General features: G+C 38.2%; 1 protein-coding gene across 2 annotated transcripts in view; it reads right to left on the bottom strand.

Moving 5' to 3' along the window:
- The window catches only part of GFOD2 (glucose-fructose oxidoreductase domain containing 2), a 10,848-nt gene extending 8,784 nt beyond the window's left edge, over positions 1-2,064 (bottom strand). The window contains exon 1 of one of the 2 annotated variants that reach the window (XM_053697797.1): positions 1,588-2,064. The gene's annotated coding sequence lies outside the window, so the exon portion shown is untranslated. The remainder of the gene's footprint in view (positions 1-1,587) is intronic. The other variant, XM_053697872.1, reaches the window with a different exon arrangement.
- Positions 2,065-72,089: the final 70,025 nt, after the last annotated feature.

The following is a 72,089-nucleotide window of genomic DNA, read 5'->3' on the forward strand; positions in this document are numbered from 1 at the left end:
TGTGGTACATCTAGTAGATTAAAAATAAACAAATGAGATATATATATATATATATATCTCAGGGCTTAAACTCAGGTCACATGGAGCCACTGGCTCCTTAAAATTAGGCCCTGGCTCCCCAACATGCCCATGGCACCTAAAATTTAGCTGTGCAGCTGGATTTTTTCTAAGCCCCACAGCTATGAAAAACAAATCCATCTTTCATTGTGTTATATATAACATACGTATGTGTATACACACATTTGGATATATATATATATATATATATATATATATAGTCAAAATGTTCTGCCTCCTAGATTATGAACAAATCTATTGAGTGTGTATATATATATATATATATATATATATATAGCAAAGAGAACAAAGAACATGCACAGGATTGTATACATTATCTTTATTCCAATGTTTAAAAAAAAATGTTATTTTTTACTTTTTTTGTATAAAGACCCTTAGTGTATTTACCTCTCTTTGCACTATAATTATATTTGTATTGGCATGAAAAGTGAAGGCAGAAAGTGTGTGGACTATCACATTTACATAATGTATGTATATATGTTGTAGAGTATTAAAATAGAAAAATAAATATATGCAAATTTAGAGTTGGATAACTAAACTAATCCCAAACATTTATTTTATAAATAATTCCTAAGGAAGTCATTCTTTTAGAGGGCAATTTAACAGTGTCATGGAAAATTTCAAACATGAAATAAAACCAGCTACCCAGGATTGAAACTATTCAGCAATTATGTTTAGTATTACTAAAGGTAATCAATGACATCTTCCTTTTAAACACTTATTTTAACAGATATCTTAAAATCACCATTTGTTGGTTAGTGATGTTTGTTCCACCCTGTTGGGCATGTGGGTTTGATGAAGTAACAAAAAGATTATTACAGGTATAAGAGAAACGGTCTTGAAGAACGAGGCAAAGTAACTGTTCTGATGGTTACTGTATGTATTTACCAAAAACAAATGTGTCTAAATATATTTTATGTCAAAAAACTGTAAATCAGTGAAAATACCTGTGTTACATAGATGTCTCTGGGTGGTGCTCTGCCCCACTTCATAATAGCTGCTCTCCCTGTGCGCCCCCCAACCGTGATCATACCCTCTCACTATTGAAATGTGGACTGTTTTGTGTGTGTGTGTTCTCTATCTTGGATATGTCAGACAGACTGTGCAAAACACTGCAGTGTTTAAATAATAAAAGCACTTCTCATTTTAAAAAATGGAAATACACACTAAATAAAGAAAAATGAGTAACACCGACTATGTAATCTATTATTCTTGAAGACTAAACACCAGAAAAAAATATTCTTCAGACTAAGAACTTGAAACAACTGTTTATTTATCAAAACTTATGTTATTTTGTACAAAACGTATGTTTAAAAACTAAAACAGCACTAGCATATATCTACAAAATGACTATTGTGGTATATGATGAACAAGATGCTGCTTCTTAGCATGATGCGACCACTTTTATTGGCTTTATTGCCACACCTGGAGGAAAGTACTATACCATGATGCCCGAATCGAGGAGGGCAAAAGCTGTCTGTCATGTTGTATTAGCCTAGCAGTACTTACCTAGTGGTTACCAGGCCGCATCTCTTCCCCAAGCTCCAGCCTCTGGTCCTATGAAGCGAGGAAGCTCCCGGTTCCGGCTCCACATTCCGGGACTCACACCCGGTCAACTGGGCGGAAACAGGCTTTTTTTTGGGAGGGGGGGAATAGGCCGTGACGCTGCCCATGAGAGGAGGAGCGCTAGGCATGGGCCAAAGGGAGATAGTAGACACATTATTAATTCTTGGAGGCAGAACAGTGACAGTTGCGTTGTGGTCACCGGTTGATATCCTGCTACGGCAATCTCTAAACGTATTTGTCCATTTGTTTTCTTCTTAACTCAAAAGCAATGAGAGTAGGCTCGTTATCTGTTGTGTAATGCGTATATCCTTGTGTATAAAGTGGGTGCTACATTTGCATTTAATGTAACGTAACATCAAAAAATCTGCATATTCTACTCTTGCTAGATTTACTATTATCACTCTTTTTTTTTTATAAAGAGTTAAATTCCGCAGCGCTTTCCATGGGTACAAAATATAAAAGTACAACAATAATACAATGTTTTTAAGAGACAGGGCAACATTTATCAAATACAGGAGTAATTGAGGGCCCTATTTCTATGTGAATTTACAATCTATGAATGAGTAGTAGTGTCTTGCCTGGAAACTAAAATCCTTGTATTTTATTCTGAATTAAATGAATATAAAACCTGAAATGCTTCTTTCATGATTCAGATAGACCATGCAATTTTAAACAACTTTCTAATTTATTTCTATTTTCGCATTTTTTTTGTTCTCTTGGTTACATTGAAAAGCAGACAGGGACGCAAAGCTTAGGAGCGTGCACATGTCACTCTGGAGCACTGTAATGGCAGCTTTTTTGCAAGAATGTTATCCATTTGCAAGAACACTAAATGACAGCACTATTTCCTTCCACATAGTGCTGCAGACACCTACCTAGGTATCTCTTTAACAAAGAATAACATGGGAATTATTGTGGTGTACCTGGGCTGCCATTTTACAACTCCAATTTTGTCTAAGGAGTTTGAGCAAATTATTTTTCTGAAATGCTCAAACCTCCATATGAAAAAATATGATTGTCTGTTGGTACAGTTAAAGGGACATAAAAAAATATTTCATGGTTCAGATAGAGCATATAATTTTAAACAACTTTCCAATTTACTTCTATTATTAAAAGGACCAGTAAATACAGATCTGCATAATCAACAAATGCATGATAAAAAGACAATGCAATAGCACCTAGTCTCAACTTCAAATGACTAGTAGAGTTGTTTCTGACAAATTTTAAAGTGATTTCTAATCCCCCTCTATCATGTGACAGCCATCAGCCAATCATAAATATATATATACGTATATATTGGGAATTCTTGCACATGCTAAGTAGGAGCTGGTGACTCAAAAAGTGTAAATATAAAAAGACTGCACATTTTGTTAATGGAAGTAAACTAGAAAGTTGTTTAAAATTGCTGCTCTATCTGAATCATGCAAGTTTAATTTTGACGTGAGTGTCCCTTTAAATTTGCTTCATTATCTTGTTATTCTTTTTTGAAGGAGCAGCAATGCACTACCGGGACCTAGCTGAACAAACATGGTGAGCCAACGACAATAGGCATATAAGTGCATCTACCAATAAGCAGCTAGCTCCCAGTAGTACCTTGCTCCTTCTGAGCTTATAACAAAGAATACCAAGAAAACAAAGCACATTGGATAATAGGAGTACACTGGAAAGTTGTTAAAATTGGCTGCTCAATCTAAATCATAAAAGTTCAATTTTGGCTTTTACTGTCTATAAGTTCAGTATGAAATGTATCACAGTTGTTTTAGTAATTAAAAAGTTACACACAGCTTAATAATAACAATTATTAAAGTTTCTGAGTACTTAAAATGTACTTTCAATTGCTAGTGTTATTTTAAAAGTCTGAGGAGAGATTTTAGACCCCAGAATAGAGCAAGAGATTGATTCATTTTAATGTTGTGTTTAAGGGGCAGCGTTTTGTAAAATATTCTCACTTCTCAGTCATCCATTTTGCCAGCTGGAGTGTATTAAACGGTTTACAAATAACTTATTTATCTTTAGTTTGTCATTTGAAATAGCTGTTGTACCTGTTTAAACCATCTATACTTAAAATGTCAATAATGGCTAAAGAAAAGATATCTAAGCAAAAGGTATCTGAAGAAATCAACCTCCTAGTGGGTGATGGGAGAGAGCACAGTATTTTTTAAAGGGTGTTCCTGAATCAGCTTTTGTTGTTATTTGCTGCTGGCCCGTGTCCCTTTACATTACTATTACAGACTATGGAAAATGTTGTAGACAAATCATTTGATAAACATTTCTACAGGATTGTGATCACAATTGGGCTGGCTTTAACCCTTTAAGTGTGAATGACAACATGGTCGTCATCCATACATTGTATTTACTACGGAGGACAACTAATACGGTTATCCCACATCTCTGGTGGTCTAGGGCTCCAGCATTGCCTAAGGATGCTGGTGACACCACCAAGCGCAGGAAACCCAGAAGTTCCATGAGGACTTAAAGGGATACTGAAACCACATTTTTTTCTTTCATGATTCAGATTGAGCATGCAATTTGAATCAACTTTCTAATTTACTCCTATTAACAATTTTCTTCCTTCTCTTGGTATCTTTATTTGAAAAAGCAGGAATGTAAGCTTACAAGCCGGCCCATTTTTGGTTCTGCACCCTGGGTAGCACTTGCTTATTGGTGGCTACAATTGGGTTCAGTATCCCTTTAAGGGAGCTGGATGGAGAGGTTGGTATTGAAAACCCCAAGACCCACTGTTTAAAAGTTTATCACCTGCTCTTTCAAACGTTGTGCGTCTTAGTTGTTAAAGTTTAAGCACATTTATAAAAAATAATAATTATATATATATATATTATTCCATTCCAATAAAAGGCACTTGCTGGTCTTATATCATAAAACCTAGCATTTATTGCATCAATGTAAGAAGGACATAACATTTCTGTGTGCTCCCCACACCTTTGTCAAATGTCAAACTTCGGCTCAACAATTTGAACCTTAAAACATAATATATACCTTTAATAAAAAAATATTAATTAGTCACAGCACTACCTGATTATCAACTGATAATCTGATTTAAATAACAGGTGAATGTATCCATTAGTATAGCTTAGGGGGTGCAAGAGTCAAGTATTGCCTCACAAAATACTCAAACCAATCTATTTAATTATGACTCAGCACACCTTTTAGAATATAATGCTTAATTTTATTAAATCTAACTTAAATAACAGTGTATCAAAATCCAAACTCTCAGTCCATTCACACATACATCAATCATACTGTAAAAAGGATTCAATCCCAGGCGTCCCTGGGTGAATAAAAAAACAGCTGTCATCTTATGAGAAATAAATGTTTCTGCTTAGAATCTGGAAACAGTTCAATATGAATATATATGAAAAATCCCTTGTATAAGAAAGGTAAGAACTGAGTCCAATCAATTATGGCTGTTAAGAACCACGTCACTTCCAATATATTTCTTAAAGGCAACTTAGCTCAAATACCGTCACTCTTTTCAAATTATAGTCCACTCTTCTTTATCTTTAGCATTGAACAAGCGCTCACTAGACCACAGACATACTCAAAGTGTATTCAGCATAAAATTGCAGCTTATCATGTCATATATTCTTATGTCAGTGTGGTTAGTAAAGCAAGCTAGTTAATTAGTTCAGCGTGTATATTAGTTGCAAAGCCGTAAATCTGTAATTTTTCTCTTACAAACTCTCAACATTAAATTGTCCTACTTTCGATCCACACTTGCGACAGGGAAGAGCTTGTAAATTGCATTTAAAGCAACAGCAAAGTTCATGCAAAATTAAATATATGTACAGATGTTAGTCGATGATTCCAAACGGCATATAATACTCTGTATTAGAACAATGATCTGAATGTCCTATTATATGCAAGCACACATATCTCTTTGTATCAAATTTACATATGTTCGTTCAGAGTGGCCATTACAAAACATGCATGTTAGTATGTAAACAGATACTTGCGATTCCGTTACTCTTCGAGTCGAATGTAGTTCCTAATTTTTAATCCACACTTGCGGAGGGGAGATGACTCATCCAAGCTTCTATCCGGTAACAGAGTGCGGTATTCGCCTTAATACAACTGATTCCATCGGCTGCAAAAGCTTAATATCGGAAGTGTATCAGACAGCGTCTCAATCAGTTGATGAACAGCATAACAAACTCCGACGCGCGTTTCGGGACTCCACCCTTTTTCAAGGAGTATACGTCATTGAAGACACAGCCTCTTAAAAAAGGCCCTAATGTAATGTTATTGGTTACTTCACACACACCTCACTTATACGTCACTCTCATTCATGTAAACGCTCACTATTCTAAGATCTCCGTTAGCCTATAACATTTGTAAAAAAGCGATAATGTAACTCTAACTTTTATTTACAATGTGCAGCAGGATTGATATACAACCTAGTACATTAGATTAAAGCTACCTAGCCACTTATAGATACATTCTTAACGTAACTTTTGTCTGGCATATGAAAGGGACTTTTTTTTATATATTCGTCTTTATTGGGTTATTTCAATAAATAACATTACAGAAAAGATAAAGAAGAATTTACTTACATTTCTTGGTATTGTAAAACAGTAAATTTAACATCAACTAATTATGAAAGGGACTTTTATTCCTAAAAAAAATATATTTTTTTTTTCAGATATTAATTAAGTACATGTTAAATCTTAACTTATGCTTATATTTAACACTCACAGATCTGCTTTTTTTGAAGATTGGAATTGTATGTTTAGTAATCATACAAAATGACCCCATGGGATATCCCTATTCAAACCTCTAGGGAACAAGGTATCTAGTTTTCTGATCCGCTGGGCCTCCTTCTTAAATAGTGTTCTTTGCCTATCACCCCCTCTTCTAAATAATGGAACATCATCCACTATTTGGAATCTTAATTGACTCTTGTTATGTGACGCTACAGTGAAGTGATATGCTACCGGAGCATCTACATCAAGATTGCCTATGGCTGCCTTGTGTTGTCTGATCCTATCGCGGACACATTGTGTTGTCTCCCCTACATAGGCTAACCCACATGGACATTTTATAACATATATGACATAACTGTAATTACATGTATATGTGTTCTTAATTCCAATTTTACTTCCATTATGAGGATGTGTCACATTGTCCCCTCTTATCAAAGAATTGCATTGTGTGCAATTATAGCAAGGAAAGCAACCTTTCTTTTGTAAAGATGGAGCTGGATTTGTAGTTCCTATATCCGCTCTTATAAGTTCATCTTTAAGGTTCTTATTTCTTTTGTATGATAGGAGAGGAGTATCTTTAAATATTTCAGCCAATTGTGGTTCCTCTTTTAACAAATACCAGTGTTTGTTAATAACCGTTTTTAGTTTCTTACTATGGAAACCATAGTGTGTCACCAGGGGTACAGAAAATTGTTTGTTCTGTTTTATTTTAGGACTAAGAATTGTTGTTCTTTCAATCTGATTCACTCTGTCTAGATTGTCTTGTATAACTTGATTCGGATAGCCTCATTCTCTAAATTTAGTTACCATTTCATCAAGTCTTGCTTGTAGTTTCTGAGGGTCAGAAACAATTCTTTTAGTTCTCAGTAATTGACTATAAGGAAGACTCCTTATAGTGTTCGGTGGATGAAAGCTATCAAAGTTAAGTAAATTATTCCTGTCTGTAGCTTTAGTAAAGATGTCACATTCTAACCTCTCTTCGTCAATATATACCATTGTGTCCAAGAAGCTGATTTTAGTGACACTGCTCTCCATAGTGAATTTAAGATAATCATTTTTTTCATTGATGATCTCTCCAAATCTTTGTAACCTCTCTGTATCCCCTGTCCATAATAGGAATACATCATCTATGTATCTATACCAACATTTAATGTTGGTCTTAAAAAGCTCATCTTCATAGATATATTGTTCCTCAAATTTTTCTACAAATAAATTCGCATAAGTTGGGGCCACATTAGAGCCCATTGCGGTGCCCTTCGTTTGGACATAGAAAATGTCTTCAAACATAAAATAACTTTCTTGTAGGATTATTTTTAACAAATCAGATATAAACCTCCTTTCAGAGGGAGTAAATAATCCTTCCTTGTTGATATAATAGAATACACTTTCTATGCCCAACTCATGTGGAATTGAGGTATACAAATTTGAAATATCCATAGTAACCAAAATGGAGTGAGGAGGTACCTTAATTGATTTGATCTTGTTTATGAAATCAGTGGTATCTTGGAGATATGATCTTATACTGCCCAATAAGGGTCTATTTAAACTGTCCACCAAAATCGCAATGGGTTGAAAAACAGAATTCATTCCCACCACTTTGGGGCGACCCGGAGGTCTCTGAATATTTTTATGAATCTTGGGTAAGATATAAAATACTGGAATAATAGGATGTTGATTGATCATGAATTTAGCTTGTTGGGATGTAATGATATTCATTTCTTTAGCCAATTCTACTATTTCTAGTATTTTATTTTGTATTCTCCTAGTGGGGTCAAATGAGATCATTTTGTAATTCTCCTGTTTGGAGAACTGTAACAGTATCTCATTTCTGTAGTCCTCTCGATCCATAATGACTATTGCCCCACCCTTGTCCGCTGATTTCAATATAATTGTTTTATCCTTTTGTATCTCTGCAATTAGACTTTTCTGTTTAGCTGTAAGATTATATTCATGTCTGTATTTATAATTTTTACGCAATTTTTCAAAGTCTTTTTTTACTAGAGTAATGTAAGCTTCAACTGCTGAATTAGTATGGGGAGGATTAAACTTACTTTTAGGTCTTATTCCTCTAAGATGGAATTGAAATGGGGAATTTTCTACTTCAGTATTTTGCGTAGGGTTATTCACAAAGTAACTCTTGAGTCTTATCTGTCGAAAGAATCTTTGAAGATCACATTCAATTTCAAAGAAATTAGGTAGTGTGGAAGGTACAAATGATAGACCTTTTTGTAAAACATCAAGAGTTGCTTCATCAAACACCCTATTTGATATATTTACTACTAAACTCTCTTGACCTACCTTCTGCTCTGTCTGGTTGTCATTCTGTTGACCTCGATTTCCTATGTTTCCTCCCCCCTCTTCTCGACCTCTTCTTCTTGTACCCCTGGTGCCACGGCCTCTGACGGAAAAAGTCTGAGACTGATCATTTGCATTACTATCTGATGATGTATCACCTGATAATTCATTAGATTTAAAGGTCCTCCTATTCTCTCTTCTAAAAGGTATAAAATCTGGATTCCTCCATCTGTATACTTTATTGTTTTGATAATCTGATATATCTCTCTGAAATTTCTTATACTTTTTGCTTTCCAATTGTTTCTTAAAATTTATCATCTCTTCCTCCAATTTTGTTTTCATATCTTTAAACTCAGACTCTGTTTTTAGAGATCTCATATTTGATTCTAGTATATCAATCTCTGTCTTTAATTTGGGTATTTCCTTTTGAATATACTCTATTGTCAGGATAATTATGTCATATGCATTTATTTAATATCCCCTCAAATGTATTGCAATATTCACTATTGTCCCTAAATAGAGTTGGATGTAAGTTACTCCTTAGTCCTCTTGGTATTCTTCTTTGTCTGTAGTATTCAGCTAGTGTCACCGAATGTAAGTCATACATAATTTTTTGTTTAGTAATCTGTTCAAGTGTTATTGGTTCAATATTACTCTGTTCATTAGTAAGAAAATCCCTATTACCTGTACAAAGAGTTGCAATCCTTGCTGCATCAAATTCAGAATAGGCAAAGAGTTTGGATCCCTCACTACTCTGTGATTGAAGAAATGCCATATTAGTCAATCTAGTGAATAAGTGTGCCCGTGACAACAGGAGGCCAAAAAACACTTATAATAAAAAATATTAATTAGTCACAGCACTACCTGATTATCAACTGATAATCTGATTTAAATAACAGGTGAATGTATCCATTAGTATAGCTTAGGGGGTGCAAGAGTCAAGTATTGCCTCACAAAATACTCAAACCAATCTATTTAATTATGACTCAGCACACCTTTTAGAATATAATGCTTAATTTTATTAAATCTTACTTAAATAACAGTGTATCAAAATCCAAACTCTCAGTCCATTCACACATACATCAATCATACTGTAAAAAGGATTCAATCCCAGGCGTCCCTGAGTGAATAAAGAAACAGCTATCATCTTATGAGAAAAAAATGTTTCTGCTTAGAATCTGCAAATAGTTCAATATGAATATACAGGTAGCCCTCAGTTTACGCCAGGGTTAGGTTCCAGAAGGAATGGTTGTAAATTGAAACCGTTGTAAATTGAAACCCAGTTTATAATGTAAGTCAATGGGAAGTGAGGGAGTTAGGTTCCAGGCCCCTCTCAAAATTGTCATAAGTAGCACCTAATACATTATTTTTAAAGCTTTTAAATGAAGACTTTAAATGCTAAACAGCATTATAGACCTAATAAAATAATCACACAACAAAGAATATATAATTAAACTAAGTTTGCTAAACAGCATTTGCTAAACAGCATTATAAACCTAATAAAATAATCACACAACACAGAATTTACTTGCATTTTTCTGCAAACATTTCTATCTATGCATTCAAATCTGGACTGATTTATAGACAGGAAGATCTTGTTCCTTTGCAAGATGCTCGATAGCTCAGGTCTGGTTAAACTGATTAATTTCAGCTTGCTTGGCTTGCATATCTTTGCTGCAACACAAGCGGACAGCTCCACCTACTGGCTAATTTAATCAATGCACTGCTTCTCAATGATTTTCAATAGCAGTCACATGACTGAAAAAAAAGGTTGTTATTCTGAAACGGTGCAAATTGAACCGTTGTAAACCGAGGGCCATCTGTATATGAAAAATCCCTTGTATAAGAAAGGTAAGAACTGAGTCCAATCAATTATGGCTGTTAAGAACCACGTCACTTCCAATATATTTCTTAAAGGCAACTTAGCTCAAATACCGTCACTCTCGTGGATCAAAAGTGGGACAATTTAATGTTGAGAGTTTGTAAGAGAAAAATTACAGATTTACGGCTTTGCAACTAATATACACGCTGAACTAATTAACCAGCTTGCTTTACTAACCACACTGACATAAGAATATATGACATGATAAGCTGCAATTTTATGCTGAATACGCTTTGAGTATGTCTGTGGTCTAGTGAGCGCTTGTTCAATGCTAAAGATAAAGAAGAGTGGACTATAATTTGAAAAAAGTGACAGTATTTGAGCTAAGTTGCCTTTAAGAAATATATTGGAAGTGACGTGGTTCTTAACAGCCATAATTGATTGGACTCAGTTCTTACCTTTCTTATACAAGGGATTTTTCATATATATTCATATTGAACTGTTTCCAGATTCTAAGCAGAAACATTTTTTTCTCATAAGATGACAGCTGTTTTTTGATTCACCCAGGGACGCCTGGGATTGAATCCTTTTTACAGTATGATTGATGTATGTGTGAATGGACTGAGAGTTTGGATTTTGATACACTGTTATTTAAGTTAGATTTAATAAAATTAAGCATTATATTCTAAAAGGTGTACTGAGTCATAATTAAATATAATATATACCTTAAACTCCTGCATCAACTGCACTGTAGCGTCCCATTCCAGTGACATTATCATGCACCAACTCCATCGTGACACGTCACAACTAGTGGGCATGTATCGGGTTGTCATGGCAACAAATTGCCGCGAGTGACCCGATCGTGTAATATGAAGCGGTAAGGCAGTGTTGCATAATCCTCAGTGACTACAATGGCATCCCATGCCAGGAGTTCACAAGATTATTGTGACCAATACGTTTAACGTACCGCCCAGTACAAGTGATTATGGTATTATGGGATATCCGTGAGTTATTATTTGGGACTCCTATACAAAGCCCATCATTATACGACTCCCAATGACACACTACAATCACTGCTGAGGTCGCGAGGCTGCCTACCTGTACAGAAAAATATATACACTAGTTATACACATAGATCCAAAAACAACAAATAGAGAAGAAAACGTCATTTTTTGTGTATTACACAGAAATTGTAGTGGCTGTCAAATACTTATGTTTAAAAGTCACATCACTATTCTTTCGTAGCCTCAAAGAGTATAAGTAGAAACCCGTGGGTACCTACTAGAACGAACGTTCATGTAGAACTTAACAGATTGTTTCTTCTTTCTTATCCAAATGTTGATCTTACAAACTCAGTACTGTTTATTTAGTATAAAATGGCCCAAAGTCCAGAAAGGTAATAAGTCCCCTCGGTACCAGTGTGTCCAACATGTGTATCCACTTGGTCTCTAATTGGAGTAGCCCTTTGGCCCTATTACCCCCTCTAGCCAGGGGGGCACGTGGTCAATTATCATTGATCTTAGACTGGAGGCAAAAAGGGGAGGTTGCGATTGCACTCCTGAGAATGTAGAGGGTCGGGCTAGTAATAGTCTAAATTTAGGCCTCAGTAATCATCATATATGCCCGTAGGTGCTATGTACCAAATTTAATGCAAACTATACAACCAAGAGGTTGTGAAAAAAAGGTACATTCAAATAGCACTCATATCCTCATATAGAGAGTAAGTTAGTATGGCTTGACATGTGTGTGAAAGAAATGACACATTAAAAATTAAACTTTAATAGTAATGATTAAAAATTGGGCACACTTAAAAACCCTAGGCAACTAGTAGTTAATTGGTATAGTTTGTCTGTCAATGATCAGACAAAGTAAATAGATTATATACAAATAAACCGGCTGAGTCTCAAGGCATGTATTTTGTAAAACTCTTGCAGCTTTATTAGAAACAAAATTCTTTTCCCATCAATAGGACAAATAGATAAATTCTCCTTTTTAAAAGCAAAATTTCTTCATAAGATCAGCTGGAGCAGTACTGACTTACGCGTTTCGGCTTGATGCCTTACTCATAGACATATTGATGTGGGTGAACACCGGGCTTAAATAGCCCCGTATCACCCATTATCAGCTGCCCCAGCTGTATACAATTAAATGTCATGGTAACACTTACAGATCATATTAACAGAGTGTTAACATTAAACTATGTACTATTTCGCTCACAGAAATGGATATATACATATATGTGAAGCACATCTCAGCTAAATACAGATGGACATTATTTTAACATAATCATGTTACAGTCATTATTCAAATTCAAAATGCAAACTAAAAATTCTTATTGACAAAGTCATAATATTGTTGGAAATGGGCAAATCAATGGTGGCTAAAAGAATTCTTTAGATTAAATTGTTAGACTTAGAATGAAATACATCAAATCATCCACTAACATTATTGGGGTTAACATAACCAAACTTAAAATGTCTGCAGTTGATTCTCATTATTTCTCACAAATAATTTTGGGATCACTGATAATCGTTTGAAATTAACCCAATAGATACTTATAATCAAAAGCATCCCAATACTCACTGAGTCAATGTGGCCACTACTTAAAATTACATAGTTCACTGGGTTCGACATCTGTTTTTTATATATGTATGGGATGTGAGGATACAAACGGGTGAAAATAAGTCAGGTCATATTTAAAGTATATATAGGGTGGACAAGTTGCGATAATACGAATAAAAAGATTATCTTTCAATGAGTATGATTTCCACAGATAGAATATATAACACAAAATATATGAGTATGTTAGTGTTATTTGAGCATAATTGTGCCTTCACTAATAATTTTAAACCAATTTCTACCTTGCAAGCTTAGAATTGCTCCATCTTATTGGTGACACACTCATGTTAAATAGAAGTAAATGCATAACCACAGTACTTGTTCAACAACCTATAAAATTTAGGAAAATAGTTACTTCCTCATTGTATGATTAATCATCATGATACTATCTGTTTTGACCTCCACCTTATCCTTAGAAATACAAGGAATATACTCATAAGGTGTGTGACAACATATATTCATTAGATTTAGGAAAGGGGTATTAGTCAAGTAATACCTTATTGTTGCCTTGTATGACATATTTCTAGATAGATATATAAGGTATAGTAATGTAATAAGAAGTCATAATGCCCAAAATAATTCTAGCTAGTTCTTTTTCCAGAAGTTGATTATGTCACCTTCTATATTAAAACCCTCAGGTCTGCGTGTTCTTAACTGAAAGATCCAATATGCTTCTTGATAGAGCAACTTATTGGCAATGTCACCCCCCCTTTCTGGAGTTCTAACTTGTTCTATTATCTGCCACTGGAAACTCTTTACATTTTTACCATGTACTTGAATAAAATGTCTCGCTAAGTCAGAACATTCAATATTGTTGTCTATGTTATTCAAATGTTCACGGATACGTGTCCGTGCCTCCCTAGTGGAGCAACCCACATACTGCTTCCTACATGAGATGCAGCTCACCAGGTAAATAACATTTTGAGTACGACAGTTAGTACAATTCTTTAAGAGGTAAACTTTCTGTGTAACCATAGATTGAAAGTTTTTAGTTATCCTTGTGCAGCCGCAGGCAATACACTTATTAAAGTGGCACTTGTAGTGTCCCTTTACCTGTAACCAGCTGCTAGTGCTTGGTGGCTTTCTAAGCATGCTTGGGGACAGTATATTACCGATTGTGCAACCTTTCCTGGCCACAAACTTACAACCAGACCGCACAAGGTCTTTCAAACTATCTTCTGCAGTTAGTATTGGTAAGTGTTTGTCTATGATACCACAAATTTGCCTATATTGAGGACTATAAGTGGTTACAAATATAGGTTTTTGATCATTAAGACCATAATCTTTCTGTGCTTGTTCCTTAGTCAATAACATCTCCTCCCTATCCATGCGCCTGACTTCCACAAGCGCTCTATTTACTGTTTTCCTCGAATACTTTCTCTCTAAGAGCTGTGTTTTTAAAATCTCACTATGTTCCTCAAAATCCACTTGATTGGTACAGTTGCGCTTTATGCGTATAAACTGCCCTTTAGCAATACTAAACCCTGTATGTCTAGGGTGATTGCTGTTGGCGTGTAGAATGGCATTAGATGAGATGGGTTTGCGATAGAGACTGGTAATGATCTGTCCTGTCTCTAAATCACCTCTTAGATTTAAGTCAAGGTAGGGGATCTGTATCCTATCAGTTTCAGATGTGAATTTCAGACCCACATCATTATGATTTAACATGGCCACAAAATCAGTTTTGTCTTTTTCACTCCCTGTCCAGACGATCAAGAGATCGTCTATAAATCTCTTGTATGCTTTTATATAGCCCCTGTAGGGATTCCTTTCTCCATAGACATGGGACCGCTCCCACCATGCCATGTATATATTTGCATATGAGGGTGCAAATTTTGCTCCCATGGCGGTCCCACGTCTCTGGAGAAAGTATTCACCCTCAAATTTAAAATAATTGTGGTTTAAGAGGAAATCTAAAGCCCTCACCACAAAATCTTTAAGGGGCTCATCGTAATTACTGTGACTATCCAAAAGACTCCTTACTGCTTCTAGACCTAGATGGTGCGGTATTGCTGAGTAGAGTCCTACCACATCAATGGTTACCCATGAACATTCTCTACTCCATTCTACCTGTGTAAGACAATTGAGGAGATGTTTTGTGTCCCTCAAATATGAGGGAATCTGTAGTACTATGGGCTGGAGGAGGGACTCGACCCAACTTGATAGATGCTCAAAAAGTGAGCCTATGCCTGAGACTATAGGCCTACCCTTCACCACCTCCAAGGATTTATGTACCTTTGGGAGGTGGTGAAAGATAGGTACCACAGGTCTAGCTACATATAGAAAATCAATAGTTTCTTGGTCTAAGATTCCCTCCTCCAGACCATTGTCCAAAAGGCTCCACAATTTGTTCTTAAAGGTCTCTGTTGGATCAAATTTCAAAATTTTGTATACTTCACCGTCGTAAAGTTGTCTGTGGGCTTCAGCTATGTAATATGCCCGATCCAGTACGACAATACTACCCCCCTTATCGGAGTCCTTAATAGTAATATTGTCTCTAGATTTCAATTTGGTTAAGGCCTCATTCTGCGCAATAGTGATGTTGGGGTATGTTCTCATGGGGTTATTAAAAAGTTTTATTAAATCCTGTTCGACCCTTTTATGAAAGGCCTCTAAGAATGGCCCACGTTCTTGTGTAGGATAAAACACGGATTTGGGTCTATAACCTCCATGAGAAACCTTATATCCCTGTGTCACCATATGCGACTCAAATTCTAAGTCCTGAAGACTCAGAATGTCACATGCCTCCTGAAAGTCAATTACATCATGAATCTGTGACTCCACTGGGGATATATCTGAGTCTGAGATTAGAGCATGTTGGTTTGTGATTTCTTTGTCCCAAAAGAATTTTCTTAAAGTTAAATCTCTTATTAATTTGTTAACATCAACGATGGTATTAAAGAGATTACATTTTTTGCTTGGTACATAGCCCAAGCCCAAACTCAACACTTCCATCTCAGACTCAGATAAAACCGTACTCGACAAATTAGTTATTTTTATAGGATGTACTTGTTCCATCTCCCCCTGCCTCTTCCCCTTCTGCCTCTTGACCCTCTTCCTCTTTCTCCTCCTCTGGTGGCCCTGATGGCATCCTGAAAACCTTGAATGCCTGCCATATTATCAGAGGGTGCTAGAGGGGCAATCAGTCTAGTATCCATCTCATTGTCACTTAGAAAGTCACGGTTTCTTTGCTCAGTAGCTGTTAAATTCATACTAGTGTTACCTTTTTTATATGAATTTCTTGTGACAATGGGATCTGTCCTCACATTCTTAATAATTGGTCTAAGTGATTGTGCTTCTTCATCAGACAAACCACTCAAATCAAATCTAGTGTCATTGTCAGAACGATCCTCATCTGAGGTATCGTTATCACAAAAAGTTACCCTTTTCTCAGATTTCCCTTGTTTAGAGGGTTGGCTGGAACTAACTTTGGACCTCCCTTTCTTTTGTCTTTGGCCTGGAATTTGATAGCGTAAATGCCATGTATATACTCTGTTGTTTGTATGATCTGCATAATCCCTATTGTATTTCCTAAGTTTAAGATTATCAAGTTCAATCCTAAATTTCTTTATTGTATCTTGTAATATCTTATCAAATTCAGTATACTTAGAGTGATCTGTGAAATTGTTTAGATGTTTCTGTACATTTACAACTTCCTCTCTGATTTTTCTGAGCTCACCCTCCTTGTATTTTATAATTAAACCCATTAACCTGTGTGAGCATTCACTCAAAACAATATTCCAGCCTCTGATAAAGTCCTGATCTTCAACCTTAAAGGAGGGATATTTATTGAGCCTTAAACCTCTAGGTATGAGATTCATAAGTTGGTATTTCTCAAGTGCTCGTTTGTCCCACCAAACTCTATACTCTTTGATAAGGGTCTTTTCCAGTAACAAAAAAACATCACTTATTGAAAGAGTCTCTGTTTGTTTGATGAATGTATCATCCAAAGATAATCTCTCTGTGTCCATTTCTATAAGTGTTTTCATTGAGAATAAATCAGCGTTTTCCATTGCTGCTATAAATTGAGCTTGTATATCCAGTCACCAGACACAATAAATGTTATAATATAAAACTAAAAGTTCTTGAGTTGTGCTATTATATCGAGCCCACGGAAGAAAAGTTATTTCATTCTATCAGCAAAAGTGGATGTTCTTCCCAGTGAGGCTCAAGATATGTATACGGGGAGGGGATCCCAAAATCGTGTGTGCAAAAATGTGCAGTAAAGGACAATTGCTGTCAGATACAGTATTTGTTTCTAATAAAGCTGCAAGAGTTTTACAAAATACATGCCTTGAGACTCAGCCGGTTTATATGTATATACTCTCGATAAAGCTTACCCGGCTGGATCTCGGCATACCAGAAGTCATCACAGTGCTAGGGGCTACGGCAACGTAGTAGGGGATCCCATTGGCTGTGCGGCTAAATACGGACCGGAAGTACACAGAACGAAGGCCAATCACATCAGTGCATTACCGCAGCATTGCAAAGGACGCCGAAGACAGTGCGGAGTTCTTACGGAGAAAGCGGGACCTCTTGAGAGGCAGGGGTAAGCGAATACTCGGATGAAGAGGCAGTGAACACCGTGGTGAGTTGTTGCCCTTTCCGTTTTTTTGAAACGCTACCACACACGCTACACCGCAAGACGCGATATTTGATAGACTTTGAAATCCTGGCATTTCTGATAAATCTATCTAACTGACACTGGCACACTGTATCTGACAGCAATTGTCCTTTACTGCACATTTTTGCACACACGATTTTGGGATCCCCTCCCCGTATACATATCTTGAGCCTCACTGGGAAGAACATCCACTTTTGCTGATAGAATGAAATAACTTTTCTTCCGTGGGCTCGAAATAATAGCACAACTCAAGAACTTTTAGTTTTATATTATAACATTTATTGTGTCTGGTGACTGGATATACAAGCTCAATTTATAGCAGCAATGGAAAACGCTGATTTATTCTCAATGAAAACACTTATAGAAATGGACACAGAGAGATTATCTTTGGATGATACATTCATCAAACAAACAGAGACTCTTTCAATAAGTGATGTTTTCTTCTGTTATGTGTGATCAGTCCACGGGTCATCATTACTTCTGGGATATAACTCCTCCCCAACAGGAAATGCAAGAGGATTCACCCAGCAGAGCTGATATAGCTCCTCCCCTCTACGTCAGTCCCAGTCATTCTCTTGCACCCAACGACTAGATAGGATGTGTGAGAGGACTATGGTGATTATACTTAGTTTTTATGACTTCAATCAAAAGTTTGTTATTTTACAATAGCACCGGAGCGTGTTATTACTTCTCTGGCAGAGTTTGAAGAAGAATCTACCAGAGTTTTTTACTATGATTTTAACCGGAGTAGTTAAGATCATATTGCTGTTCTCGGCCATCTGAGGGAGGTAAAAGCTTCAGATCAGGGGACAGCGGGCAGATGAATCTGCATTGAGGTATGTAGCAGTTTTTATTTTCTGAATGGAATTGATGAGAAAATCCTGCTATACCGTTATAATGACATGTATGTATACTCTTCAGTATTCTGGGAATGGTATTTCACCGGAACTACTCTGTTAAAGGTCACTAATCCTTTTAATAAATATTATCATGTTAAACGTTTTTGCTGGAATGTAGAATCGTTTACATTGCTGAGGTACTGAGTGAATAAATGTTTGGGCATTATTTTCCACTTGGCAGTTGTCTGCTTTAAATTGTGACAGTTTCGTTTCTCCTCACTGCTGTGTGTGAGAGGGAGGGGCCGTTTTTGGCGCTCTTTGCTACGCATCAAAAATTTCCAGTCAGCTACTATTATATTTCCTGCATGATCCGGTTCACTGACAGATCTCAGGGGTCTTCAAACTTCTTTGAAGGGAGGTACATTCTCTCAGCAGAGCTGTGAGAATTTTATATTGACTGTGAATAAAAACGTTACTCTATAATTTTTTATGTCAAATTTAGTTATTGTTATTTACTAATGGGAACAAACCTTTGCTAAAAGTTGTGTTATTTTAAAGTTGATGCTATAACTGTTTTTCAGTTCATTATCTCAACTGTCATTTAATCGTTTAAGTACCTCTTTGAGGCACAGTACGTTTTTGCTAAAAAAGATTATAACCAGGTTACAAGTTATTGCTAGTGTGTTAAACATGTCTGACTCAGAGGAAGATATCTGTGTCATTTGTTCCAATGCCAAGGTGGAGCCCAATAGAAATTTATGTACTAACTGTATTGATGCTACTTTAAATAAAAGTCAATCTGTACAATGTGAACAAATTTCACCAAACTGCGAGGGGAGAGTTATGCCGACTAACTCGCCTCACGCGGCAGTACCTGCATCTCCCGCCCGGGAGGTACATGATATTATGGCGCCTAATACATCTGGGCGGCCATTACAGATAACATTACATGATATGGCTACTGTTATGACTGAAGTTTTGTCTAAATTACCAGAACTAAGAGGCAAGCGTGATCACTCTGGGGTGAGAACAGAGTGCGCTGACAATACTAGGGCCATGTCTGATACTGCGTCACAGCTTGCAGAGCATGAGGACGGAGAGCTTCATTCTGTGGGTGACGGTTCTGATCCAAACAGATTGGATTCAGATATTTCAAATTTTAAATTTAAATTGGAGAACCTCCGTGTATTACTAGGGGAGGTCTTAGCAGCTCTCAATGATTGTAACACCGTTGCAATACCAGAGAAACTGTGTAGGTTGGATAAATACTTTGCGGTACCGGCGAGTACTGACGTTTTTCCTATACCTAAGAGATTAACTGAAATTGTTACTAAGGAGTGGGATAGACCCGGTGTGCCGTTCTCACCCCCTCCAATATTTAGAAAGATGTTTCCAATAGACGCCACCACTCGGGACTTATGGCAAACGGTCCCTAAGGTGGAGGGAGCAGTTTCTACTTTAGCTAAGCGTACCACTATCCCGGTGGAGGATAGCTGTGCTTTTTCAGATCCAATGGATAAAAAATTAGAGGGTTACCTTAAGAAAATGTTTGTTCAACAAGGTTTTATATTGCAACCCCTTGCATGTATCGCGCCGATTACGGCTGCGGCAGCATTTTGGATTGAGTCTCTGGAAGAGAACCTTAGTTCATCTACGCTAGACGACATTATGGACAGGCTTAGAGTCCTTAAACTAGCTAATTCATTCATTTCGGAGGCCGTAGTACATTTAACCAAACTTACGGCTAAGAACTCAGGATTCGCCATACAGGCACGTAGAGCACTGTGGCTAAAATCCTGGTCAGCTGATGTTACTTCTAAGTCCAAATTACTTATTATACCTTTCAAGGGGCAGTCTTTATTTGGGCCCGGTTTGAAAGAAATTATCGCTGACATTACAGGAGGTAAGGGCCACGCCCTACCTCAAGACAAAGCCAAAGCTAAGGCTAGACAGTCTAATTTTCGTCCCTTTCGGAATTTCAAAACAGGAGCAGCGTCAACCTCCACTGCACCAAAACAGGAAGGAGCTGTTGCTCGTTACAGGCAAGGCTGGAAACCTAACCAGTCCTGGAATAAGGGCAAACAGGCCAGGAAACCTGCTGCTGCCCCAAAGACAGCATGAACCGAGAGCCCCCGATCCGGGACCGGATCTAGTGGGGGGCAGACTTTCTCTCTTCGCCCAGGCCTGGGCAAGAGATGTTCAGGATCCCTGGGCGCTGGAGATCATATCTCAGGGATACCTTCTAGACTTCAAATTATCTCCCCCAAAAGGGAGATTTCATCTGTCAAGGTTGTCAACAAACCAGATAAAGAAAGAAGCGTTTCTACGCTGTGTACAAGATCTGTTATTAATGGGAGTGATCCATCCAGTTCCGCGGTCGGAACAAGGACAAGGGTTCTACTCAAACCTGTTTGTGGTTCCCAAAAAAGAGGGAACTTTCAGGCCAATCTTAGATTTAAAGATTCTAAACAAATTCCTAAGAGTTCCATCGTTCAAAATGGAAACTATTCGGACAATCTTACCTATGATCCAAAGGGGTCAGTACATGACCACAGTGGATTTAAAAGATGCTTACCTTCACATACCGATTCACAAGGATCATCAACGGTATCTACGGTTTGCCTTCCTAGACAGGCACTACCAGTTTGTGGCTCTTCCATTCGGATTGGCTACGGCCCCAAGAATCTTCACAAAGGTTCTGGGTGCCCTTCTGGCGGTACTAAGACCGCGAGGGATTTCGGTAGCTCCGTACCTAGACGACATTCTAATACAAGCTTCAAGCTTTCAAACTGCCAAGTCTCATACAGAGTTAGTTCTGGCATTTCTAAGGTCGCATGGATGGAAAGTGAACGAAAAGAAGAGTTCTCTTTTTCCTCTCACAAGAGTTCCATTCTTGGGGACTCTTATAGATTCTGTAGAAATGAAGATTTACCTGACAGAAGACAGGTTAACAAAGCTTCAAGATGCATGCCGTGTCCTTCATTCCATTCAACACCCGTCAGTAGCTCAATGCATGGAGGTGATCGGCTTAATGGTAGCGGCAATGGACATAGTACCTTTTGCACGCCTACACCTCAGACCGCTGCAATTGTGCATGCTAAGTCAGTGGAATGGGGATTACTCAGATTTGTCCCCTACTCTAAATCTGAATCAAGAGACCAGAAATTCTCTTCTATGGTGGCTTTATCGGCCACACCTGTCCAGGGGGATGCCATTCAGCAGGCCAGACTGGACAATCGTAACAACAGACGCCAGCCTGCTAGGTTGGGGCGCTGTCTGGAATTCTCTGAAGGCTCAGGGATTATGGAATCAGGAGGAGAGTCTCCTTCCAATAAACATTCTGGAATTGAGGGCAGTTCTCAATGCCCTTCTGGCTTGGCCCCAATTAACAACTCAGGGGTTCATCAGGTTTCAGTCGGACAATATCACGACTGTAGCTTACATCAACCATCAGGGAGGGACAAGAAGCTCCCTAGCAATGATGGAAGTATCAAAGATAATTCGCTGGGCAGAGTCTCACTCTTGCCACCTGTCAGCAATCCACATCCCGGGAGTGGAGAACTGGGAGGCGGATTTCTTGAGTCGCCAGACTTTTCATCCGGGAGAGTGGGAACTTCATCCGGAGATCTTTGCCCAAATACTTCGACGTTGGGGCAAACCAGAGATAGATCTCATGGCGTCTCGCCAGAACGCCAAACTTCCTCACTACGGGTCCAGATCCAGGGATCCGGGAGCGGTTCTGATAGATGCTTTGACAGCACCTTGGAACTTCGGGATGGCTTATGTGTTTCCACCCTTCCCGCTGCTTCCTCGATTAATTGCGAAAATCAAACAGGAGAGAGCATCAGTGATTCTAATAGCGCCTGCATGGCCACGCAGGACTTGGTATGCAGATCTAGTGGACATGTCATCCTGTCCACCTTGGTCTCTACCTCTAAGACAGGACCTTCTGATACAGGGTCCATTCAAACATCAAAATCTAACTTCTCTGAAACTGACTGCTTGGAAATTGAACGCTTGATTTTATCAAAGCGTGGTTTTTCTGAGTCGGTTATTGATACCCTGATCCAGGCTAGGAAGCCTGTTACCAGAAAGATTTACCATAAAATATGGCGCAAATACCTATACTGGTGCGAATCCAAACGTTACTCCTGGAGTAAGGTTAGGATCCCTAGGATATTGTCTTTTCTACAAGAAGGTTTAGAAAAGGGTTTATCGGCTAGTTCATTAAAGGGACAGATTTCAGCTCTGTCCATCTTGTTACACAGGCGTCTGTCAGAAAATCCAGACGTCCAGGCCTTTGGTCAGGCTTTAGCTAGGATCAAGCCTGTGTTTAAAGCCGTTGCTCCGCCATGGAGTTTAAACTTAGTTCTTAACGTTTTACAAGGTGTTCCATTTGAACCCCTTCATTCCATTGATATAAAATTGTTATCTTGGAAAGTTCTGTTTTTAATGGCTATTTCCTCGGCTCGAAGAGTCTCTGAGTTATCAGCATTACATTGTGATTCTCCTTATCTGATTTTTCACTCAGACAAGGTAGTTCTGCGTACTAAACCTGGGTTCTTACCTAAGGTAGTTACTAACAGGAATATCAATCAAGAGATTGTCGTTCCATCCTTGTGTCCAAATCCTTCTTCAAAGAAGGAACGTCTTCTACACAATCTGGATGTAGTTCGTGCCCTCAAGTTCTACTTGCAGGCAACTAAAGATTTTCGCCAAACTTCTTCCCTGTTTGTCGTTTATTCTGGACAGAGGAGAGGTCAAAAAGCTTCTGCTACCTCTCTCTCGTTTTGGCTTCGTAGCATAATACGTTTAGCCTATGAGACTGCTGGACAGCAGCCTCCTGAAAGAATTACAGCTCACTCCACTAGAGCTGTGGCTTCCACTTGGGCCTTTAAGAATGAGGCCTCTGTTGAACAGATTTGCAAGGCTGCAACTTGGTCTTCGCTTCATACTTTTTCCAAATTTTACAAATTTGACACTTTTGCTTCTTCGGAGGCTATTTTTGGGAGAAAGGTTCTTCAGGCAGTGGTTCCTTCTGTATAATGAGCCTGCCTATCCCTCCCGTCATCCGTGTACTTTTGCTTTGGTATTGGTATCCCAGAAGTAATGATGACCCGTGGACTGATCACACATAACAGAAGAAAACATAATTTATGCTTACCTGATAAATTCCTTTCTTCTGTTGTGTGATCAGTCCACGGCCCGCCCTGTTTTTAAGGCAGGTAAATATCTTTTAAATTATACTCCAGTCACCACTTCACCCTTGGTTACTCCTTTCTCGTTGATTCTTGGTCGAATGACTGGGACTGACGTAGAGGGGAGGAGCTATATCAGCTCTGCTGGGTGAATCCTCTTGCATTTCCTGTTGGGGAGGAGTTATATCCCAGAAGTAATGATGACCCGTGGACTGATCACACAACAGAAGAAAGGAATTTATCAGGTAAGCATAAATTATGTTTTTTTGTTACTGGAAAAGACCCTTATCAAAGAGTATAGAGTTTGGTGGGACAAACGAGCACTTGAGAAATACCAACTTATGAATCTCATACCTAGATGTTTAAGGCTCAATAAATATCCCTCCTTTAAGGTTGAAGATCAGGACTTTATCAGAGACTGGAATATTGTTTTGAGTGAATGCTCACACAGGTTAATGGGTTTAATTATAAAATACAAGGAGGGTGAGCTCATAAAAAATCAGAGAGGAAGTTGTAAATGTACAGAAACATCTAAACAATTTCACAGATCACTCTAAGTATACTGAATTTGATAAGATATTACAAGATACAATAAAGAAATTTAGGATTGAACTTGATAATCTTAAACTTAGGAAATAAAATAGGGATTATGCAGATCATACAAACAACAGAGTATATACATGGCATTTACGCTATCAAATTCCAGGCCAAAGACAAAAGAAAGGGAGGGCCAAAGTTAGATCCAGCCAACCCTCTAAACAAGGGAAATCTGAGAAAAGGGTAACTTTTTGTGATAACGATACCTCAGATGAGGATCGTTCTGACAATGACACTAGATTTGATTTGAGTGGTTTGTCTGATGAAGAAGCACAATCACTTAGACCAATTATTAAGAATGTGAGGACAGATCCCATTGTCACAAGAAATTCATATAAAAAAGGTAACATTAGTATGAATTTAACAGCTACTGAGCAAAGAAACCGTGACTTTCTAAGTGACAATGAGATGGATACTATAGCGATTGCCCCTCTAGCACCCTCTGATAATATGGCAGGCATTCAGGGTTTTCAGGATGCCATCAGGGCCACCGAAGGAGGAGGAGAAAGAGGAAGAGGGTCAAGAGGCAGAAGGGGAAGAGGCAGGGGGAGATGGAACAAGTACACCCTATAAAAATAATTAATTTGTCGAGTACGGTTTTATCTGAGTCTGAGATGGAAGTGTTGAGTTTGGGCTTGGGCTATGTACCAAGCAAAAAATTTAATCTCTTTGATACCATCGTTGATGTTAACAAATTAATAAGAGATTTAACTTTAAGAAAATTCTTTTGGAACAAAGAAATCACAAACCAACATGATCTAATCTCAGACTCAGATATATCCCCAGTGGAGTCACAGATTCATGATGTAATTGACTTTCAGGAGGCATGTGACATTCTGAGTCTTCAGGACTTAGAATTTGAGTCGCATATGGTGACACAGGGATATAAGGTTTCTCATGGAGGTTATAGACCCAAATCCGTGTTTTATCCTACACGAGAACGTGGGCCATTCTTAGAGGCCTTTCATAAAAGGGTCAAACAGGATTTAATAAACCTTTTTAATAACCCCATGAGAACATACCCCAACCTCACTATTGTGCAGAATGAGGCCTTAACCAAATTGAAATCTAGAGACAATATTACTATTAAGGACTCCGATAAGGGGGGTAGTATTGTCGTACTGGATCGGGCATATTACATAGCTGAAGCCCACAGACAACTTTACGACGGTGAAGTATACAAAATTTTGAAATTTGATCCAACAGAGACCTTTAAGAACAAATTGTGGAGCCTTTTGGACAATGGCCTGGAGGAGGGAATCTTAGACCAAGAAACTATTGATTTTCTATATGTAGCTAGACCTGTGGTACCTATCTTTCACCACCTCCCAAAGGTACATAAATCCTTGGAGGTGGTGAAGGGTAGGCCTATAGTCTCAGGCATAGGCTCACTTTTTGAGCATCTATCAAGTTGGGTCGATTCCCTCCTCCAGCCCATAGTACTACAGATTCCCTCATATTTGAGGGACACAAAACATCTCCTCAATTGTTTTACTTAGGTAGAATGGAGTAGAGAATGTTCATGGGTAACCATTGATGTGGTAGGACTCTACTCAGCAATACTGCACCATCTAGGTCTAGAAGCAGTAAGGAGTCTTTTGGATAGTCACAGTAATTACGATGAGCCCCTTAAAGATTTTGTGGTGAGGGCTTTAGATTTCCTCTTAAACCACAATTATTTTAAATTTGAGGGTGAATACTTTCTCCAGAGACGTGGGACCGCCATGGGAGCAAAATTTGCACCCTCATATGCAAATATATACATGGCATGGTGGGAGCGGTCCCACATCTATGGAGAAAGGAATCCCTACAGGGGCTATATAAAAGCATACAAGAGATTTATAGACGATCTCTTGATCGTATGGACAGGTAGTGAGAAAGACAAAACTGATTTTGTGGCCATGTTAAATCATAATGATGTGGGTCTGAAATTCACATCTGAAACTGATAGGATACAGATCCCCTACCTTGACTTAAATCTAAGAGGTGATTTAGAGACAGGACAGATCATTACCAGTCTCTATCGCAAACCCATCTCATCTAATGCCATTCTACACGCCAACAGCAATCACCCTAGACATACAGGGTTTGGTATTGCTAAAGGGCAGTTTATACGCATAAAGCGCAACTGTACCAATCAAGTGGATTTTGAGGAACATAGTGAGATTTTAAAAACACAGCTCTTAGAGAGAGGGTATTCGAGGAAAACAGTAAATAGAGCGCTTGTGGAAGTCAGGCGCATGGATAGGGAGGAGATGTTATTGACTAAGGAACAAGCACAGAACGATTATGGTCTTAATGATCAAAAACCTATATTTGTAACCACTTATAGTCCTCAATATAGGCAAATTTGTGGTATCATAGACAAACACTTACCAATACTAACTGCAGAAGATAGTTTGAAAGACCTTGTGCGGTCTGGTTGTAAGTTTGTGGCCAGGAAAGGTTGCACAATCGGTAATATACTGTCCCCAAGCATGCTTAGAAAGCCACCAAGCACTAGCAGCTGGTTACAGGTAAAGGGACACTACAAGTGCCACTTTAATAAGTGTATTGCCTGCGGCTGCACAAGGATAACTAAAAACTTTCAATCTATGGTTACACAGAAAGTTTACCTCTTAAAGAATTGTACTAACTGTCGTACTCAAAACGTTATTTACCTGGTGAGCTGCATCTCATGTAAGAAGCAGTATGTTGGTTGCTCCATTAGGGAGGCTCGGACACGTATCCGTGAACATTTGAATAACATAGACAACAATATTGAATGTTCTGACTTAGCGAGACATTTTATTCAAGTACATGGTAAAAATGTAAAGAGTTTCCAGTGGCAGATAATAGAACAAGTTAGAACTCCAGAAAGGGGGGGTGACATTGCCAATAAGTTGCTCTATCAAGAAGCATATTGGATCTTTCAGTTAAGAACACGCAGACCTGAGGGTTTTAATATAGAAGGTGACTTCTGGAAAAAGAACTAGCTAGAATTATTTTGGGCATTATGACTTCTTAATACATTACTATACCTTATATATCTATCTAGAAATATGTCACACAAGGCAACAATAAGGCATTACTTGCACTAATACCCCTTTCCTAAATCTAATGAATATATGTTGTCACACACCTTATGAGTATATTCCTTGTATTTCTAAGGATAAGGTGGAGGTAAAAAAAAAATAGTATCATGATGATTAATCATACAATGAGGAAGTAACTATTTTCCTAAATTTTATAGGTTGTTGAACAAGTACTGTGGTTATGCATTTACTTCTATTTAACATAAGTGTGTCACCAATAAGATGGAGCAATTCTAAGCTTTCAAGGTAGAAATTGGTTTAAAATTATTAGTGAAGGCACAATTATGCTCACATAACACTAACATACTCATATATATATTATATAACATATATTTTGTGTTATATATTCTATCTGTGGAAATCATACTCATTGAAAGATAATCTTTTTATTCGTATTATCGCAACTTGTCCACCCTATATATACTTTAAATATGACCTGACTTATTTTCACCCGTTTGTATCCTCACATCCCATACATATATAAAAAACAGATGTCGAACCCAGTGAACTATGTAATTTTAAGTAGTGGCCACATTGACTCAGTGAGTATTGGGATGCTTTTGATTATAAGTATCTATTGGGTTAATTTCAAACGATTATCAGTGATCCCAAAATTATTTGTGAGAAATAATGAGAATCAACTGCAGACATATTAAGTTTGGTTATGTTAACCCCAATAATGTTAGAATGAAATACATCAAATCATCCACTAAGTCTAACAATTTAATCTAAAGAATTCTTTTAGCCACCATTGATTTGCCCATTTCCAACAATATTATGACTTTGTCAATAAGAATTTTTAGTTTGCATTTTGAATTCGATTAATGACTTTAACATGTTAAAATAATGTCCATCTGTATTTAGCTGAGATGTGCTTCACATATATGTATATATCCATTTCTGTGAGAGAAATAGTACATAGTTTAATGTTAATACTCTGTTAATATGATCTGTAAGTGTTACCATGACATTTAATTGTATACAGCTGGGGCAGCTGATAATGGGTGATACGGGGCTATTTAAGCCCGGTGTTCACCCACATCAATATGTCTATGAGTAAGGCTGACATCAAGCCGAAACGTGTAAGACAGTACTGCTCCAGCTGATCTTATGAAGAAATCTTGCTTTTAAAAAGGAGAATTTATCTATTTGTCCTGTTGATGGGAAAAGAATTTTGTTTCTAATAAAGCTGCAAGAGTTTTACAAAATACATGCCTTGAGACTCAGCTGGTTTATTTGTATATACTCTCGATAAAGCTTACCGGGCTGGATCTCGGCATACCAGAAGTCATCACAGTGCTAGGGGCTACGGCAACGTAGTAGGGGATCCCATTGGCTGTGCGGCTCAATACGGACCGGAAGTACACAGAACGAAGGCCAATCACATCAGTGCATTACCGCAGCATTGCAAAGGACGCCGAATACTCGGATGAAGAGGCAGTGAACACCGTGGTGAGTTGTTGCCCTTTCCGTTTTTTGAAACGCTACCACACACGCTACACCGCAAGACGCGATATTTGATAGACTTTGAAATCCTGGCATTTCTGATAAATCTATCTAACTGACACTGGCACACTGTATCTGACAACAATTGTCCTTTACTGCACATTTTTGCACACACGATTTTGGGATCCCCTCCCCGTATACATATCTTGAGCCTCACTGGGAAAAACATCCACTTTTGCTGATAAAGTAAATAGATTATAACAGATGATAATTAGATCTCCTACTAAGGATTGTTTGGATTCTGTAATCCTAGTAACCAATATCGTGCTTGAAATATCTGATTTATTACTTAAAGCTCAATCAAGAGTAAACAATAAGTCAATTAATATTGATAGAACTTAAAATTGTCAGTTAGCCTATGGTTAGCTTTTGCCATCTTTGGATAAGTTAATTTCTGAATACTGGTGGGAGATACAAACAGCTATGTATTCCCATACATGTATGATTGCTAACCTTGTACTCGTTTACATTTACAGTGTATAGTAACACGAGTACAAGGTTAGCAATCATACATGTATGGGAATACATAGCTGTTTGTATCTCCCACCACTATTCAGAAATTAACTTATCCAAAGATGGCAAAAGCTAACCATAGGCTAACTGACAATTTTAAGTTCTATCAATATTAATTCACTTATTGTTTACTCTTGATTGAGCTTTAAGTAATAAATCAGATAATTCAAGCACGATATTGGTTACTAGGATTACAGAATCCAAACAATCCTTAGTAGGAGATCTAATTATCTGTTATAATCTATTTACTTTGTCTGATCATTGACAGACAAACTATACCAATTAACTACTAGTTGCCTAGGGTTTTTAAGTGTGCCCAATTTTTAATCATTACTATTAAAGTTTAATTTTTAATGTCATTTCTTTCACACACATGTCACGCCATACTAACTTACTCTCTATATGAGGATATGAGTGCTATTTGAATGTACCCTTTTTTCACAATCTCTTGGTTGTATAGTTTGCTTAGACTGGAGGCGCCATGATTGTATCTGGCAAAGTGGCATGCCACTGGTTGTTCCAAGTTGCCATTATCTAAAGCCTCCCGGATGGCACACCAACGATTTGCTATCCTGTCCCTGAAGGATGTGACCGTCTTCCCAATGTATATGAGCTTATACACAGCATGCGTACTTATGCACATCAGCCTGTAGCAAATTGTGTATCGCTTGTTGCTATGTGGGTGTTGGAACGATTGGCCCCTCAACATGCTGTTGCACGTCACACAACTCCCGCACATGAAACAACCCTTCTTGGAGGTCTTCAGCCAAGTGCCTTTTTGGTAGCACTGAATGGGGTCCGTCTTCACCAATAAATCCCTCAAATTGTCGGCTCTCCGGTACACAATTCTTGGTTTCCTCATCCGTTGGAATGGTAAGGTTGGATCCGACTCCAATAGATACAAGTGTTGCTGTACTGATTTTGATAAAACCCCATGTATGGGGGCATAGGTGGTGATATAATTCAACTGTTGAGTTTCCACACTGGCATTAGCTTTCTTCATCAGCTCCCTTTCTACTGGGGTACTCAATAACCTTTCCTTAATGTTGTGAATCAACTCTCTCTCATAGCCTCGGGTTACCAATTTATCTTCCATTTCTGCAAGCTGTGCCATCATAGTGGGTACCTCACTGTTATTACGGATGACTCTTGTCAGGTCCGAGGAGATGATCCCTGTTTTTTGATCCCTGGGATGGAAGCTTGTGGCCTCCAATAAAGAGTTACAATCCGTAGGTTTCGTATATAAAGATGTTTCAAAATGGCAACCATCACAGGCATCAATTTTATAAACAATGAGGTCCAAAAAATAAATGTATCACAGAATCACTGTATTCTAGCTTAAATCTTATAGAACAGTCCATGGCATTCAACCATGACACCCACTCAACCAGCTCATCAGCACTGCCACTCCACACCAGAAACACATCATCAATATACTGTGTGTAGTACCTGATGTGGGGGTGCCTAAACAGCTGCATGGCCTCCTGTTCATACCATGCCATGTAAAGATTTGCAGGGGGTGCCATGTTAGAACCCATGGCTGTCCCATGGACCTGACACCCCCCTCATGAAGGATGGAGGTGTATAGGCTGTCTACGTCCATGGTCACCAGTTTGTAAATTTTTATAATTCTTCAATGTACTGATTACATTTGGTGAATCCTGTAAGTATGTGGGAGTTCCCTTAGCCACTGGCTGTAGAAAGAAATCGATGTACATTGCTAGGCTGGCCGACACAATTAGTCTACCGGGGGGATCAATAAGGGTCTTATGTACCTTAGGCAACAAATATAGTACCGGTGTCTTAGGGTAATCTGTTGTTAAAAAAGCTAACTCATGTTCAGTTATTATACCTGATTCAAAACCCCTTTTGAGATATCCATCAATGCTCTTTTTGAAACCTTTCATTGGATTCCCTCTTAATATATACTGTGGTGTCAGCTAGTTGTCTTAAGGCCTCTTTCCTATAGTTGGAGTAATCTTGTATGACAATAGATCCTAGGCAGAAGAAAAGTTAACCTCAGCGCTGGAATTAAAACCACAAAAACAGCAGTGTATATATAAGGAATCCCTCACTCCTTACTGAAATAGTACTGCAAAGGGTTAACTACACTGTCTGTAGTGAAACTGCAGACAGGTAATTGGACACTGCTGCGCTATCTGGACAGATGGCTTAATGTGTGCAGTAACCAAATTTAGTGGGTAAAGTTTAAAAGATATATATCTAAATAAAATGAAATTTAAAAATTTAATAACAGTTACAATTAATCTATTTTAGCAATGCATCGCAAGAGAAAAAAATATATACATAAAATCACACAGCAAAATATACAATCACACAGCAAAATGATATTCAATCCATATAAAATGTACCATATAGCAACGGATGGTTTAAATAGCACAATAATGCAACTGCATAATGATGCAGTCTCTCAGCTTCAAAGTCCGTATAGTAAATAAAGTCTTTTTTAGCAAGTTGGTGAGTTGGTTAGAAGCAGAAAAACGTCAAGCAAGCTTCGGTTGGATTAGTAGCGAGCACAAAGCTAGGTAATAGGGCGAGAAGAAGGATATAAAGATCCTTTAAACAATATGTGAGTTCAAATGAAAATGGTGTACACTTTTACTTACACCAGATATCGATACAAGGTCACAGGTACCCCTTCCAGGAAAAGACCGCTTATCTTCTCAGCGTGTCACAGGCGTCTCACAGCAATCAGAGGAAAGGATTAACCAGCAGTGCAATACAGCCTCCAAAGCTCACACGCACGCCAACAGGATCTTCAGGCTACGGAAGCCCAGGAGGAACACAGTACTAAGCAACGCGTTTCGGCTGTTTCACAGCCTTTCTCAAGCTCAATTCTATAGGAATCAATTGATTGTTCACAGATTCAAAAAAAATTTGGCAACGATATTAGCACTGCTCTAGAACTTCCAAACTCATTATGTACTCCTGGAATAAAGGTTTATTAAAGAGCCATAATACACAAATGTTTAAACACTTGAAAGTGATGCAGTATAGCTGTAAAAAGCTGACTAGAAAATATCACCTGAACATCTCTATGTAAAAAAGAAAGATATTTTACCTCAAAAGTTCCTCAGTAGCCACATCCCATTGTAAAGGATTTCTAAGCAGCATATCAGTATGTCTTTCCCGGGACAGCCGAAGGGATGAGTCTCGTGCACTCTCATCTTATTTCCCTATTCAGTGTAAGGAAGTTTACAATGAAATCTCATGAGAGTTAAGTCAAATCTCATGAGATCACAGTAAAAGAGTTCATGACCTCAGCACTGCTGATGCTAATTGGCTGCTGTTTATTTCTTCATTTTTATTTTTTTTTACCTGCAGCTGGGCTGCAGCCAAGTATAACTTTTTACACAGAACTTACTCTGCTGAGCTGAGGAAATTGTGAGGTAAAATATCTTCCTTTTTTACATAGAGATGCTCAGGTGATCAGCTTTTTACAGTTATACTGCATCAGTTTCAAGTGATTTAGAATATGAGTATTATGTCCCTTTAACCTGTTTTAATTTATGGTATTAAGGTTTGAACATGCAATACAGATTTAACTGTTGTAGTATATAACATGTCTTTATTTATCTTAAAATTTAATAAAATTAAGTTTTGAAAATTTGACAAAAGAGCAGTAATTAGATATGGATTGATTATAACACCTTGCATAAAATGTTTTTGTCAGCAAATTTTGATTTAGTTTTAGTCATAGTCTTTTGACTAAAATGTCATTTTGATTTGGTTTAAGTCATAGTCTTTTGACTAAAATGCCATTTTAGTTTTAGTCGTATTTTCGTAATCAGAATTTCGTTTTATAATCATTTTAGTCTAGTTTTAGTCGACTAAATTAACACTGAGTAGTACTGTATCCCATAAATCAACTTATCTATACATATAAAAATATAAAAAGTATCAATATGCCTCCCAACCACAATACACACAGATTTAGCAAAGCCTAGAGGAAATTGGAACATGCCTTGCTCAGTTATATTAAACAGTATACATGGGGCAGCATAACACCTTCAGTGAGCCAGATCAATAGGTCCAGTGTGGAACATACATATCAATGACTACCGTGTCACATAGCTCAAGATACACATCAACAGTACCTACAAAAATAAGACAAAAAAGAAGGCACCACAATAGTGCAGGGTCAATGGTGTCTGAAAATGTCCCCACTCTGATATCCCGTACTTACAAGATACAAAGTACTGGATTAGTGCTGCATAAGCCTTCTGGGCTCTTACAGTCGCCCAGCAAACTGTTCCACGGTATACTGCCAACTCCTCTGGAATGACTTGACACTGTAACAACCAGTGTGTATAACTGTGGTACTCACAGGATGATCTGCTCCTCTGTGCATAAAACGTAGCTGGTACCAACTACAAATAGTGGGTATATTATTATAAAGTCCGTGGTAAGTCTAATATAGATAAAATAGACTTTATTTAAAAACAATATCAACACGACGTTTCACTGTATCAAACCGTTTTTTCAAGTGTAATACAATTTCTAAAATAACCACGGAATATAAACGCTTCTCAGCGTCCTCAGGGTCACACTGCGTCTGCGCTGGCATCCATCGCCTGATTGGTTACACATAGAGGTGTGTCAGTTACGTCAGCAGTTCATTCATAATTTTCTTACGGCCTTTCTTCACTGGTCAGTTTTTGGGCCAATGGGTGAACTACACACCCCCAAAAATCGGATATACATAATACCACTAATAGCTCGCTACAATTATATTTATATATAATTCCAATGGAAAATCCTAAAAAATAGTAACCATTGATATGTATTCTTAATGAATACCAGTGCAGACGCCAAATGTTACTCCCCTTACAATCTGACGAATCATCTCCAGGCTCAGTCAATCTATACAGCGCAACCATCTAGTGAATTACCTTTATACTCTAAAGTCATTCACTCTACAGGAATATCATAGCTAATTTATTTAATTTATTATACTCATCCTGTAGTCAGGACTATATAGCCTCTTATCATACATGTAGGGACTATGTGAATCTAAGCAATATACTCCTGCTTTACATATCCAGATACATATTTAGAAGAAACACCAAATGCTTAATCTTGTGAGTACAAACAATATACCATATATCGTGGACCTACTTTAGAATATCGCTAGTGATGGTACCTTCCATAAGGAATATACTTCTTAAATTAAGACTATAGAGAAAAGACATGTCCACTCAATACATACACAAGAAGGTCAATTCGGTTGAAGTACCTACAAAAAACATATAAAACATTGAAAAAAGTACATTTATGCTTGATGGAAACAAGAAATCAAAACAAAAGCAGTTCTTGATGGAGGTGCGCCTAAGGTGACGTAAACGAAAGTCAGTGCAAACAATCCGATGTGAGGCCGCTCTTCTTTATCGTATGTCAACGGTTAGAAAATCTGTAGTGGGAAAACAGGAAGGCGCCAATAGGGTGATAACGTTTGAGACCCTGACAGGTAAGTATGAGAAAAAAGGGTACTCACAAGTAGGGCGGCACTTAGACGTGCCAAACCAAGCAGACCGGGACCTCAGCGTCGCCCGGAAGACTCAAAAAGGCAACAACCAATCGTCAGGCCGGACCAAATTCCGTGTGGCCAGTCAGGAGCACTGGATGCTGCCACACCTCTCTCTTCGTATGCCGATTCCAAACACTGGCAAGAGGATAGGAGATAGGGATATCACGTGTGAAGCTCTCCCGATTACCGAGAGTTTAGTTAACACACGCCAACAAACTGGATAACGAACTGGATAGAGGAAGGAGCAAACTCCAGCAAAGTTACTTAAACAAATTTATTAAAAAGTTTAAAAACAATGCATAAAAGCAACGCGTTTCTCGGCTACACAGAGCCGTTTCATCAGGCTGTTATACATATTCTAAAATGCCTACTGCTTTAAACACTTCCTCTAACCAATCAAAACCATTGAAATTTACACACCCCTCCCCACCTCAGCGTGCGTGTCAATCTCAGCTGATATGGAGAGTGTGTGGAATCATAAGCGTGCCACTTGATATTGGCGATTTTAATATCGTCTTACAGATAGTGTCTGTTCTAATTAGACACTATATTAATGGTCACATCACTATTATGAACACATACAATTAAAGCAATGTGAGTAAACATAATAAATAAGTAAATTTGGGCTTTCATTTCAGGCTTAGATACATGTTACACATTAGCTTTTTATCGAAACTGAACTGACATGAAATGTTACTCCTTATTACAGACTTGCAAATCAAACTGTTTGTACAGTTCGCCAATATAATACACAATAATTACTCAATCATAACAAAAATTAATCTAAACCAAACAAATAAACAATAATAGATAAAAAATATATATATATATATATATATACCCTATACACCATACATAACCAAAATTACACTATAGGAAAAAACTAATTAGCTATCGAAAGCTGCCAGATCAATATTGGCATTGAGACCTGATGGATTTAGAGTCTGAAGCCTATAGATCCAAAAAGTCTCTCTCTGTCTAAGTCTATAGAAACGATTGTAAAAGTCTGATCTTGGAATATGTTCAATAGGAGTTATTTGTAAACAATGTAGGTTACCACTATGTTTGGTGTTACAGTGTCGCGGTACACTATGTAATTTGTAGTTCTTTTTAATGTTTCTAAAATGTTCAGACCATCTGATGCTCAAACGTCTACAGGTGCGCCCTATGTATTGCAGCCCACAAATACAGGACAGTAAATAAATCACATAATTCGATGCGCATGTCATCCGATCGCTCATTTTATAAGTTTTAGAAGTCGTATTTGATTTAAAGGTATCTACGTTATGTGTTATATAGTGACACATTTTGCATTTCTTGTGATTACATTTGAAACTACCCTTTCTTTGTATTTTGCAAATGGTGTCATTAGTGATATTGTTACTGATCAAGTTGGTCCTGTTTTTAACCACTTTACTAGGTGCCAAAATTCTTTTCAAATTGGGTGCTCTTTTGTAAATAATAGTGGGTTTATTGTCTAGTAGTGGGCCTAAAATAGGATCTTTTAGTAGAATTTTCCAGTGTTTCATAATACTCCTTTTAATTATGCTATGATTGCAATTGTATTCAGTGATGAACTTAGTCCTATTACCCATGCCTACCTGAGTATGTGTGTCTACTACCTTTTTCTCAAAATATTTTTTTCTGTCATCATTTTTTGCCCTATTAAAGGCACTGGTGATGATGTGTGCTGGATATTTTTTCTCTTCAAATCTATCTTTGAGGATTTTACTTTGCATCTCATAGTCTATTAGACTGCTACAGTTCCGGCGAACTCGCTTGAACTGCCCATATGGTACCATATGGGCAGTTCAAGCGAGTTCGCCGGAACTGTAGCAGTCTAATAGACTATGAGATGCAAAGTAAAATCCTCAAAGATAGATTTGAAGAGAAAAAATATCCAGCACACATCATCACCAGTGCCTTTAATAGGGCAAAAAATGATGACAGAAAAAAATATTTTGAGAAAAAGATAGTAGACACACATACTCAGGTAGGCATGGGTAATAGGACTAAGTTCATCACTGAATACAATTGCAATCATAGCATAATTAAAAGGAGTATTATGAAACACTGGAAAATTCTACTAAAAGATCCTATTTTAGGCCCACTACTAGACAATAAACCCACTATTATTTACAAAAGAGCACCCAATTTGAAAAGAATTTTGGCACCTAGTAAAGTGGTTAAAAACAGGACCAACTTGATCAGTAACAATATCACTAATGACACCATTTGCAAAATACAAAGAAAGGGTAGTTTCAAATGTAATCACAAGAAATGCAAAATGTGTCACTATATAACACATAACGTAGATACCTTTAAATCAAATACGACTTCTAAAACTTATAAAATGAGCGATCGGATGACATGCGCATCGAATTATGTGATTTATTTACTGTCCTGTATTTGTGGGCTGCAATACATAGGGCGCACCTGTAGACGTTTGAGCATCAGATGGTCTGAACATTTTAGAAACATTAAAAAGAACTACAAATTACATAGTGTACCGCGACACTGTAACACCAAACATAGTGGTAACCTACATTGTTTACAAATAACTCCTATTGAACATATTCCAAGATCAGACTTTTACAATCGTTTCTATAGACTTAGACAGAGAGAGACTTTTTGGATCTATAGGCTTCAGACTCTAAATCCATCAGGTCTCAATGCCAATATTGATCTGGCAGCTTTCGATAGCTAATTAGTTTTTTCCTATAGTGTAATTTTGGTTATGTATGGTGTATAGGGTATATATATATATATATATATATTTTTTATCTATTATTGTTTATTTGTTTGGTTTAGATTAATTTTTGTTATGATTGAGTAATTATTGTGTATTATATTGGCGAACTGTACAAACAGTTTGATTTGCAAGTCTGTAATAAGGAGTAACATTTCATGTCAGTTCAGTTTCGATAAAAAGCTAATGTGTAACGTGTATCTAAGCCTGAAATGAAAGCCCAAATTTACTTATTTATTATGTTTACTCACATTGCTTTAATTGTATGTGTTCATAATAGTGATGTGACCATTAATATAGTGTCTAATTAGAACAGACACTATCTGTAAGACGATATTAAAATCGCCAATATCAAGTGGCACGCTTATGATTCCACACACTCTCCATATCAGCTGAGATTGACACGCACGCTGAGGTGGGGAGGGGTGTGTAAATTTCAATGGTTTTGATTGGTTAGAGGAAGTGTTTAAAGCAGTAGGCATTTTAGAATATGTATAACAGCCTGATGAAACGGCTCTGTGTAGCCGAGAAACGCGTTGCTTTTATGCATTGTTTTTAAACTTTTTAATAAATTTGTTTAAGTAACTTTGCTGGAGTTTGCTCCTTCCTCTATCCAGTTCGTTATCCAGTTTGTTGGCGTGTGTTAACTAAACTCTCGGTAATCGGGAGAGCTTCACACGTGATATCCCTATCTCCTATCCTCTTGCCAGTGTTTGGAATCGGCATACGAAGAGAGAGGTGTGGCAGCATCCAGTGCTCCTGACTGGCCACACGGAATTTGGTCCGGCCTGACGATTGGTTGTTGCCTTTTTGAGTCTTCCGGGCGACGCTGAGGTCCCGGTCTGCTTGGTTTGGCACGTCTAAGTGCCGCCCTACTTGTGAGTACCCTTTTTTCTCATACTTACCTGTCAGGGTCTCAAACGTTATCACCCTATTGGCGCCTTCCTGTTTTCCCACTACACATTTATGCTTACCTGATAAATTAATTACTTCTATGGTAAAACGAGTCCACGGATTCATCCTTACTTGTGGGATTTTATCCTTCCTAACAGGAAGTGGCAAAGAGCACCATAGCAGAGCTGTCTATATAGCTCCTCCCTTAGCTCCACCCCCCAGTCATTCGACCGAAGGTACAGGAAGAAAAAGGAGAAACTACAAGGTGCAGAGGTGACTGAGTGTAAATCAAAAAAATATAATCTGTCTTAAAGTGACAGGGCGGGCCGTGGACTCATCTTACCATAGAAGAAATTAATTTATCAGGTAAGCATAAATTTACTTTTCTTCTATAAAGGTAAGACGAGTCCACGGATTCATCCTTACTTGTGGGAAACAATACCAAAGCTACAGGACACAGATGAACGGGAGGGACAAGACAGATGGTTAAACAGAAGGCACCACTGCTTGAAGAACTTTTCTCCCAAAAATAGCCTCCGAAGAAGCAAAGGTATCAAATTTGGAAAAGGTATGAAGCGAAGACCAAGTCGCAGCCTTACAAATCTGTTCAACAGAAGCATAATTTTTAAAAGCCCATGTGGAAGCCACCGCTCTAGTAGAGTGAGCTGTAATTCTTTCAGGAGGCTGCTGTCCAGCAGTCTCGTATGCCAAACGGATGATGCTTTTCAGCCAAAAGGCAAGAGAGGTAGCCGTAGCTTTTTGACCTCTACGTTTTCCAGAATAGACCACAAACAAAGAAGATGTTTGACGGAGATCTTTGGTCGCGTGCAAGTAAAACTTCAAAGCACGAACCACATCCAAGTTGTGCAACAGACGCTCCTTCTGAGAGGAAGGATTAGGGCACAGAGAAGGAACAACAATTTCCTGATTGATATTCCTTAGGAAGGAATCAACCTTAGGAAGGAATCCAGGTTTGGTACGCAAAACCACCTTATCAGCATGGAAAACGAGATAGCAACTAAAAGCAGAACTTTCCAAGATAGAAGCTTAATATCTATGGAATGCATAGGTTCAAACGGAACCCCTTGAAGAACTTTAAGAACTAAATTCAAACTCCATGGCAGAGCAACAGGTCTAAACACAGGCTTGATTCTAACTAAAGCCTGACAGAACGACTGAACATCTGGAATATCTGCCAGACGTTTTTTGCAGTAGAATTGATAAAGCAGATATCTGTCCCTTTAAGGAACTAGCTTATAGCCCCTTCTCCAATCCTTCTTGGAGAAAGGACAAAATCCTAGGAATCCTGACCTTACTCCATGAGTAGCCTTTGGATTTGCACCAATAAAGATATTTACGTCATATCTTATGATAAATTTTCCTGGTGACAGGCTTTCGAGCCTGAATCAAGGTATTTATGACCGACTCCGAGAAACCCCGCTTGGATAAGATCAAGCGTTCAATCTCTAAGCAGTCAGCCGCAGAGAAACTAGATTTGGATGCTGGAACGGACCTTGAGTCAGAAGGTCCTGTCTCAGTGGCAGAGACCATGGTGGAAGAGATGACATGTCCACCAGGTCTGCATACCAAGTCCTGCGTGGCCACGCAGGTGCTATCAAAATCACCAAAGCTCTGTCCTGTTTGATTCTGGCAATCAAACGAGGAAGGAGAGGAAATGGTGGAAACACATAAGCCAGGTTGAACGACCAGGGTACTGCTAGAGCATCTATCAGTACTGCCTGAGGATCCCTTGACCTGGACCCGTAACAAGGAAGTTTGGCGTTCTGACGAGACGCCATCAGATCCAATTCAGGTGTGCCCCATTGCTGAATCAATTTTGCAAACACCTCCGGATGGAGTTCCCACTCCCCCGGATGAAAAGTCTGACGACTTAGAAAATCCACTTCCCAGTTCTCCACTCCTGGGATATAGATTGCTGATAGATGGCAACAGTGAGTCTCTGCCATTCAAATTATTTTGGTAACCTCTATCATCGCTAGAGAACTCTTTGTTCCCCCGATGATTGATATATGCTACAGTCGTGATATTTTCCGACTGGAATCTTATGAATCTGGCCGATGCCAGCTGAGGCCACGCCTGAAGCGCGTTGAATATCGCTCTCAGTTCTAGAATATTTATTGGGAGGCGAGCCGCCTCCTGAGTCCACAATCCCTGTGCTTTCAGGGAATTCCAGACTGCACTCCAGCCCAATAGACTGGTGTCCGTCATCACTATGACCCACGCTGGCCTGCGGAAACACATTCCCCTGGACAGATGATCCTGTGACAACCACCAAAGAAGAGAGTCTCTGGTCTCTTGGTCCAGATTTATCTGAGGAGATAAATCTGCATAATCCCCATTCCACTGTTTGAGCATGCAAAGTTGCAGTGGTCTGAGATGCAAGCGAGCAAACGGAACTATGTCCATTGCCGCTACCATTAAGCCGATTACCTCCATACACTGAGCCACTGACGGGCGAGGAATGGAATGAAGAGCTCGGCAGATGGATAGAATCTTTGATTTCCTGACCTCCGTCAGAAAAATTTTCATGTCCACTGAGTCTATCAGAGTTCCCAGGAAAGGAACTCTTGTGAGAGGGAAACTCTTTTGTATGTTCACCTTCCACCCGTGAGATCTTAGAAAAGCCACCACGATGCCCGTGTGAGACTTGGCTAGTTGGAAAGTTGATGCCTGGATTAAGATATCGTCCAGATAAGGCACCACAGCTATGCCCCGCGGCCTTAGAACCGCCAGAAGGGACCCTAGCACCTTTGTGAAAATTCTGGGAGCTGTGGCCAACCCGAAGGGAAGAGCCACAAACTGGTAATGCTTGTCCAGAAAGGCGAACCTGAGGAACTGGTGATGATCTTTGTGGATAGGAATGTGTAGATACGCATCCTTTAAGTCCACGGTGGTCATATATTGACCCTCCTGGATCATTTGTCAAAATAGTCCGAATGGTCTCCATCTTGAAGGATCTTGAGGAATTTGTTTAGGATCTTGAGATCCAAAATTGGTCTGAAGGTTCCCTCTTTTTTGGGAACCACAAACAGATTGGAGTAGAACCCCTGCCCCTGTTCTGTTTTCGGAACTAGGCAGATCACTCCCATGGTATATAGGTCTTCTACACAGCATAAGAACGCCTCTCTTTTTGTCTGGTTTACACACAATTGAGAAAGATGGAATCTCCCCCTTGGGGGAGAATCTTTGAAATCTAGAAGATACCCCTGGGTTACTATTTCTAAAGCCCAGGAGTCCTGAACGTCTCTTGCCCAAGCCTGAGCGAAGAGTGAAAGTCTGCCCCCTACTAGATCCGGTCCCGGATCGGTGGCTACCCCTTCATGCTGTCTTGGTGGCAGCAGCGTGCTTCTTAGCCTGTTTACCCTTGTTCCAAGTCTGATTAGGCCTCCAGACTGACTTGGATTGAGCAAAATTCCCCTCTTGCTTTGCGGCAGGGGAAGAGGGAGAGGGACCACCTTTGAAGTTCCGAAAGGAACGAAAATTATTTTGTTTGGTCCTCATCTTATTCATCTTTTCCTGAGGAAGGGCATGGCCTTTCCCTCCAGTGATGTCTGAGATGATCTCTTTCAGTTCAGGCCCGAATAGGGTCTTACCCTTGAAAGGGATGGCTAAAAGCTTAGCTTTTGATGACACATCAGCAGACCAGGATTTAAGCCATAACGCTCTACACGCTAAAATGGCAAAACCTGAATTCTTCGCCGCTAATTTAGCCAATTGAAAGCGGCATCTGTAATAAAAGAATTAGCTAGCTTGAGAGCCCTAATTCTATCCAGAATATCATCTAATGGGGTCTCAACCTGAAGAGCCTCTTCCAGAGCTTCGAACCAAAAGGACGCTGCAGTAGTTACAGGAACAATGCATGCTATAGGTTGGAGAAGAAAACCTTGGTGAACAAATATTTTCTTCAGAAGACCCTCTAATTTTTTATCCATAGGATCTTTGAAAGCACAACTGTCCTCGATAGGTATAGTTGTATGCTTAGCCAGGGTAGAAATAACTCCCTCCACCTTAGGGACCGTCTGCCACGAGTTCCGCATGGCGTCAGATATGGGAAACATTTTCTTGAAAGTAGGAGGGGGAGCAAACGGAATACCTGGTCTATCCCACTCCTTAGTAACAATTTCCGAAATCCTCTTAGGGACCGGAAAAACATCAGTGTAGGCAGGAACCTCTAGGAATCTGTCCATTTTACACAATTTCTCTGGAACTACAATAGGGTCACAATCATCCAGAGTCGCTAAAACCTCCCTGAGCAATAAGCGGAGGTGTTCTAGTTTAAATTTAAAAGCCGTCATATCTGAATCTGTCTGAGGGAACATATTTCCTGAATCAGAAATCTCTCCCTCAGCCAGCAAATCCCTCACTTCAGAACATTGTGAGGGTACATCGGATATGGCTAATAAAGTGTCAGAGGGCTCAGCGTTTGTTCTCACCCCAGACCTACTGCGCTTCCCCTGCAACCCAGGCAGCTTAGATAAAACCTCTGTGAGGGTAGTATTCATAACTGCGGCCATATCTTACAGGGTGACACTTGGGGAGAATTTAGATGGCAAAACCTGATTCTCTTCTGACTGAGAATCATCCTGCGACATACTTTTAGTAGCTAAAATATGTTCTTTACAATTTATTAAGCATTCAGTGCATGAGGGACACATTCTAAGTGGAGGTTCCACAATGGCTTCTAAACATATTGAACATTGACTTTCCTCAATGTCAGACATGTTGAACAGGCTAGTAATGACTACAAACAAGCATGAAAACACTTTATTTAGTGAAAAAAATAATCTTAAAAACAGTACTGCGCCTTTAAGAGAAAAAAAGCATACACGTTCTGCAAAACAGCCTAAACATGCACCAAATTTTCAAAATTTTGTATGTAGACACAATATAGATAGTTAAGATTGCACCACAAAATGTTTTAACAATTAACCCCTTAATATGCGAACCGGATCGAAAATAGGCCCAGATCCGGAAAAAAACACTCCCAGCACCTAACTCCCAGAGTTAGAGATTGCTTCTTGCTATTGAAACTAACTGCGCATCTGATGCGCGAAAATAGGCCCTGCCCATCTCACTCGATGTCTCCTCAGCCTTAAAGAACTGCACCAGAGCGGTTATAACTAGCCATGTGGGTTCTGAGACCCAAAAGTTAAGCCATGTGTACCCTCAATAAAGTCTGCCCAAAAACGTTATTGCCCACAAAAACGTTAAAGCACTCCCAACATTTGCAATTCAGTGTCAACCATATTAGAATTGGCCCCATATGCAAGCTAAGTAATGCCCTTCTTTTAGCTTTAGGATTACTGCTTACCCTTACCCTCCTGGGTATAATGTCAGCCTTTCTGAAATACACAGTCTCTCCAGAAAAATATGACTGAACATACCTCACTGCTGCATAGCATGAAACCGTTCTTCACACTGAAGTTTCCAGTACTCCTCAGCATCTGTGGGAACAGCAATGGACCTTAGTTACAAATTCTAAGATCATCTTCCTCCAGGCAGCAGTCTTCATCCATCTGCTGCCTGAGAGTAAATAGTACACACCGGTAACATTTAAAATAACAAACACTTGCTTGAAGAAATTAAAAACTAATATTTTATCACCTCTTTCACTTTACCCTTCCTAGTACTTAGAGTAGGCAAAGAGAATGACTGGGGGGTGGAGCTAAGGGAGGAGCTATATAGACAGCTCTGCTGTTGTGCTCTTTGCCACTTCCTGTTAGGAAGGATAAAATCCCACAAGTAAGGATGAATCCGTGGACTCGTCTTACCTTTATAGAAGAAATACATTGTCATAGGAAGCAATGCCAGTCCACTCCTGCATTCAAAACTTTAGGATGTATCGTGTCCAATTTAAAGATCCATTTGCAGCAACCGTTTATTCGTATTGCCCCCTCTAGGTAGGGCAGGTATATGATCAATGAGCTGGAATCGTAAATCTTTCACAGTGTGTCCTTGCTCCAAAAAGTGCCTTGCCCCATGTTGGTCACTCTCCCGTTTAACAATCGCCATGCGAATCGCACTGCAGTGGTTCGCCATCCTTACATTTTCCCTATATAAAATAGCCCACAAATGCAGCTTAGCATGTAGATCACTTATGGGGTAGTACATGTCAGGAAATGTTTTATCTGGAATAGCTTATTCGTATGGGGGTGTTTAAAGTTATTACCCTGAATCATAGAGTGACAAGTTACACAACTTGGGCATCTATATGATCCCTTCTTAGTGGTCTGTAACCATGAGTCCTTTTTGTAGCAGTGTTGGGGGTCTGTTAGTACCAGCATATCACATAGACTCCTACCACGTTAAAATGCCACTCTTGGGGGTACGAATCTCTCATACGGGAGGGATCGATCTCTCTTAATTACATGCCAGTGTTGTTTCAGTGCTGCTCCCATGTTTCTTAATTGTGGGCAATACGTGGTAACGAAATTGACCCCCTGTGTGTCATCTTGTGGTTTCTCTGTAAACATTAGTTCTTGCTGTGTGGTTACTTCAACCATTCTCCTTGCCATGGTTACATCACTGTTCTTATATCCTCTTGCCCCAAATTTTACTTCCATTTGGTCAAGCTGTAGCAGTTTCTGTGCTTCTGAGGAGTTGTTCCTGGCCACCCGTAGCATCTGTGCCCTCAGGATGGTTTTAACAAGTGATCTTGGATGACAGCTGGTGGCATGTAATATAGAATTTCTATCTGTGGGTTTATGAAATAGTGTAGTATCCAATCTGTCAGTATCTTTATAGATCCGTAGGTCAAGAAAGTCTATGCTGGTTTTGCTTTCTGTAATTTTTAGCTTAGTAGGGCACTTTGAGTTAAGTCTGTCAATTACTTCATGTAGAGCCTGTACTTCATCTCTCCATATCAACAGGATATCGTCGATATACCGCCGGTAGAAAATCACCTTGGGGTGTAGGTATATCTGTAGTACCTCTTCCTCAATGTGTTCCATAAAAAGGTTTGCAAACGCTGGTGCCATATTGGATCCCATGGCCGTACCGGTTAGCTGGAAGTAATAGTTCTTCTCAAAGCGGAAATAATTGCTTTTCAAACATAATGTAAAAAGTTGTTTAATGAACTCAGCTGGTGGACCAACATATGGATATTTCTTTAGGCAATTGAGGATCACCTCTATGCCCTCATCCTGTGGGATCACTGTGTATAGGCTAGTAACGTCCATACTCACTAGGAGGTCTTCATCTGTAACATCTGTGATTTGTGATAGCACCTCAATGAGTGCCCATGAATCTCTGAGATAAGACTTCATATTCTTTACCATTGGTTGCAGTATATGGTCAAGGAAAATCGCCAGTGGCTGTAGTAAAGAGTCTCTCGCTGATACTATGGGTCGACCCGGTGGATTTTTGGTAAGGTGTACATGATAGGTCATACTGGATGGTCCACTGTCAGCCAGTCCTTCGCGTTAGTATCAATCCATCCACTGGAAAATGCATTGCAGATTATTGTGTCAATCTGTTGTTTCAGTCCGATGGTGGGATCCCCAGAGAGAATTTTGTATGTCTGTGTGTCAGAAAGTTGTTTCAGGATCTCGTCCTTATATTTATGATAGTCCTGGATAACAACTTTTCCACCCTTATCAGCTGGGCGAATCACAATTCCAGTGTTCCTTGACAATGGGGTCACTGATTCCCTTTCATCCCGAGTGAAGTTATTTTTAAAGGGTGTGCTCTTACACTGTTCCCATTCTTGTTGTGTCAACCTAGTGAAGGTGCGTATGCTGGGGTGGATAATTGCAGGATCAAAGGTACTGTGAGGTTTGAATGGGCTGATGTTGTCATCCTTCATAGTATTTTGAAAGTGATCACCCAACTTCAGTTGATGTTGGAACTTCATATTGTCTATGAACAGGTTAAAATCATCCATATGAGATGTAAAGACATAAGAGAAGATTTGAGAAGAACTATTACCTCCAGCTAACCGGTACGGCCATGGGATCCAATATGGCACCAGCATTTGTAAACCTTTATATGGAACACATTGAGGAAGAGGTTCTACAGATATACCTACACCCCAAGGTGGTCTACCGGCGGTATAGCGACGATATCCTGTTGATATGGAGAGATGAAGTACAGGCTCTACATGAAGTAATTGACAGACTTAACAACTCAAAGTGCCCTACTAAGCTAAAAATTACAGCAAGCAAAATCAGCATAGACTTTCTCTAAAGATACTGACAGATTGGGTACTACACTATTTCATAAACCCACAGATAGAAATTCTATATTACATGCCACCAGCTGTCATCCAAGACCACTTGTTAAAACCATCCCGAGGGCACAGATGCTACGGGTGGCCAGGAACAACTCCTCAGAAGCACAGAAACTGCTACAGCTTGACCAAATGGAAGTCAAATTTGGGTCAAGAGGATATAAGAACGGTGATGTAACCACGGCAAGGAGAATGGTTGAAGTAACCACACAGCAAGAACTGTTTACAGAGAAACCACAGGATGACACACAGAGGATCAATTTTGTTACCACGTATTGCCCACAATTAAGAAACATGGGGGCAGCACTGAAACAACACTGGCATGTAATTAAGAGCGATGGATCCCTCCCATATGAGAGATACAGACCCCTGAGAGTGGCATTTAAACGTGGTAGGAGTCTACGTGATATGCTGGTACTAACAGACCCCCAACACTGCTACAAAAACGACTCATGGTTACAGACCACTAAGAAGGGATCATATAGATGCCCGAGTTGTGTAACTTGCCACTCATGTCAGGGTAATAACTTTAAACACCCCTATACGAATTAGCAATTCCAGATCAAACATTTCCTAAAATGTACTACCCCATATGTGAGCTACATGCTAAGCTACATCAAGAAAAGGATGGCGAACCACCTCAGTGCGATTCGCACGGCGATTGATAAACGAGAGAGTGACCAACCGGTGGCAAGGCACTTTTTGGAGCAAGGAAACACTGTGAAAGATTTACGATTCCAGCTCATTGATCATTTACCTGATCTACCTAGAGGGCCTGATAGGAATAAACAGTTGCTGCAATTGGAAGCACGATGGATCTTTAAATTGCACACAATACATCCTGAAGGTTTGAATGAAGGAGTGGATTGGCATTGCTTCCTATGACAATGTATTTTTCAATGTTCTATATGTTTTTTGTAGGTGCTGTTGATGCGTATCTTGAGCTATGTGACACGGTAGTCATTGATATGTATGTTCCACACTGGACCTATTGATCTAGCTCACTGAAGGTGTTATGCTGTCCCATGTATACTGTTTAATATAACTGAGCGAGGCATGTTCCAGTTTCCTCTAGGCTTTTCTAAATCTGTGTGTATTGTGGTTGGGAGTCATGTTGGTACTTTTATATTTTTATATGTATAGATAAGTTGATTTATGGGATACAGTACTACCCATGGTCCTTCCCTTATTTGCACACATGTCGCTAACATAGTACAGTACTGCTACTATCTAGTTTCCCCAAATAGGGATACTGAGGATAGGCGATATGTTATCTTGTGCCTTTAAATATATGCTTATTGACAGTACTGACCAGTTCTACCTCTGATCCTGTCCCTTGTTTAATGACATTTGTGTAGATAGACGGTATGCATCACTAAGGTATATTTCCTACGCCATATATGATATTTCTACCTGTACTGAAGTGTTTCAGTAGCTTACCAATGCTTGCAACACTTAAGTTTATTGTAACAAGTTTTATAGCCTACGATCACATTAGGGGCGTGGCAATGACATCATGATAACGTCATTGGGGGCGGATACTCTCCCTCTATTTACCTGACAGGCTGCATGGCCCCTGTAACAGAGCCAGTGATTTTCTTGTGCTTACCAGCGTAACTACACTGCATTTATCTAATTAAGTGATTTACTTTATTAGCCTTGCTAGTCTCAGTACTTGTGAGCCACTCTACATTAGGCATTAGCATGATTTAACTACATATAGGGTTCTCAGCGCTAACAGTGTTGTTTTTTGCCATATGTGCAATACAAGTAAGATTTTGATACACAGAATTGCTTTGTTTGTATCCATATATAATACAGATTGTTGCATATTTCACTCAGCGCTAAGAATGGGTTATGTATATATTGTATATATATTTTTTAGGGATGCACCGAAATTTCGGCCGCAGAAAGTTTCGGCCGAAAATTGCATTTTTTGTTATTTCGGTTTTCGGGTTTTTTGCCTTTTATTTTTGGTAAAATTATTGTGTAGCATATTTCAAATTTGATGCCAGCCTAGAGCTGCTGTTTGAGTTAATTACTTGACTTACTGTTTTGCATATAATAATACTTTTCTAGGACTATATTTTGATAATTGGTATAAAAAACAACAAAAAAAAAAAAAACGGTTAAATCTGATTCTGTTACACAGAACTAAATAAAGAATAATACTAGCGATGCACCAAAATTTGGGCCGCCGAAAATGTGCAACTCCAATTTCGGCCCAAAGAGGACCAAAATGGCTAAAATGTTCATCCCTCCCCTGTTCTATTGAGTTACATGTCTATCCTTAGCATAAGGTGAGCAGCACAGCACTGGCATGGTACACAGAGCACACACATAAGCACCATGGCATGATGATATTTGAAACCAGCAGTGCCCTTTTTTTTTTTTTTAGAAGGAAACCAAAGTTCTGAATACAGTATTCAAAGGAAGATAAGTAACATGTTTATAAACATTTGATATTATCAGACACAGCCCTAAGCACACACAGTGAATATGTATAAGCCTTATATACAGTGCTCATACATTAGCCTCTTGTGCGTAGACATTCTATTCGCCTGAGGCAAATATGCGTGCACACTATATATGCATAAGCCCCAAGCTCGCACACAGTTGGTACAAATTAGAACCCACCAGACAGTGTGTACAAAAAAGCACAGTAACTTTCTATAACCACCTTGCATGTAAGGTCGTAGCTAAGTTCAGTGGTCCTGGTGATAGACAGACTCCATTTTTGGGCTCCGGACATATAATCTGACGGGTCAGTGTGAGACCCTAAGCAGGAACTAGGTGGAGATAAGATGAGACGATCAGGTGCAGCCACGCCCATCGCACAGATAAGTACACCCAAAAACAAAACACATGTCTACCTCGTATTGTTGTCTGGCTATAACTACGCTCTCCCTTGTAGAGCTCCAGCAGTTTCACTGCAGATCACACCCTATGGTACAAGTGACCACGCCCATTTGTTGGACTTTTCCGCCTACAAGCTCTCTCAGCTACACACACACATTGTAGTTAAAAAAAGAAAAAAAAGAACAATTTTGGTTTCGTTTCGGTTTTCGGCCAGGGGCATTCAAAATTTTCGGAATCGGTTTCGGTCCAGAATTTTCATTTCGGTGCATCCCTAAAAGTTTTTTGTATGATACACATAGGGTATATTGATTCACCTATACTGTACTTATTTGCTATGTGTTTTATTTTTTAACAGGTGTTTTATTATTGTTTTTTATTATTGGGGGTGTTGGTTGCCAGGGTAACCCCTTGGCGGTTTTTCTGGTAGTCGGAGGGGCCTAATGCCTTTATATTGTTTGTCACTTTATTCACAATTGTTGGTCTGATGAAGGGGTGAACACCCCGAAAACGTCACTGCAAATAAAACTCAAGTTTGAATATATTTCAAGACCAGTGAGTGCTTTGTTCCACATCTACGATCTACCTGCCTCTTAGCACCCTGGCATTTGAATACAGTTAGTGTGAGTGCACTTAACCTACTTCATATATATATATATATATATATATATATATATATATATATATATATATATATATATATATTATACATACCACTTTTAATAAACAACATAAATATACCACTATACAAAAGCAATTAAAAAGGTTTTAAAGTCCCTATGCTACTATATGTGTTAATAGTAGATGTATGAATTCTGTAGCTTTATTTGCTGCCGAATGTGGCAGCCGCTTGCAGCCTTTCGGCTATTTTCAGAGCCAGATTTATTCTTTTGAAAGTTCAACACACTAAGATTTTGAATTTGCACAGATGTTAGTGTGTTGCACTTTCACAAGAAGAAATCCAGCTCCAAAAGGAGCCGAGGCCCACAAGTGGCTGCCATCTGCAGTTAACAAAGCTGTCGAATGCACGTCTCGTTAATGATCCCTGTTACCACTTGGCGTAAATATATGTGCATTTATTTGAATAGAGGCTCAGATCAAAGTTACATACCTATACCAGAAAGCCCTCATTTATTGAGGATAACCTCTCATTTTTACTATAGAGTTAAGGGGAGGAAAAACACACAATTTAGTTTATAGCCTTGTTTTCTTTACATTTTTAATTTAAAAAATGCACTTTCTGATGCAGGTTTACACATCCGTGATTCTTCTTTCATTGCTAAAGGAATGCGAGTCCCTCCCTGATGATTAACATATGCCACAGTTGTGATATTGTGTGAAAGCGAATGAAAGTTCTCTCTTTAATAGAGACCAAGCCTGAAGAGCTCTGAAAAGTTCTAAAATATTGATTGGTAACCTCGCCTCTTGAGGTTTCCAAACCCCTTGTGCTGTCAGAGACCCCCCAGACAGTTCCCCAACCTGTGAGACTTGCATCTGTTGATATCACAGTCCAGGAAGGATGAACAATAGAGGCCCCTTGAATAATCCGATGATGGTCCAACCACCAGGACAGAGAGTTGAAGTATATCAATTGTGATATCCGAGTATAATCCCTGCATCATTGATTCAGCATACAAAGCTGCAGAGGTCTCATATGAAAACGAGCAAAGGGGATCGCGGCCGATGCTGCAGTCATGAGACCTAAAACTTCCATGCACATAGCCACTGAAGGGAATGATCGAGACTGAAGGTTTCGACAGGCTGAAACCAATTTCATTTGTCTCTTGTCTGTTAAAGACAGAGTCATGGACACTGAATCTATTTGGAAACCTAAAAAGGTGACCCTTGTCCGAGAAATCAAGTAACTCTTTGGTAAATTGATCCTCCAACCCTGACTTTGAAGAAACAACACTAGTTGATTTGTGTGAGATTCTGCTAAATGAAAAGATTGAGCTAGTACCAAGATATCGTCCAAATAAGGAAACACCACAATACCCTGCTCTCTGATTACAGATAGAAAGACACCGAGAACCTTCGAAAAGATTCTTGAAGCTGTCGCTAGGCCAAATGTAAGAGCGATAAATTGGTAATGCTTGTCTAGAAAAGAGAATCTCAGAAACCGATAGTTATCTGGATGAATCAGAATGTGAAGATAAGCGTCCTGTAAGTCTATTGCGGACATGAAATGACCTTGCTGAACAAAAGGCAGAATAGTCCTTATAGTCACCATCTTGAAAGTTTGGACCCTTACAAAACAATTCAGAAACTTCAAATCCAGAACTGATCTGAATGAATTTTCTTTCTTTGGGACTGTTAGGGTATATATATATATATATATATATATTATAGAGGAAAATTATATATATATATATATATAATCTTCATATATATAGTTAGTAAGACCACATGATTGGTTGTATATGAGACTATTTGCAGCAACTCTGTTCACTGTGATTGCAGTCATCTATGCCAGATGATGTTTGGCTGTATAAACAAAACCCTTTGTTCCCATTTCATCAAAAAAAATTGCTATTAGGGCTATCTTTAGAGAGGTCATTTAAAAGGAACACTTTCTAGCTAGAGTGTGAAAATGAAGTCCATACCAGATGTAATTAAAACTTCCCCCTGACACTAAAACATTTGCTCTAAACAATTTAAAACAATCACTTAAAGGAATTTGTAAAAGTGATTTTGAGAAAGAACAGAATTTATAGTGTGAGACAGGATGAGTCATAAAAGGTAATTTAAGAGTATAGATTGTCAGATAGGTGACGCCACACGGTGAATGGGGACGGGGTGTCTGGAATATTTTTTTTTGAAGCTTGATGAGATGGAAATTAGATTGCTGGAATCTCAAAGACACATGTTAACATGTGACTTTGAAATTTACTGAACATACAGCAAATAATCATCTTTGAATGCATGCCTCAGAATGTATTAAATATAGAAATTTGGGAAATTGTTTAATTCTCTTATTACATGGGTATTTGCGAAGCTTGATAGGTAACTATTTAGTCAGTCTAAAATGTTTAATAACCTCTGTATTGTTTGTATTTCTCAGACATATAATTTCAGATCTGCATGAAAAGGATTCATATATCCAGCATTTATTAGAAACGTGAAATATGGTATATTCATGTTAGAACACAATGCAGTACTGAATATAAAATAGGCTGTTATTTGCATAGAAATGAATGTGTATGTATATATATATATATATATGTATGTATATATGTATATATGTGTGTGTGTGTGTGTGTGTGTGTGTGTGTGTGTGTGTGTGTGTGTATCTCTTTGAAAGCATGAAGTGTCTTAGCATCTGTGTTTTAAGAATCTTTGTGGACCTAAAAAGAAATAATTAATGACACTTATTTTATTCCAGGTGGACCATGGGCAAAATTCCTGCATGCAAGAATTGTGGGAGACAGAGCATACTATATTATGTGAAAACATATATAACAGAATATATAAATGCCATAAATTTCAAAATAATTAGCAATATTAAATTGCTTTAATATAATACAATGTTAATAATATAACATATTTGGTGTCAGAATAATCAGAAAAATGATCTGGTGCTACACATCTATAGTTGGGGTTTGTATGGGATTGATGCAGAGAGTTATGATCTGATTAAATAACCATTTTATGAGAATAATTAACTTGTTAAAAATGTTTAGAAATGTTAAAGGTGAATTTGTTGTGTTGTGCTGTCTGCTACCACCCAGTGTTATGTTGCGAGAATTGTAGCCATGAGATGATTGGTTGTTGCAAGGATGCATCTCCTTGGCAACATATATTCCCAGATGAACCAATCCATGTTCAGTTGCAAAGAGCCAATCCGAGACAAGGCTTCCGTTGGGCATTTCCAATACTCACCAATGATAAATAATGATCAAAAAAGGGGAGGGGTGAAATCAGATGATTTAACCCCAAGCATAGAGACTGAGAGGAAGCTGCTGGCTAATCCTGGAGGAATAACTACTGTGGTTATTATTAAAGCACACAGCTACTCTTGGACTCCATATGCGAATATCCCCAATTTTGAAATTCTGAGGTGAAATTGAATCTGTTGAGAAACATTGGAAACTGGATATCGATTGGTTTATTTGGTAAAGTATACAAGGTTATTGGTAAGACTATAGTTAAATTATAAGTCACTGCAGTTTAAAGTACAGTTGAAAGATTAAAGAGAGCAAGTTGGATTTTAAGCTACCATTTCATAGCCTATGTATTGTTAAACTAATCCTAAATTTTTAATTGGTTATCTGTGCAAGTTCTGATGTTTTAATTCAATATTGTATTAGGATAAATTGCAGTTAAATAGCAGAATATATATATTATCCTATTGTTTATAAGCACTGTTAGGATTGGATTGCTTGGATGTTAAGAGTTAAAGGCTTTAGTCCCATTGTGTTAACTGAATGAAAGGCTATTTGTAAATAAGGCTGATTTTTAAAGGTACATTTTTCTGGGTTTTGTAAGAAAGATAGCATATCTTAATAGTTGGTTTTAACGTGTATAATAGTGTTTCATATTCTGGTATTACAAATATATTTCAAAATGTTCATGGATATTAACTAAATAAAAGAATTCAGGTATTTATATTAATTGTATGGTTTCTAGTAGATGCATGTTAGTTAAGGGTTTCTATTTTTAAGGATAATTATTATTTGTATTGTGTTATAACCCTGCCATAAGCTGATATATTATTTGGAGAGCACTACTTAGATTCCTATCATAAATACTGACATATTGTTTGGAGGCACTTGCATGAGATTTATTAATATTCATTATATTGATATATATTTGTAGTAAATAGAAATTATTATAAAAGAGAGAAAAAGTTTCATATTTCGATATTAATATTTTTAAGATATAATTTTTTAAAAATTGAAATATTGATTTTCATATTACGAGATTGATATTAATATCTTGAAATATTATTAAAGATTAACTTTTGAAAAATTAATAAAAATATTAATATTTCATATTTTCAAAGTTAATCACAAATATTAATTTTTCATATTTCAAAATATTAATTTTTCATATTTCAAAATAAATATTTTTTTTAAAAAATAGATAAAAAAAATTCTCTATTTTTATTGGCAAAAATTGTATTAACGTTTTAATTTAACTAAATACTAAACCAATATAATAATGTCTGTAGCCAGAAGTGACTCATTTAATTCTGTACATAGCGATGAAAATGGTCCCATCACCATGCCCATTACTAAAGGTCAGGTCCTTAAGAAAGATGCCATAAGTTACATTAAAGGGAAGTTTAATATTGCGGGTGAATTGAATGATTTTGTGGATATGCTTGAAACTAGAGCTAAAAATATTACCGTTAATAATAATATGTGGAATGAAGAGAATTAATTCTTCCAAGAATTATTAATGATTAATCAATGCAAGACTCCCAAAAAGCGAGACAAACTAATACTAAAATCTTGGCCCCTTTTAATATGCATTATTGACGAAATGTCGTTTTGGGTCATAGACAAATGATTACAAATACAGGAGCTAGAAAGTAGTATTTGTTCCTCACGCAGATGTGAAGAGGATTTAAAAATAGCCAAAAATAAAATGGATGAATTTGCCCAAAATCTAACCGCCTTAGATAAGCATAACATAGACTTACTCGCACAGATACAAGAATTAAATAAACAGCTTGCGCAAAGCCAGAGAGAATTAAGCGATTTAAAAAGGTCATATCGCCATAATGAAAACCCTTATATTAACAGTGAGAATAATGCAGATAATGCCAAATCCTTTAGCGAACACGTCAGGGACGAGGTACAAAAATATATGGAACAGTATAGACAAATTACCCCTAATGGGTCAGAAATAGATTTCCCAAATAGGCAGTCACCTCATGATGTAAATCCAGAGGACTGCTGTAACGCAGCTGGTGCAGGGGAGGGAAACTCTAACAGAGAATCCCAAAATAAGTCTGATAAGGTATATGATTCCCATAAAATAGTCACCTTCATACAGTGTGCAGTACCTATATTCTCCAATAAGGGAACAAAATCTGTAATTGATCATTTAGAGGCTTTTGAAAATACATTAGCTATAATGAATGTTACAAGTGAGAAATTAAAAATTAAATTTCTGCCTTGCGTATTTGACAGTAAACATCACAAATTCTTTGCTTCACTAAAGGATATGAATATTCATTCCTGGAGTGGGATAAAACGACAATGCAGAAAAGAATTCGGGCAATATCGCACTAAAACTGCCGTGAAAATAAGCGGTATATGGTTTAAAATGTAGTGCGAATCAGAGTCCAATCGAATTCCTTTCTGAATTAAAAAATGCGTACAGTATGGCTGAAGATAATCCCAGATTTGATGGCTCAGAATTTGTAAATTTATTTTTTGAAGCACTGCCTACACCCATCAAAATTAACTTAGCTAGAGATTTTGATGAGGACTGCTCATTGGAATGGCTGATCAAAGAGTACAAAATTATACTCTATTCAGCAATCCAGTGAACAGGGGGTGAAAAAGGAGTCAAAACCCAAAATTGTAGCAGAAACTAGGGTGTCACCTAGCCCCCTCAATTTGGAGTCTAAAAAGAAAACCTACGTGGAGGCGGCCAGTCAAAACAGGCCATCTCCACAGAAATTTGACTCTGCCCCCTCCCCTACACGGGTTGAGGCGCAGGGAGACTATAACCAAAGTTGGGGACATAATCAGGTAAATAATTACTCACACAGAGAATACTCACCAAATAATTGGTATCCGCGCAAGGGTAGATACAATAGACGGCGAAGATATTCTCAGGGTAACCAGACACCCCAGGTATATAATGCTCCCCAAAGTACTATTACTGAACAAGCTGAACCCCAGGGGCAACCACCCCAGAATAGAAATAACAGCCCTGATTCTGAGGGAACCCAATGGTCCAGGAATCATTATTATGGGGCACCAAGAGATAGGCCCAGGGGTAGAGGCAACTTGTACAATCAGGTAGATATGCTGTTTACCCAGTTAAATCAGCTGAGCGAACAATTCGCTAATATGAGTCAACCTTCTACGGCTCAGCAACCAAACAATACTTTTTTAGGGGTAAAGCGAGTGGTCAGCAGTGGACCACAGGCACAGTCATAAATACTGCAGCATCACCTGAGAGGGAGGGGAGAGATATACAAAATGTAATGATAAATGTCAATGGTACTGATCATGTTCTCTCCCCACAGACCGGAAACGGACAATTTAACTGATGATGAGCAACCTCAGCCTGAAAGCATTAACCAATCTTTCCCTTTGCAGCTCTCTCTTAACCTTGTTTCCCCAGATACAGTACACAAGAATCCAGCCGACCCTATCATAGAGGAGACCGGTAGGTATGAAACTTCTTCTGCATCGGGAAAACATGGCGAATTCAGGTAACACATGGCGATGTATTAACCATATCTCTCCACAAGGGGGATCATAGAATCCCTAAGGGGGAAGGCCATGCTTAATACCTCACAGGGATTGAGAGAGTTAAAGAGGATCTATTTATCCCTATACAAATGCATGACCTTGGAACAACAAAATATGCCATGTTGAGTTTGAAACAGGAAGCTAGCTATATAAGCGAAGGCTTATTAGCACAGATAGCTGAACCTAAAGTGATTAAATATCTTTCTCCCCAAGACCACAGTGTCAACGGCCTGGATGACAGGTTTGAAAGCTATAACACCACAGCTAAATGCTTATTATCTGTATCTAAAAGGTAATAAATCAGTGAAGCACCTGTTTTTTGTTTTAAATACTCCCCATAATCAAATATACATTGGCAATGATATCTTACATAGATATGCCATACAAATAGATTTGATTAATTCTTGCCTCTGGAGCAGGTTAAAGGGGGACCCTGAAGTATTTCAGGATGAAAATGCAGCCCTGAAATCAAACCAGCAATTGCCATATGCTGTGAATATGCAGGTACCTAGCGATGTTATAATTCCTGCTGGTGCTGATAAATTTCTTTTACCCTGAACAGGTGAAAGGGGGACCCTGAAGTATTTCAGGATGGTTTTTTAATTAGAACCTCCAAAACTGGCATTCAGCAATGGGTAGTACCCACCAAGTTCAGAGGTCTAATGCTTCAACATGCCCATGATGCTCCCACATCTGGTCATCGTGGTGCCAAACTCACGTATGAAATATTGCGTGATTATGCTTTTTGGCCACACATGTTGAAAGATGTTCAAACCTACTATCAAGGGTGTTTAATCTGCCTACAGTTCCAACCCACTGCACCAACGCATAGAGCGCCATTGCAGAAAAGGAGGAGGACAATGAATAGATTTGAATAAAAACCCAGAAGTGGAACCGGTATAATCACCCCAGAAAGCTCCAGATCTGAAACGCACTTCACAGGATTTGTTGGAACATGAGAGAGAATCTTCTCACAGGAGGTCTTATTCTGAAACCTATTTGATACCCTTGAGAGACAATGCTCTGAATCCACTGATTCTGAACGGAATCTGCCCAAATACTTTAAAATAATTTCAATCTGCCCCCCACCAGTTGAACTGGATTGAGGGCCGCACCTTCATGTAGTCTTGGGGGCTGGCTTTGGCTTTTTATAAGGCTTGGATTTATTCCAACTTGAAAATGGCTTCCAATTGGAACCAGAGTCTTTAGGGGAAGGAGTGGTTTTCTGTTCTCAATTCTGACTAAACCGATTGGAAGCTTTAAATTTACCCTTACACTTCTTATCTTGGGGCAAAAAAACTCCCTTCCCCCCAGTCATAGTTTAGGAACCTAGCGGTCAAGGCCATGCTGTAAAAACTAAAGGATTTCAGGATCCTAAAGAAATACTAAGAAAACCTTATGGAAGAACACCACTAAAAATATGCCTTCCAAATCTTGTGATAAATCTTTTGTGTCAAAGGCTTTCTGGCCTGCATCAAAGTTTCAATGACAGAATCTGAGAAACCTCTATGTCTCAAAACTAGGCATTCAACCTCCAACGCCATTAAATTTAGAGGTCTGAGGTCCTTATGGAAAAGAGTATCTTGAGACAACAGCAAAAATCCATGGAAGAGATGAGGACATCTGCAATAGATCCGCATACCATGTCCTGCGGGACCATGCTAGAGCAATTATTACTGACGTTGACTCCTTTTTGATCCAAGTAATTACTCTTGGAAGAAGAACAAATGAAGGAAACAGGTATGTTAGATTAAACTCCCATAGACATACCAAGGCGTCTATCATTTGAGCCTTTGGATCTTTTGATCTTGTACAATACCTTTTAAAAACTGGTGATTTAAGTGGGAGGCTATCAGATCTATGTCCTGTACACCCTATTTGATCACTAAGCGATCGAAAATGTTCTAATGGCGAGAACACTCTCTTGGATGGACAGATTGACTGTTGAGATGATCCACCTCCCTGGTATGTGAATTGCTGATAGAGAGCAACAATTCCTCTTTGCTTAAAATAGTCTATGACACTTCCTGCATGGTTAGTGGACTGCAGGTACCCACCATGATGATTTATGTAGGTCACTGCCATGATATTGTCTGACTGGAAACGGAAAATAAATTCCTTCTTCAATAGGGACCATGGCTAAAGAGTCAGAAGAATCGCTCAAAGTTCCAGAATGTTGATTGGTAACCTTGCCTCTAGAGGAGACCAAACTTCTTCTGTCTGCACAATAGACCAAGTCTGATGAAGTAAAGGATACCCCAAGCGTCAAATAAAAACTTTGAGTACCCAAGAAAAAGATTGTTTAACTTAGAAGTCCAAAGCACTCTGTTGTTCCAAATGAGAGACATGCCCTCTGAATCTTTATTTTGCGAAATTCCGTTAGGAACTAGATGCATAATGATTGAGTCTATTATGACTCCTATAAATGCTACCCTTATAGCAGGATATAATGAGCTTTTGGGTACATTGATACTCCAACGATGGTCTTGAAGGAAGACAGAAGCTTGTGAGTATGAGCAATAGCTAGTGACATGGAATAAGCTTGCACTAGTATGTCGTCCAGATATGGTGCAACTGAAATGCAGTGAATTCTGATCACTGCCAAGATTGTACCCAACACAGAATGGCAAACTGGGAGTGTTTTGCAGATATGCAAACCTTAGGAACTGAAAGTGATCCCTGTGTATAGGCATGCACAGATATGCATCCTTGAGGTCTATAGTAGCTATAAAATGACCCTTTTGGATTAAGGTTAAAATTGTGGGTAATGTTCCCATTATACAAATTTGAACCCTCACAAACATGTTTAGGGCTTTTAAATCTAGGACAAGACTGTAAGTCTCTTTGGACAATGAATAAAACCCTTGACCCTGTAGCGCCACTGATACTGGGATTAATTATTCCATATCTTCCAAATCCTTTTATAAAGGCTACCACCTCTAAAGGTTTTTTGGCAACATGAGATAGGACCGCTGGTCAATAAGAAGAAAACTCGATCACTTGAAGGACGAAAAAGGTACACAGTAGATACTTGCAAATCCATGTCCAGAATAAACAGAGACTGTATATACTTACAAAGTGAATATAAAATGTACGTTGTTAATGAAAATATTCATGATTATTGTTCAGTATCTGCATGATAAAGTTATGTGCATACATATAAATTACCCATACAACAGGTATAAAAGAGATACCAATATATCCTCTCTAAAGGATCTCCACTGTAAATGAAAATATTCATGATCAATATCTGCATGATTTTATCTCTAAAGGATCTCCACTGTTGTATTAAAATACAGAGAAATCCTGCGCAACTACATTTGAAATTAAACATGCAGTAATATGCATGAAAGGTATATATCTAGAGGAGCATATATTATAGTATTGTGTACACTTATAGCATAGAACATATAATGTCTTGCCTATCTACAGACAGAAATTTCTGCCTTTGTAAAAATCATTATATGTGCTGCTGCACATGCAATAAACAGTTTCTAGAGATTTGCATACAATAATAGTGTACATAACCGTACATGAAGTACATTAAAGGAAATATTCCAAAGAGCATAACATGTACAACAGTAAATAAAATGCAAAATGAGACAAAAAACAACTGTTTACATCCCCTGGCAATGATGCGAGTACAATGCTTTATTGACTTATAAATAAGTATTAATTGCGCAGATAGTTATAATAAATGATAGTGGCACCATATGTCATTATGTTCAGTACAATATATAATTGCACATATTATAGTAAATTAGGTACACTGCAGATCACATAAGAATGTGCTCATGTGTACAGCTGCATAAAGGTCTTTGCAAAAACACCCGCATAGAAGATGTTATCAAATCTGAACCCTTTGGAATAAGTGATTACCCCTCTGTGTATATTCAGCATGTAGTGCTTTATCAGCAGAGAGTTTAATAAGAGTATAGAACTGAATAATAATAATAATAATAGCCACAAAATATGTTGCCATAACCTTGCTAAATATTCTTACTCTTGCGTAAAATTAGTAGGTCCTGAGCAACATACACAGTACATCAGTGATGTGCAGTCACTAGAGGCAGGTGAGGCAGTGCTTCACCTCTCATATGGACAAAAATATATATATTTTTTATTGGCTTTAAAAAAAAAAACTGTAATTTGTTTTCCCCAGCATTTTTTTTTCTCACAGCTATATGTTGTGCAATGCAGAGGCACAAGCAGGTCTGCCCACCATTACACAACATTCTGCGCCACCTACTGGATGCAAGTGGTTAAGATCATTGCATGGCCCATTAACTGCTTATTTGAGGCAGTCCTATTTGGGCTGAACCAATCCAGCGAGAGGCATTAGTAAGTTAAATCATATAAAACAAAACAAAAACGGAAAAAAAACAACTTTCATATATTTTGTTGCTGTCCTGTGAACCTGCTAGCTTTGCTAAAGTGAAAAAGAGTTCTGTTCTTCCCCTCTAAGTGCAGTGGAATGTGCCACTGTCACTTCCTGAATCCTTACAGAGCAGGAAAAGAGGCACAGAGAGCAGTGTTTCATCCACATCTTATTAAAGTAAGATTTTACTGAAAGGGATTCTGTTAGTGTAAATGATAATTTAATGAATGTGGTTTAGTGTTTTTTTACTCTTTTACAGCAGGGTCGTTTTTGTATTTTGTTTACTCAAACTTTACACCCACTAACTTAGCAGCTTGCCTCTGTACTTCACACTAAATTATAGACTAATTTTCTGAACTCTCTGTAGCTCTGCTGTTTTATTACTTTAAAATGCAGTGCCCCCCCTTGTGTGTGTGTGTGTGTGTCTCTCTCTATCTATCCATCTCTCTCCTTATGTGTTGTTCTCCCCCATGGTCTCTTTCTCTCTCTGTCTCTCTTCCTCCCCCTCTGACTCTCATCCCTTATGTAATGAAAGAATCTATAAGCATAATTTGCAGCATTAAAGTAAAAAGTATGTTTTAAACATATTTTAATGGGCATGGATTTCTAGATCTCATAATCAGAGCAAGCATTGTGTTATCTGGCAAGAGTTTCTGTTACAATCCTTTTAGACTAAAATCAGATGTTTACTAAGTTGACCAGTTTTCCAAGACACCATTTAAAGGGACATGAAACCCATATGAAACCCATATGCAAATTTAAATAACTTTCCAATTTACATCTAATATCTAATTTTCTTCATTCTTTTGATGTCCTTTGTTGAAAATCATATCTAAATATGCTCAGTAGCTGCTGATTGGTGGCTGCACATAGATACCTCATGTGATTGGCTCACCCATGTGCATTGCTATTTCTTCAACAAAGGATATCTAAAGAATGAAGGCGTATCCTAGCCACTGCCTCACCAGCCTCTGACGTCACTGCACGTCACTGCAGTACATAATTCCTTAGAGGAGGTAAAAGGCTGTGGCTGAATTGCAAGCTCAATTTGAGATAAATAGCCCTCACAGAGTACATTGACCTGACATAGAACAAGCTTGTAAAACACATGTAATGTATGTACATGGAGGGATATCAGTAAATGATTCCTCTAATGTGTTAATATTAGTGGGCACAAATTCATTTTGTTCCATAGTGTGTAATTGCAGAGTATGTGGAGACACCAGACATACACATAAACAATACAATTGGTAGAGAACACTCTACATAAAGCTTAATAACTCCTTTTGACACTTTTATTGAAACTGCATTATATGCCCCCAGGCTCCAGACTCTACCCCAAGTAACTCCTTGCAAAAGATAAAATAGGTGTAATATAAGAGTGCTCACAGCTAAAGGGAAAGTAGAATTGTACTTAAAATAAAAATGATTTAATAAATAACACAATTGACAAATGTGACCAGACACAAAATATAAAACATAAGAGTATTTTACATTAAAATTACACTCCACATTAAAACTTAATAGTCCATTTTTATCGTAAAACGTTGTGATAGTAGCCTATTCTATCATATAAGCAAACTGACTGCTATTGTTTCAGTCTTAAACTTGAAGAATATTGCTCACAATATCACTTTGTTGAATCTCCAAATGTTTATGTTGGCAAGCAGAGTTATATCCAAATTCAAGAAACAATAAGTACCTTAAATTTCCACTGGCTGGGAATATTGATTGTATTCCTGCGACCGTTGTAATTATAGGCAAATATTATCTGCTCGGCTTCACAGTTGGCTTCACGGAGCTCACCGTCAAAGGGACAGTCTCATAGACTTGTGGATTTATCCCTCTTAGCCCAAACCTGTGTTCTTATCAGCGGTCACTTGCCTATTTGAGACTTTTAGTCTCCTCCACGTGTATATTCTCCGGTCGGTTGAACTATCCTATGTTGGTCCGTTCAAGCGTCTTGTCATGTGACTGTCGTTCAGCCAACAGGCTGTCTGTTACCTCGTTCGTCTCTGCGCAGAGAACTATTTGAATTAATTCCGGCTTCTCTTTCTCACTGCGATATTTAAGCGATCAGAGGTGAATTATTCTTATAGCATACCAAGTAACTCCTTAGCAGCTCCAGTAATGGACAGTGCTTAGAAAAAATAATTACTCATACTGCTCTATAATTTGCTGAGCCGATTCCTGCCTAGTAACAGCTCCTGAGTGAATAGGAAGGTCTGGACAGCTGAGGGGGCTACCACCGGGAGAGAAGCCAGTGCCTCAGAAAAGCCATTCTAAGTGTAATAAAATTATATAATGTGCGCCAAGCATAACAAATATTTATCCCTCAAAAACATGCTCCCCAGCCAAACCAGAGCTTTCATCTATTAAACAGCTAACTGCATTGAACAGTTTTCTTAAAGGACAAGGCCTCTATTTTCTAAAAGTAACAAATATTTCCCCAGAGCTGTGAAGGGCGACAGTGTTACCTGGCTATGCCCCTGATAAGAATAGGGTAGGTATGGACCTGAAAAAAAGAAAATAGTGTGTTATGAGGAGAGCAATGCTGTACGTGTGTCAGAGTACCTACAAAAAGCCTCTGGGCTGTGTGTGTGCTGTGAAAAGTCACTTGCACCCCTCCACTGACTTACCAAGCATGTGAAATCCTTATCAATGCAGCTGCAGCAATATCCTGTAGAGAGCCCATCCAGTGCAGGTACTGAGTACTGCAGAGGATTGCAGTAGGAAATACCCGTGTCCCTCGAGGGGGAGGCTATGGACAAGTCCCTGTGACGCCTGAGGGTAGTTATGGCTATAGTCCCACAGGGTATTCCTATATCCCTGTATGATTCTGCTGCTGTGAAGTTTCCCTTCTGTCTTCTTTGTGAATGATAATTCCCAGGACTCTTGGGTCTCATATTGGTCTAAGATTCCAACATTTAAATCCATAAGTAGGTAGCTGGAAACACCTTTATTCTCAACCAACTCCTATGAGGCCAAGAACAAAACTAAGAAAGAGATGGGAGGGTTTTTAAGCTCTGATATGGGTTTTTGACCTCCCCCTAGTGACAAGAAATATATCCCATATGTTAGGGACGACTGTGGACCATAACCAATTTATGAAAGAAATTAGTATTTAAAAAATGGTGTCTGAAGAACTGCTTGCTGGTGCTTATAATTAAAGTTGACATATCCCCCCCCCCATCTTTTGTAATATTTTATCTATTAAAGGGATAAGAAACCTACATTGTTTATTTTATGATTCAGATAGAGAATGCAACAAAAAGCAGAGACGTATGCTTAGGAGACAGACCATTTCTGGAGCACTATATGGCAGTAGTTTTTCAAGAATGTTATCCATTTTCAAGAGCACTATATGGCAGCACTATTTCCTGCCATGTAGTGCTCCAGATGGCTAACTAGGTATCTCTTCAACAAAGAATATCATGGGAACGAAGCAAATTTGATAACAGAAGTAAAATGGAAATGTTTTTAAAATGGTATGTTCTGTCTGAATCCCAAAAAGAAAATGTTTGGGTTTCATATCCCTTTAAAGCATTGGGTGAGTCTATGATGCTTGATAGCAGTTCAGTAATTGGTTTACTTAATACCAACATTTTACTGAGTCACAGATTTATGCATCAACACTTATTTTAAAATAAATATGTTAAAAATAACATTTTGCACTTGAATTGTATTATGCTTAAAACCAGACACCTGATATATTCTAGTGATCCCCTATACCCAAGTGTGCTAGATTTATTACGCTTTCACTTAAAGGTTCTCTTTTAAGTGTGTGCTATAGTTTACAAGGGTCCTAGAGAGTGGCCCCTCGACCTGCTATAATTCCTCCATTACATAAAGTCGGCAGATATAGACCCATAAGTGGCCTTTTGATAAATAGGAGGGCATTTAAATTATAAAATAGGATTTTCATTTGGGATGTGCATTCAACAGTTATGTAACTGCCCAATGCAGAAGGGGGCGGACTATTGTGGTATTTGGCTCTTTTTGGAGCCAGATTTATTCTTGTAAAAGTGCAACATGCTAAGATCTGCATCTTTTTAGGCTATTAACCCCTTGTGTTAAATGGACGTAGCTAATATGTCACAAGCCTTTGCCCAGCGTACTGATGTTGAGGTAGTTCCTTCATCTAGCACAGAGGCACATGTTGCGGTCTCCGCTGTCAGCTTGGACCAACCAGGGGCAGAACACAGATCTTCAATCATTATAGAGTGAAACTGTCTATAATGATATTGTTATATAAAAAATATATTTTATATATATATATATATATATATATATATATATATATATATATATATATATTAGTAATAGAAAGTGGAAATCAATAATATAAACAGTAGCCCGCTTATACAGTATATCTCTTTAAATGAGAGATGTTCCCAGGTAATAATGAGTCACAGTTCTTACAGATCACTTGGGATGTAGTCCCACTCTAAGTAAATGTGGAAGTAAGGCTTTCTGCTTACAAGATAAAACCTCAATCCTATAGAGACTTTTTGCCAGAACCTCTATGCACTAGAGGCACCCGTGGGGACTACTGCATATTTTATATATGTAAATTTTTATATATGCCTATAATCTTACCTCATCACGGATTGAGGTTAATTGATGTAAGTGCAATATTTATAGTCTATAATAAAATACTTAAAAATCTATCACACAATTACGCTATGTGATTTCCTTATTTTTTGCATATGTTTCTACATTTGGGACATTGGTCCTAATACTCCATACTCCTGAGGCGACCAGGATTCTCACCACTACATGAAAGATTGAGAAGAGTCCAAGGATCCAATCAGAGCATTAATCCAACACAGAATCCTTCTGTATTACTAAATTGAATCAGACTGGGTCAAAGGACCCAAGGGAAAGGCAAAACTATTTCATTGGAGGACAAAGGCGAATTAACACTCACCCCAGTAGAGCTGACAACTTACCTCATAGGATTGAGGTTTCATCTGGTAAGCAGAAAGCCTTACTTCCACATTTACTTAGAGTGGGACTACATCCCAAGTGATCTGTAAGAACTGTGACTCATTACCTGGGAACATCCTGTATCAGTGTGCTACCGTTTATATTATTGATTTCCACTTTCTATTACTAATTTTAACAGTGACACTGGTACACTATCAATATTGAAGCAGCATGATCTATTTCTGTGTTTATAGTAGTAATTAAGAAACTGTGTTAATTACAATATTAAGAAATTTTTGTCTAACAAATACATATACTATAACACAAGCACTATATTGAAAGGTTTATCGCTGGTGGCGTTTCTTGAATTGTGTGTGTGTGTGTGTGTATGAAGCGCTCAGTTGGAACAAAGTATAAATTGGAATATAATGTAATACTTGTGACTGTATATGTATATAAATATGTATATATGGCCCAGTATGTAATAAGATCAATAAATGTAAAATTCTATATTTTGGGCGTGAGTATTGTGCAGCTTGAACTAATGATTCAGTGTACCCCTAACACTGCTGGAAATGTTATAAGCAAGAGTCTTAATCAAAAATAATTCAGCGCTACTAATACCCCTGTACACAAGGCTAGTTAATACCCAATCAGGGCTAAAACGTGAGCAGACATAAACATAAAAGTATATGAGTCTTAATCAAAATAAGTTCATGTGGCAAGTCCTGGTGGTTGATAAATGTAACAATAGTGATGAGAGTAAAAAAGAAAAAAAATATATATACAATTTTTTTTTCCCAGAGTAGATGTCTCCTTACCGGCGTTTACCTCAATCGTATGAGGTAATGTGTAAGCATCAAGCAAATCTCTGTTCCCTCCTCAGTGGTTTATTCTCATCAGGGATGGGTTTATGGTGTTAAAGATATCCGTCGTTCCGTGCAATCTTGTGTATGGTACTGTTCTAATCTGAAACTTCCAGGACTTTTGTTGAAGCTGCCTTTGGTGTCTTCCCCAGAGTATGGCACATCTATCGTGTATTAATAATCGACATTAGTCGTGACTCGTGTCAGGAGCTCGGCTTCCCACATTATAGAGGTGTCAGTAACATTGGTGTTTCAAAGCCATACTCCTCTGAGTTTCTGGGGTCCTGAGGACACAATAGATGTGCCATACTCTGGGGAAGACACCAAAGGCAGCATCAACAAAAGTCCTGGAAGTTTCAGATTAGAAAAGTACCATACACAAGATTGCACGGAACAACGGATATCTTTAACACCATAAACCCATCCCTGATGAGAATAAACCATTGAGGAGGGAACAGAGATTTGCTTGATGCTTACACATTACCTCATACGATTGAGGTAAACTCCGGTAAGGAGATATCTATTCTGAAAACATTTTTTGGTATATATATTTTTTTCTTTTTTACTCTCATCACTATTGTTACATTTATCAACCACCAGGACTTGCCACATGAACTTATTTTGATTAAGACTCATATACTTATATGTTTATGTCTGCTCACGTTTTATCCCTGATTGGGTATTAACTAGCCTTGTGTACAGGGGTATTAGTAGCGCTGAATTATTTTTGATCAAGACTCTTGCTTATCATATATATATATATATATATATATATATATATATATATATATATATATATATATATATATATATATATATATATATATATATATACGCGCCTAGGTAAAAAACATAATAAAAAATATATACCTATATGCTACCTCTTAAAAGGTTGATAAAATGCTCAATAAATCAACATATATATATATATAAATATTAATAGAAAAGCAGAGGAGTGCCACAGGCCAGGTATGAATATTTACTATAAAAATCTCTATTAATTCAAAAAATATATTTATTATTGGTACTTGACAATCACCATATAAAAATACTGAAGCACTTCTGTTAAACACATACATATATTTAAAAAAAAGAAATTAAACTAAAAGTATTGATTCATCTCTATAAAGATCCAATTACTAATATGTCCATATACTATGTCAGAACATGAGCAGTACGTTTGATCCTACTGTGTGCTGATTTGATAACCTTAATATTCAAGCAACTCCTTAATTTCGGATTCTGAGGAGTTTACTCTCGTATGCCGTTGCTATAACAAACTTTGTACAGGATTACCTGCTGTAAATTATTCCTCCTTTCATCTGGCTATTTAAGGAGCTTCAATCTTGTAGAACCATTTGGTTTCTCACTTATACAGTAACTCCTTGTGATCCGGGTAGTGATGGCGTTACTAACCTTATCTCTTACTCGCTGCACAGACGCTGCCTCAGAGCTTTCTTTCAATCTGGGTCACATGTTGGAAGTGTCACTGCCTCTGTCACTTGTTATAGTATCCTTTGGTAGCTAATGCTTGTAATTCGTGAGATTTGTTCTATAGCAACAATTTCAGCAAATACAATTGCAGAGGCTGCTGTAATCGCACACAAAGATGCTCCATTGCTGCTTTATTGCAGGTGCTTTTATTTACGTTATCAATTAAATCTTCTGAGTGATATAACTCAATCCTGAGTACTCCAACAACCCTTATCACGTATTTAAAAGGTGCAGGTACATAGTTCATCTGTTGAGTTTGTATATCAAATATGAGCCTAAATAAGCTCACAGAACACAGTTCAAAGTCCAACAAAGAACATCAAATGAGTGTATATATACGCATTTCAAGCTAGTGACGTATGGGATATACAATCCTACCAGGAGGGGCAAAGTTTCCCAAACCTCAAAATGCCTATAAATACACCCCTCACCACACCCACAATTCAGTTTAACGAATAGCCAAGTAGTGGGGTGATAAAGAAAGGAGTAAAAAGCATCAACAAAGGAATTTGGAAATAATTGTGCTTTATACAAAAATCATAACCACCATAAAAAGGGTGGGTCTCATGGACTATTGCCAATATGAAAGAAATGAATTTATCAGGTAAGTTCTTACATAAATTATGTTTTCTTTCATGTAATTGGCAAGAGTCCATGAGCTAATGACGTATGGGATAGTAATACCCAAGATGTGGAAGTAAACTAGTCACTAGAGAGGGAGGGATAAAATAAAAACAGTTATATACACTGAGAAATTAAATCCAAAAAAATAATTAAGTTTTCTTAAAATTTTTAAAAAAACTCAAATTAAAGGCACTAGAATCAAACTGACACACTAGAGAGGGATAAAATAGTAAAAGCCATTTTCCGCTGAAAAAAATTAATCCACAACCCAAAATATAAGTTTATTTTCATAATGAAAAGAAAAAACTTAAACATAAGCAGAAGAATCAAACAAACAGCTGCCTGAAAAACTTTTTCTACCAAAAACTGCTTCCGAAGAAGCAAATACATCAAAACGGTAGAATTTAGTAAATGTATGCAAAGAAGACCAAGTTGCTGCTTTGCAAATCTGATCAACTGAAGCTTCAGTCTTAAAAGCCCACGAAGTGGAGACTGATTTAGTAGAATGAGCTATAATTCTATGAGGCGGGGCCTGACCCGACTCTAAATAAGGCTGATGAATCAAAAGCTTTAACCAAGATGCCAAGGAAATGGCAGAAGCCTTCTGACCTTTCCTAGAACCACCAGAAAAGATAACAAATAGACTAGAATTCTTCCTGAAATCTTTAGTAGCTTCAACATAATATTTCAAAGCTCTTACCACATCCAAAGAATATAAGGATCTCTCCAAAGAATTCTTAGGATTAGGACACAAAGAAGGGACAACAATTTCTCTATTAATGTTAGAATTCACAACCTTAGGTAGAAATTTAAATGAAGTTTGCAAAACTGCCTTATCCTGATGGAAAATCAGAAAAGGAGATTCACAAGAAAGAGCAGATAATTCGGAAACTCTTCTAGCAGAAGAGATGGCCAAAAGGAACAACACTTTCCAAGAAAGTAGTTTAATGTCCAAAGAATGCATAGGCTCAAACGGAGGAGCCTGAAAAGCCTTCAAAACCAAATTAAGACTCCAAGGAGGAGAGATTGATTTAATGACAGGCTTGATACGGACCAAAGCCTGTACAAAACAGTGAATATCAGGAAGCTTAGCAATCTTTCTGTAAAATAAAACAGAAAGAGCAGAGATTTGTCCCTTCAAGGAACTTGCAGACAAACCCTTATCCAAACCATAAACCAGAAACTGTAAAATTCTAGGAATTCTAAAAAAAATGCCAGTAGAATTTAGGAGAACACCATGAAATATAAGTCTTCCAAACTGGATAATAAATCTTCCTAGAAACAGATTTACGAACCTGTAACATAGTATTAATCACTGAGTCAGAGAAACCTCTATGACTAAGCACTAGGCGTTCAATTTTCATACCTTCAAATTTAATGATTTCAGATCCTGATGGAAAAACGGACCTGGAGACAGAAGATCTGGCCTTAATGGAAGTGGCCAAGGTTGGCAACTGGACATCCAAACAAGATCCACATACCAAAACCTGTGAGGCCATGCTGGAGCTACCAGCAACACAAATGATTGTTCCATGATGATTTTGGAGATCACTCTTGGAAGAAGAACTAGAGGCGGGAAAATATAAGCAGGTTGGTAACACAAAGGAACTGTTAACGCATCCACCGCTTCTGCCTGAGGATCCCTGGACCTGAACAGGTACCTGGGTAGTTTCTTGTTTAGATGGGAAGCCATCAGATCTATTTCTGGGAGACCCCACATCTGAAAAATCTGAGAAAACACATCTGGATGGAGCGACCACTCCCCCGGATGTAAAGTCTGACGGCTGAGATAATCCGCTTCCCAATTATCTATACCAGGGATATGAACCTCAGAAATTAAACAGGAGCTGGATTCCATCCAAGCAAGTATCCAAGATACTTCTTTCATAGCTTGGGGACTGAGTCCCACCCTGATGATTGACATATGCCACAGTTGTGATATTGTCTGTCTGAAAACAAATGAACGGTTCTCTCTTTATCAGAAGCCAAACCTGAAGAGCCCTGAAAATAGCTCTAAAATATTGATTGGTAACCTCGCCTCTTGAGATTTCCAAACCCCTTGTGCTGTCAGAGATCCCCAGACAGCTGCCCAACCTGAAAGACTTGCATCTGTTGTGATCACAGTCCAAGTTGGACGAACAAAAGAGACCCCTTGAACTATACAATGGTGATCTAACCACCAAGTCAGAGAGAGTCGAACATTGGGATTTAAGGATATTAATTGTGATATCTTTGTATAATCCCTGCACCATTGATTTAGCATACAAAGCTGGAGAGGTCTTATATGGAAACGAGCAAAGGGGATCATGTCCGATGCTGCAGTTTTGAGAGCTAAAACTTCCATGTACATAGCTACTGAAGGGAATGATTGAGACTGAAGGTTCCGACAAGCTGAAACCAATTTTAATCGTCTCTTGTCTGTTAAAGAGAGTCATGGACACTGAATCTATCTGGAAACCCAAAAAGGTGACCCTTGTCTGAGGAATCAAGGAACTTTTTGGTAAATTGATCCTCCAACCATGTCTTTGAAGAAACAACACTAGTTGATTTGTGTGAGATTCTGCAGAATGTAAAGACTGAGCTAGTACCAAGATATTGTCCAAATAAGGAAACAC

The sequence above is a fragment of the Bombina bombina genome, chromosome 1 (assembly GCF_027579735.1).
Source record: "Bombina bombina isolate aBomBom1 chromosome 1, aBomBom1.pri, whole genome shotgun sequence".
In the NCBI taxonomy this organism is placed as follows: domain Eukaryota; kingdom Metazoa; phylum Chordata; class Amphibia; order Anura; family Bombinatoridae; genus Bombina; species Bombina bombina.